This window comes from Brassica rapa, chromosome A06, assembly GCF_000309985.2.
Source record: "Brassica rapa cultivar Chiifu-401-42 chromosome A06, CAAS_Brap_v3.01, whole genome shotgun sequence".
Taxonomy (NCBI): Eukaryota; Viridiplantae; Streptophyta; class Magnoliopsida; order Brassicales; family Brassicaceae; genus Brassica; species Brassica rapa.
The window spans coordinates 10,520,777-10,590,883 of record NC_024800.2 but is presented as its reverse complement, the minus strand read 5'-3'; the positions used below and the strand labels follow the sequence as shown (position 1 = coordinate 10,590,883).

Genomic DNA, 70,107 nt, shown 5'->3' with positions numbered 1-70,107 from the left:
ATCCTATTTGCGCAGACCTCAAGTGTATGATTCCCATCCAGTAACTTCGAATAGGAAACTCTTCTTCGATGGCAATCCACACTAAACTGGTCATCTAGCTGCAGAGAACACATTCATTTTTCCATCAGCATGTGTGGCATTTTCATCAAAAATTACAACTCCAAATCTCTTACACAGAAACAATGTATTTGGCCATTCACAAAGCTAAACAGGTAGTAAAGCCAAACTACAAATACGTTTTTACAAGTATTGTTTGCAGACTCAACACTCAGATCTCATCCAAAACATAGAAACTAGACTAACTGTCAAATTCAGAAGTTGGGAAACCTTATAAGAAAAGAAAAATTAAACTCAACCTTGCATTGGAATTTGCAGCTTGAACAAGTTGTGTTTCCATTCTCAAAAGCTTGAAAGGAAAATTTGGCAGAGTGAAATCTAGAAACAGTAGGAGGTGTTTTCAAGAACTTAACAGAGAGCTCTGAACCATAACAGTAATGAAACCTGAAACAAAAGGAGGAAAAGACAACCAAGAAAAGAAAAAGTATCCATGCACTTTTAAGCAGACCCATTTCTCCTAAAAGGAAAAAGATGCAGCTGTAAAATCTCAAGCCTGAAACTTCTTATGAAGCAATCATTTAAGACAGAGAAGAAATTTATGCTTCCCTGGAATTATTCTGGACAAAGTAGAAGAAGACACTATAGAGATAATGTGTTAGTGAAGAGAAAAAGAGAGTGAGAGGCAGAGGATTAAAACAAAATCGTTACATACTTCTGTGGTGGATGATGGCTGTAACGGATAGTGTATGCATGAGAGCGATGGGAGATACACTGATTGGAAGAGAGAGAGAGAAGACTAACTCCCAGAAACAGACAAACTCTTGAAGAATTTAATATTATTGCAGGACTTGTCTATTACATATAATAATACTATTTGTCTATTACACATATTTACAATTACTTCAAAAGTTTTGGAAGAAGGAGCTTTGTAATCTAATCTTCTCTTAATCTTTTTGTCACGTACACAGAAAAAAATAAGAAGTTTCTTCAGCTAAGCTAAAAGTACACAAAGTCACAAACACACAACTACAAAGAGCTGCTGCTAAAAATGGTAGAAGACACCAAACAAGAAGCATTAACTCCTACTTCACATTCAATACACATGGGACCATGGTTTTTTCAGCTCAATGATGATGGGACTTTCAAACGAAAGAAGGAGAAATTCTGGGAGATTGCAATAGCTATTAAACAAAGAGGCCCATCTGATTCTACAGAATAGTGACAATCTTCTCCTTGAATTACTTCAAAATCTTCAATGGTGTTGACTTCTTTTGCTTCTCTTTGAGTCTCCTACGTTTTAACCCAAAAATGAAATTTTATGTCACTTTCAGCCAAGTTATCAACGAGGATGTTAGCTGTAGCGACATAATTAATTATGGAGCTCCCTTGATTTGCAATGTTGAGTACTGTCATAGTAGATATGTTAAATAATATCTTGAATCATTAGAACTGAAGCAAATCACACAAATGTCATTTCACAGACATGAGAAGCTGGTCGTGACTCTTGCTTATCCAAACAAGACGAATGTAAAAGCAAAAGGAATTCTCTTCATAAGTGAAGTCCCCTACTCTATCACCAGTGAAAGACTGTGTGAGTCATTTGGATTGATAATATATATATATGCCACGATACGACTTCCTTTAAGTAAGGTGATGAGAATTATGCACTATGGAGCCGATTTGCACAAAAAGGACTTTAGCCAGGCAAGTCTAAGGCAAACAAAATCACACATCTAGAAGTGATGTATATACATAAAGTTCTAGTTTAGTTGATTTTTGGAATGGATTAGTATATTATGGTCAAGAGAGATGTATCTTTTAAATTCTATTTCATCCTTTGCAGTCTTAAACACAGAATCACAATTGTTGTAAAAATGTTTTTTAGCTAAACAAATTTAAAATATATTTTAAATAGATATGTTTGATCCTTATGGACCTATTTATCGAAAATCATGAGATGGTTAACCTTGCATACTTCTATATAGAAGAATGGTTGATGTGAAACAAGATTTCACAAAAGAACTATAAGGATCACAAAGATGGTAAATGATTTCGAGGAACGATAGATTGTGGAGTTTAATTATATGAAGAAGAACTATTAATGTTTTACGAGAACAAGTTAGATCTTCAGACACTTAAAGAAGTTGTTTCTTGGAGGATCGATTGAGGACTCGAAGCCACCTAACGGAGGAAAGAGTAGTATGTTCTTCTCCAAACAACTAGCTTCCAGCTTTAAGTGAAGGCAACACTTCTTTTGATCCTCCTAGACATAAGCTATTTAAGAGATCTCCTAGTGATTTATATGTTAGAGTTAGTCAATACTATATGAAGATGACACACCAAGAAAATCAAGAAAAGGTCACTGTACAGGTCCACCAAGTTTTTGTCCTCCCTTGATCCTATCCAAGAATTTGTGCATCAAGTCCACGAAGGATGAATGGTTACTCTACACAATTTCCAGTTATTGTGGAGAAATATTTCAACTTTAAGAGAAAGTGCACAACAACAAAAAAGTGATTTCAAAGCTAGCCAAAGTAGTGAAGAAGCTGGTACCAAATTCTTCAAAAGATCTTCTCCAATCAGACATTATAGAAGCCACAAATTTTCACTTGTATTTGGTTTTGATAATGAGAACGTCCATGACCAGCATAATAACGTGACCAGACAGACTCACCAGAAACATAGCCGTGCCAGCTCAGGATCACCCATCAGCAGAGATCTTAGGAGATTCAAATGACACAAAGATAATATGTATCTAATGATGCAGATTATGCACCTTCCATAAAATTTTGATCCAGGCCTTTTCACTATAATTTGTTCATCCATTTACTTTTGTTTTTGAGTCTTTTCACTCCTATTTCAGATTACTGTTGAAACAAGACGGTTCATGGTAATTTTGGGAGGATTTTCATCGATTTTAACGCTAAATCATTTATTCTGATATAACTTTAGGTCGTACATAGTCCTAGTAAAGGTACTATTTAAAAATGAGAAAGTAATAGACCACAATCATTCCTAATTGACAGGATCTTAGTTGAGGTAAAATACAACTGAACTGGAACCACTAGTGATACGTCCTAGATCTGGACAATGATCACTCAACAGGATTTTGGATATGAACTCGCCAAAGTAGGGAGATCTGATGGTTTGATAGGCCACACACAAGGTTGTGGAACGGCGGTATGATACTACCGACTTCGATTGTGGTTTGGAATGTGACGTCAAGACCAACAAGGGAAGATTTGTTTACTTGGAGAATCACTCAACAAGAAACAAGAACTGTTCTAAGCAAAGAACAAAGAGATAAACTCATAAATTTTAAGGGGAAAATCGATTTTTTGATAATGAAGAAGAGTTTACATATTTATAGTACTTGTGGTAAATGAAAGCATAAATAAAAACACTTAAGAAATAACAAAATTGAGTGAAAATGTGGAAGGTCAGTCAAGAAACTCTTCAGCTTCAGATCTGGTCAATGTGACTCTTTGGCTGACGTCTAGATTCATTCGATCAAGTTGAAGTGCCGCAGTAAGGAGCTGGACGAACGCGGGACGGTCTGGACAGTCCGTGGCCTGATCAAGAAATGTACTGATGCGGCCTAAGTCTTCAGATAGTTGAATGATTTGTGCCTTAGAGAAATCTGAATGATAGAAGTCCAAGAGAGAGTCAGACATGAGGGTTAGTCCATTGGCTCAATCATTGGAACAGTCGGTTCGTGCCAGACGGACCAAGAGAGAGAAGTCTTGATCATTTTGGGAAACCTCATGATCCAAGTGAAGTCTGGTATGATCCAAGTCAAGTCTGGCTTGGCTTTCGGTGTGAAGTCTGGCACAATCCAAGTCAAGTCTGGCTTGGCTTTCGGTGTCAAGTCTGGCATGATCCAAGTCAAGTCTGGCTTGGCTGTTGGCTTTGGCTTGTCGAGATGGCTGGGAAGGACGCGTACTGGTTCGGTCAGATCGGTCTTCAGGTTGTGGACTTGGTCGAAGCTCCATTTCGGATGTAAGTGGGTCGAGGCGATACACGGCTCGATCGTCCTGGGCGGTATGGCTAGGAAGGCGAACCTCGGCTGAGCTGTTCTGAACGATCTGATCTCTATTCTGGTACGATTCCATGTACGGATCCATTGACTGAGGCGCATCAACTAGGGTGTTATCCTTGAAGCTTTTCCCATTCAGAACCCTACTTTATTAGGACTAACAATACAACCTTGACTCTTTATATTTTTCTGAAGAACTAAGAAGCCAACGAGATCAAAAACTTGAAATCAACCCATGAAAACGAAAAGAAAACAATTCAACCTTGCGAGTTAACATGATTTAAGTAAATATGAGCCAGAGCTCCAAATGTTGGATTGAAGCTGGAGAAACTCATCTGAGACCCCATAGACTAGCGACAATCAACACCATGACTAAACAGTTGCACCAAGAACAAGAGAAAACATCCTCCTAAACACAGCTTCTTCACCATTTGAAGTAACAACAAACAATGCACATACAGACCCGAGCCGAATTGAATCAAGGTATTCTTTTCTTTTGGTATCAGTTTTTATAGTTGTTTTTTTTGTAAAATAGTTTTATAGTTGTTAGTCTTTTCTTTGGTATTTGTTTTTCTTTCAAAATAAAATATATATTTTATTTAAATTTGAACAATAATTTTTCTTAAATTTTTAATAGTTAGATAAAATAAAATTAAAGAAAATTAATAAATAATTTATAATAAAATATTATGTATATAATATAATTTAATAATGAATAATTTAAAATTATGAGAAAAATTGATCTTTTTATTTGACTTAATTTCGAAAACCAGTTGTAAATTTTTAAAAGATTAATTTAATTTTTTATTAAATTATAATATAAATTATGTTGTTATATTTTATTAATATTTATATATTACTCCATGTTAAATTATTTTCTAAATTTGCATGTGACCCCAGTTATACATAAAATTCACGACCAAAAACACTATATTAGGTTTTTATTGGTTTTGATTACTAAGAGTTTTCAAAGAAGGAATCTCATTGTATCCAAGATTGGAAGATTCGTTTTGACAAGAGGTGGATAGGAGAAGGACTAGTCATGTAAGGAGAAATGTAGGAATTGTAGACAAGATACATTGGTGTAGACATGAGATTTCTGTCTGGAGAAAAAATAACCCACCATATGGGAAGGAGAGACGCTTCAAAATGCACTTAAGGTAATTCAAAATGATTTTACTAAATCTAATGAGGAGGTTTCAAGGAAACTAAAGGAAGCGTATCGAGATGAGGAACAATATTGAGAACAGAAAAGTCGAACTCTGTGGTATACATGTAGGGACAGAAATACCAAATTTTACTATGCTTTGACAAAACAACAGCGTATTCAGAATATGATTATTGGGTTACATAATGAGGAAGGGAATTGGGTTAACACAGAACACAAGGTTGAAGGAGTGGCACTTAGATATTTTACAGACCTGTTTCGTACAACCTCCCCAGCGGATCTTGATGGTTTCTTGGCGGAGGTAACTACCTCAGTCACAGAAGCTCAGAACCTAAGGATGATGACCATGGCAACGGAAGAAGAGGTTAAAGCTGCACTCTTTATGATGCATCCGAAAGAGCCCCTGGGCCGGATGGTATGACTGCACTTTTTTACCAGCAGTCTTGGTCTATAATTAAGGATGATATAGTTGCCATGGTTAATGATTTTTTGAGAACGGGACGGTTTGATGATAAACTTAATTTGACAAACATTTGTCTTATTCCAAAGACGGCAAGACCAAACCGAATGACTGAGCTTATACCAACAAGTTTATGCAATGTGGGTTATAAAATCATTTTGAAGGTATTATGTTAGAGGCAAAAAGGTTTATTACCAAATCTGATATCGGAGACTCAATCTGCCTTTGTTTCAGGAAGGTTAATTTCAGATAATATTCTCATTGCACATGAGATGTTTCATGGGCTACGTACTAAGTACTAACAATAGCTGCAAGGATAAGTTTTTAGCAATCAAGACGGATATGAGTAAGGCATATGATAGTGCAGAATAGATTTTTCTACAGCGACTTTTATTGAAGATGGGGTTTTCTAAAGACTGGGTCGCACTATTGATGCAATGTATATCTACGGTCAATTATAAGGTTTTACTAAATGGGCAACCAAAAGAGCATATATTCCCGGAGAGAGGATTGTGACAAGGGGATCCTTTGTCACCGTATTTATTTATTCTTTATGCTGAAGCTCTTATTGTCAATATTCGAAAGGAAGAACGGGAAAAATGGTTAACAAGGCTAAAGATAGCAAGGGTAAGTCCACCTATCTCTCATCTCCTATTTGCTGATGATAGCTTATTCTTTTGCAAGGCTACAGTGCAAGAATGGGGGTTATTTTACAGCTACTTAAAGAGTATGAGCAGGTATCAGGACAACAAATTAACTTCTTAAAATCATCGATACAATTTGGTCACAAGGTACCGGAAGAAGTGAGATTGAACATCCATAATCTTTTGGGTATCACAAATTTAGGAGGAATGTGGAACTATTTGGGTATCCCTGAGAGCCTAGGTGGTTCAAAGATACAGATCTTTGGTTTCTAAAATGAGAGGGTTAATAATAAAGTCGATAGTTGGACAGTTCGCTTTCTTAGAGAGAGAGGGGGGGGGGGGGGGGAGAGGTGTTAATAAAATCAGCAGCTTCACCTATGCCAACATTTGTGATGTCTTGCTTTAGACTTCCTAAAGGGGTTATCAATAAAATTACGAGTACGCTAGCGCATTTTTGGTAGAGTAGTGGGGAAAATAAGAAGGGGATTCATTGGTATTCATGGGACAAAGTATGCATACATAAGGAGGAGGGAGGTCTAAGCTTAAGGGATCTCCAAGACTTTAATACAGCTCTTTTGGCAAAGCAATTATGGCGCCTGATAGACAAACCGGCATGTCTATTCTCAAAGGTTTTCAAAGGTAGATATTTCCAGCATACAAATCCTATGGATGAACAGAGATATTATTCATCTTCTTATGGATGGAGAAGCATCTGTTCAGCTAGACTTCTGGTTAAAAAAAGGCTAATCAAAAGAGTGGGTAATGGCAATCAATCTCTGTTTGGAATGATCCATGGATCCCTGCTTCTCGCCCGAGGTCAGCAATACCAAAAACTCAATCACAATTTTTGGATCAATCTCTTAAGGTGGAGGATCTTATAGATCCGATTGATCGCTCTTGGAAAGTAGATCTGCTCAATGATCTTTTCCATCATGATGATGTGAAGATCATTCGTGGATTGGCAGTTAGTAGGAGGCAACAGACAAATACATATGGGTGGATGTTTACTGAATCTAGGAGGTACACAGTTAAATCGGGATTCCGAACAGAATCCTTATATCCAGATAAGGGCCCAAGGATTCAACTTTATGGGCCGAATGTTAAACCCTTACTAGCGTTCTCATGGAAACTTAGGTGTTCTTCGAAAATAAGACATTTTGTTTGGCAAGCATTATCAGGAATCCTACCAGCAGCAAAGGTTCTCAGGACGCGTGGCATAGATTGTGATCCACGATGTAGTTTATGTGGAGCGGAGGAAGAAACTATAAATTATGTCCTCTTTGAATGTCCACCAGAATTACAAACTTGAGCTTTATCTAGGATCCCTTCTCCTCCCTTAATTTTTCCATCTTCTTCGGTTTTCACTAATTTAGATCACCTGTTTTTGGAGGGTCTCGAAAGAAATTGACTCTGATTATTTTTCGTAGATTATGTGGTATATCTGAAAAAACAGAAATGAAAAAAAAAATATCAGAATATGAATGGAAATCCTCAGGAAATACTGGGTAAAGTAGAGGTTGAAGAAACACTTTGCACTGAGGCGCATTTATTGAACCAAAAACATAAGTATTTACAGCCAGACACGAATGGACAAACTATGGGCAACAGAGTTTGCTATATTGATGGGCCATGGAGGGAGCAGGATGCCTTCACTGGACAGGGTTGGTACTGTCGAGAGAGGGGCTCAGATGACATCATGATGGGGGGAATGAATCTAAGACGAAGCCTATCACCTTTACATGCGGAATGTGAAACATTGATCTGGGCGGTAGAGTGCATGAAGACCCTGCAGTTTTTAGATGTAGTATTTGCGACGGATTGTTCTCAACTGGTGATGATGGTGTCGTCACCTGAAGAATGACCACCTTTTGCTACACACATGGAGAAGTTTTACCGCGGTAAGATTTTCTTCCCTATTTCAAGATCCAACATATTCCAAGGGTACAAAATACAATGGCGGACAAGCTTGCACGTGGTGCGAGGAATTCTCCGTCAGCTATATTATATGTTGATTATTTACCTCCGGTTTGGCTATCCAATCCGCTACATACATGGAGAAGTTTTACCGCAGTAAGATTTTCTTCCCTAATTTCAAGATCCAACATATTCCAAGGGTACAAAATACAATGGCGGACAAGCTTGCACATGGTGCGAGGAGTTCTCCGTCAGCTATATTATATGTTGATTATTTACCTCCGGTTTGGCTATCCAATCCGGGGGTTTCTTAGTTAAGTAGTTTTTTGTTGTAAAAAAAATATGAAAAATTTAAAACAAATATATATATAAAATTTGATTTATCATGTTAGATCAAGAATATGAAGTTATAAATTATATACTACTATTATAAATTCATATAGTATAATTTAACTTATATTTCAAATATGATATCATACTTGAACACAAAGATTAACGAAACTCAATAGGAATTGATTATTTCAAGTTTTTGATCAAAATTCTAGATCTCATCTCATATTTTATATATATTTTTGTTTTGGTTTCTTCAAAAAACCAATACGTAATTGGTTATAGTATATTGTAAACAATATATACTATTCTATTTTTTTTGACATCTATATATATTATTCTGTTTTAGTGACACTATAAAATATGTTACTATATTTTAATTTCTTCTTTCTTCTTTACCATTTTCCCTTCTTCTTTTTCTCTTTATTCTTTTTCGTATCTTATTTTTATTTTTCATTTTCACCATTTTCCTTTATTTTCTTCTTTATCAGGTTTTTGGTGTTTCTCATCACTCACCTCTTTTTCCTATTTCTCACCATCTTCCTCTTGTTCGTTTACTTCTGTTTTAAAAGCATAACTAGATTTTGACCCGCGCTTTCAAAGCGCGGGTTTATTTTTGTTTTTTTTTTCAATTGACAAATATTTAGTAAATGTCACATTTTCATATATTTGTGTTTTATTTTATAAAAGATTTAAAAAATTTATCTTTATTTATCGTATTTCATTTTAAATGACTATTTATGTTAAAAAAATTAAACTTTATTTTTTTAATGAATTAAGTTGGTATAACTCTGATAAATTAATTTTATTATGGGGTTAATATTTTAATTAAAAAATTATATACTTTTAATAAAGATTTATACTTTTCAATAAAAAAATCAATTATTTTTATGAATGCTTAAATTATATTAAGAAAAGAAAAAAAATAATAATTAAGAATAGTTGAAAAAAATTATTTGAACTTGGACTCAATGGCCCAAAGGAAAAAAAAAAGTGAGAATTGAATCTGATTTTTTAATAGGATTAAATGGCCCAAGAGAGATTTGATTTGGGCTGAATCCAAAAATAATGACCCAATATAGATTTGTTATTAATATTACTTAATTGCCCTTAATAAAACATGCAATGTTAGTGAAGGAAACATGCCCCTAAGGTAATTATGACAATAGGATCATGCTTTAATAGTATAGATATATAGTGTATGACAATATTTTCTATGTTTCCTTTTATTTTATTTTATTCATCTTCTTCCAGCATTTGTTTTTACTCACTTCTCATTGTTTCTTCTCTTTCTCTCGTCAATAGTCATTCATTTTTTTTCTTTTTTTCTTCTTTCACATTCGTCACTTCTCCTCCTCTTGTTATAAGCTAGATGGACTTCCAATCTAAAACCAATTGGTGCTGAATGAAGTGGCTCATCCATCTTATATATTGTTAAGGATCCCTTCCAATATCCGATGTGGGACATTTATCCCTAATACATCCCCTCGAGATGATGGCTCTTTGAGCGTCAATCTCGGAATGTTTGGGTAAGGATCGATGGACCGACTTTGGGCTGGATCGATAATGGATCGGATTGGACTGCATGGATTGGGCTCTGATACCATGTTAAGCTAGATGGACTTCCAACCTAAAACCAATTGGTGCTAAGTGGAGTGGTCCATCCATCTTATATATTGCTAAGGATCCCTTCTAATTTCCGATGTGAGACATTTATCCTTAATACTTCTATCTTAATATTTACTCCACCTTTTTCTACCACATTTTTACACTCTTATTTTTTTTCATTCTTCACTTTTCACTTTTCACTCTAGTTCTTCTCCTCTTCTTTCCTCCTTCCTTCTATTTCACAACTTATTCTTCTTGATCTTTCTCATCCACTCTTCATTTCATTCTTCGTTCTCATGTACTATTATTATTGTTATAATACCAAAGAAATTATTTGTTTCTAAAGTTATGTTTCTGTTTAAATAACATATTCAATATAAACATTATAAATAGAATGATTTTTTAGTGTTTTGGTGCCATAAGTACTGTAATGTCCATTTGTATAGTAAATTGACACAATTTCAAGAGATGACTATTTTGTCAACATTTTTCTATATAATGATTATTCTACTAATTAATCTTATTTTAACTCTTCATTAAAGGTATACTAGAAGTTTTTATGCATCACGTGCAGCAATATAATTTTTATTTAATATTTTGGATTTTATTAACTTTACCAATATTTTAAGGGCAGTTCTTCTAAATGCACAATTTTTAAGTTTTTGTCACAAAAAAACACTCAATGAAGAAAATTACTAAAATATGTTCTAGTAAAGAGGTAAAAGACTCTTATACCCTACATATATTTAATTTTTTTATAGATTCTAATTTGAACTTTTTATTAAAAATTTCTTCTTTTCAAAAATGTTTTTTATTTTTTTCAAATTTTTGATTTTGAAATTTGAAAAATTATTTTTGAAATTATTTTTAAAATTTTGTTTTTAAGCTTTTAATATTTATTTAAAAAAAAATAAATCCCGCCCTTAACTCTAAACTCTAAGAGTATAAGTGTATATTTACCTCTTTAATAAAATATTTTAGTCATTTTGGTTCATAGAAATCCCTTGTCTGTTGATATAAAAGAATGTGCTTTCTTGCGAACTAAGGCCGAGGTGTCTCGAAACTTCCAGGCGAAAATTTCAAGCACCGAAGCTTTGATCTTCTCTTCTCCAGTTAGTCACCTCAGAAAGGGATGTCAATAAGTCCAATTTATCCAACCGTAGAGCTGGCCACTTTCTAGGGGATTGTACTGCATAAGTGATACTCTAACCGCTGAGTCAAGTAGGTCAAGCTGAGTCAAGTTAGAGAAAATAGACCTCTATATGAGAAAGCCGTACAACCATACTCCCTTACTATACAAGAGTGCGGAGCGCTAAGAGGCAGGTGCTAGTCTAAAAGATGAATCCGAACAGAGACTATATTTGTGACAAAAAAAATTTTTAGGGTTATCTAAGATATTTTTCATATTTTAATATAAAACTTTATTTAGTTAAACATAAAAATTAAGATAAAAATGTCTATTTAAAATTTTTTTATTTAAAAGTAGATATCTATATATTTAAAATTATAGTCTTAGATATATTTTTATTTAAAATATATTAAATCAACTTATATAATAATCATGATAAAAAGTTTTTAAAATTATCAAAAAAGTAAAACTAAAGAGTATTTCTTAAAAAATTCTCTAAAAGTGTTTTTTTTTTAATTCTTTTGAAAAATTATTTATGACATGTTTTTTTTTTTGAAAAATGATTTATGACATGTTTTTTAAAATAACATTTTTACTTATGTTACGACATCATCATCAAATCAGGTTTTTATATCTACACAAGGCTTATGTAGTGTTCAATTGGGTTCGTCTTCACTAAGATGTGCTAAAATATTTAAAAGGTTTGATTCAATAAATAGTTCAATAAAATATTTGTTAAAGATTAATTATTAAAATATACCAATTATTTGAAAATAAAAGAAATTTACTAAAATAAAATCACATATATACCATTTATAATTATTTATTTTTTCTTAAGAGTTAAGACTGCAATATTTAAACAAGAGTTTTTAAATATTACAAATTGAGATTTGAGAAACAATAAGCACTAAAAACCATAAAACACCATACCACACCAACTACAACGACCACGTGTAAAGTAAACACGAAGTTATTAGAAAAGGACACAAGTAGTTGTGAACAAAAACAAAAAAAAAACACAAGTAATTCACCGGATTTTTGACTTTAATCATGAGTCGAGATCAACGAACGGTAAGTTTCGGACCTTGCGGTATATGTAGTCCTTGTAGACCATGGACTTAAACTTGGGAGGATCGTTGCCGATAAGCTCGGTAAAAGGTCCCACGACCATATCGTTGGTAGGCCTAACCAGAACCGCCCAAGACATTCTTGTTTTCTCCTTATCCACGGTCGTTTTATGCAACACACTCTTGTACTTTCCGTTGCTAATCCTCTGCGCAGATCCGTTACCATATTAAAAATATAGCACTAAACACAATACTAGAAAGTTAATGAAAATTTTAAACACATCAGATTACAACGTACTAGAATCTGATCGCTGATGTTGACTATAACAGCAAATGGGATGTACTCCACGTCGATCCATTGATCGTCCTTGAACACTTGAAGTCCGGGAATCTCATTGGTTAGGAGGAGTGTGAGCCCACTAATATCGGTGTGTGCATCCAATCCCTCGATCACATCCGGATGTGGACACGGCGGATAGTAGTTGACATTTAGCAGATACTCACCGCCAACAACTTCGTTAATAGCCTCACGACGTAAACCTAACCCCTCTGACAACCATTCCATAATCTTCTCTGATAGCATCTTTACCTGCCTTGTATACTCCTCGTTCACTTCCCTGAATATATAACATTTGATGAATATTTAGATTTGGACTCAAAACCAGTTAAGAAAATCAAAATTTAATTTTGAGTAGGTCTCATACCTGTAATCTTGAGGATTCTTAGGCCAATATGAGTAATTCACAGCCGAAGGTGGCCAGACATTGTGGAAGAGTTGATCAACCGTACCTATTCTCTTTTCTAGGTCTAATGCGTACCTCCTCGCGTATCCTTCACGGGAGTCATCTAGTTTCGCCACTTCGTTCTTTTCTCCTTCAGAAAGCTCGAAGAATCGCCTACCGACATTCTGCAAACGTTGAATGAGCTCCGTGGGGATCCCATGATTTATCAGCTGAAAAACACCCCATTCTTCGCTCGCCTTCACCACCGCACGCGCCACTAGCTCTTGATCGGGATTGCTTAGGTCAATTATGGGTATGCGTGAAGACGGTATGTCTTGGTCTCTCTCAGCCACCATATTGCTGGTAGCTAGTACTGGTGGATTTGTTAATGGATGTTTGGACGGAAAGACAAGAGGTCTATGCGCTTTCTTATAATGGGATTCTATCAAATGACTAATTTGAGTGGTAGGTGAGGATTAGGCGGAAGATATAGAATCAACAATTGCAGCAATGCTACTTTGTATTGTAGTTCTTCTATTCATAATAGTTTTAATATGCTTGGGTGGTTGATTATTTTACAAATTTGATCAAATAATTGATCCATTAAAATACGATCCATGGTGGAGTGAGTTATAGAGCCTTTTTTTTTTCTGTTTTATATTTGTGCATAACCACGTTTCGATGTTTTCTTTTGCTTCTCTCCGATGTTCATGTATTTAGTCTTTTCGTGATTATGTATTCTCGGCTTTAGTTTGGATATCTGAGGTTTCCATGGAGAGATTCAAATTCTAGGATCAAGTTTTAGATACAAATGATCATCAAGTTAAAACATGGATGATTTTTGTTCATCCATGTTATAGAGTTTAAAAAGAGCAAAAAAAAAAAAGTTATAGTCTATGGGCTATGTTAATAAGTTTATGTACCATTTACGTGAGTTTAGTTGAATCATTAGTTGGTTTGTTAACTATTAAAAGTTTCAGTTTGAGTTCATATCGACGTACATGCGAGGAAAGAAGTAAGCAATGACCACTTTATTTGACTAACGCTTTTCACACCGTTGACCTGATTCCACAGCAGAAACTCGTTTGTTTTATATTGAAATTCTATGTATCTATCATCATGGACGGTCCCAACAATTTGAAGACATCAAAAAGATCCAGTCAGACTTTTCTCATACAACTTAAAAACAATAAGAATCACGTGGTATAATCTTGAAAAAAAATTAGATACTGTTTACCTCTTTTGTTTCTTCTGTTAGTGCAATAAAACACAACAATAAAGTAATGCAAAAGATACAACAAGAGACAACTCACACAAGCACACCAAAGCTTTATTAGAATCCCCTTAAACAATCTATTACAAGATCTGCTTATTCAGATTTTACACGTCAGTGTTAAATTCCTAACACACACTACTGAAGGATCCTAAGCTACCCGCTTATGTCTCTTCTCCGTCAAGTACTTCAGCCACTGGTTCAGCACGGCCCAAGAACACCTCCAAGAGCTTTTCTCTCTCTATAAGATCAGCCTCTGTGTCTCTGTCTCTATACAGACGACCCCATAGCTATCTTATAGTTATTCTCCATATTCCCGAAACCGTAGTCTCCAAGCCAACATGTATGGACATCTTCCATAACAATAAGTGCAACTTTCCTTTTTTGGAATGCACTTATTCCTCTTTCTTTAAGTCATAAACTTCCTCTTCAAGTTAATTCCTCTTTCTATATCTCCAAGATACTCCCTTGCTCTCCAAGTCTACACGACTCCAGCTCAACACCTTGACTCCACATGGTCTTCACCACTCACTACGACGTTTGCTGCAGCAACTACGTCAGCGACTACTTCAGGGCAGACATCTTACATCTTCATCTTCGACATCTGCTCAATTAGCCAGTCTGAATTTTTTTATTTTTAAAGGTTGAGTGTGTCTCCCACCGGGAAAGTCTAAGGAGCTTTGTCTAGAAATCTGAAGACCGCGAGAAGAAAATCCACACAAAAGCTATAAAATCATACTGCGATTGCGAACTACGGGTGTTACCTTATGAAACAAACAAGATGGTTTTATTCTAATGAAACAAGTAAGGACTAAGATTCTCATCTGATATTTTGTTGTATGAACAACTCAAAAGAAGGTTATAACAATTCTCTGGAAGAGTATTTGTGAACTCTGAACAAGTATTTACAGGATTCTCTATGGCATATAATCACTGAAGCTCAATGATTCGACAGAGCATTTCTCAGCTTCAAGACAAGTTACTTTGCAGAGAGTAGAATGAATCCTAGCAACCCATCTCTGCTTCTGAATCTTACTCTTGCACTTGAACTCCAAAAGACCCTGTCCAGTTTTCAGACCAAAATAGAATTCTTCTGAGTTTTCTCCATCTTTCACGCAAGGCCATGAAGATATCTCGTCGCAGACTCCATAAACAACGCCTTCAGAAGGAACAAGAAGCTTCAGACTTCCATGTTTCAAGTAATTTTCCGAACTCTTGGAAAAGCAGAAAATGCTTACATTTGATCTTCTTGTAGAATGCCCCTCCAATGTGTTTGCTTTTGAGTTCGATCATAACCTGATAAATTCAAAGAGCTCTATAGTTAAGCACCTTTTATACAACATGAAGAAAATTAATCTGTGGCTCTGAAAGATAGAACACAGTACGTGCAAGTCGTTGCGGTCCTGTTGACAAAGTGTAGTATAAGCATCTTAACTAGTGGAACCAGACTTGGCTCAGGCAGAATAATAGAATATGATTACCATTTCGTGCATATATATACCATTCAACTGAGGAGTGTATAGTGTATTACATCCGAAAAGTCTCCTAGTGCATTATAGTCTAGTAAATTTCTTCGAAAAGCTTCTCTATTATTAAAAAAGAAGTACCATTTAAATTTACCCCTTAGTTTTTAAATTTATTTACATTTCTATGCCACTGACTAGTTATTAAACTGCCTATTTTAATGCTTGTCTTTTTCTGTTTTATTAATGCATTTTCCTAAATTGAAGTACAATAAATTAAGTGTCATTTATTTTAGAAATATTTCCTATAATCTAGCTAAACATTAAATTATACTTAATAAATTCCAAAAATGTAATATGATGTCCATTATTACGGGTTGGTTATTTTTTATTTTAGTATAATTAACTATATCAAAAAACACAAGAAAATGTTATAAAATACATAATATAAAACACAAAAAATAAATGATATATTTATTTTTTTTAATCATAGAAATCAAATATAACCATAGATGACACTTTTATTTTACATTAAAATTTTAATCCATTACAAATACATTTACACAAACACACGGGTCATATTTTAAAAATATAGATGATACAATTGACAGATCAAAAAATAAAATAAAATTATTCATTCTTAATTATAATTTTTTTTAAATGTTAAAAATTATTTAATACAGATAAATTTTTAAAAAGTATATATATATATATATACACATTTATATAAGATAAATATAATATTTTTAGAAAATAAAAACAAATACCTCCGCGAATGCGCGGATCAAGCTCTAGTTCTAACATTAAATTAGAAGACTTATCATGAAGTATGCTAGTGCATAAATATGTGGTGGACTTCATGATGAAGTCTTCTAATTCGCAGTAAAATTTCATTACAGTTTTTAGTTTTCCACTTAGTTTAGCATTTTTTTGTGAAGTCTCGAGAAATATGCTAATAAAATCTCATATGTGGTTCTTAGATCTGGAAAAACAGCTTATCCAATAAAAAGATTTAAAAAACAAAAAAAACTTCAATAATAGAACCTTTTAAACTTAGATAAAAACACAATAAGTTGAAGATATAGTTTTTATTTGAATCTAACACACAAAAGCACAAATATAATTTATATTGCTTAATTGCAACGATAACTTATACAACTAAAATATTAACAAAGTCATATATAATCGTGATGAGTATGAATATATAGTTTTATTTGTTTTAAACGCACACAGAATAAATAAAATTTTAAAATTAAAATATATATATATCTTACTTTTTGAGAAAGAAATATGAAACCATGAAAAAAATAATTTTAAGCTAAAATAATTAGAAAGCAATCACATTAAGTTGAACTATAACTTTTCGGATTTAATACAGCAAAAGAAAAGTAACTGGTGAAAAATTAAATCTTATTAACTTTTGTAGTTTGCATACTCTACTAGTGCACTACATAGCAGAAGTTTGCTAATGAAATCCAAAGTCCCATATATTGTCCTCAGATATGAAAAATATGCACATCCAAAATTGTTAAAATGATTTCAAACACACATAAATACTTCAAAAGTAGAATTTGTATGCTCAAAAAACAATCACATTAGGTAAATCTATGGTTTTGTTTAAAATTAATAAATATTTTTTTTGGGAGGGGAATATGAATGGCATATAATGAAAAATCTGAAAAAACAAAGATACAAAGGTATAAAGTTTGGTGTCTTCAAGTTCAGAAAGATAAGAGAGATTAAAGAGTTTCAAAGAAAGAAACATTACATTTTTGTTGCATCTATTTGAGAAAAACAGAACAGAAATGTAATTTTTTTTATATAAAGAATTTTTTTTAATTATGTTAAAACAATTCTGGTGTAGAGGACTTCTCAGGAAGTATGATAATGCAATACTTTTTAGCAGATTTTAAAGAATTCTCATAACCCTAAATTCACTCATATACATGGAAAATAATTCAAATTTATTAAATTTAAATTTAAATGATTTATAATTCTTTTATATTTACACAATTCACTTTATTTTCCATCAATATTTTTCCAAAATTTTATAAATTAATTTTAAAATTAAATACATGAATAAACTTCTCGAGAAGTCTTCCCGTAGAGGATTTTATTGTCTCGAAAAGACTTTTTAGAGTGCTAATCGTAAGAGTTTTTATACAATTTTAATCATAAAGGGATAGTTGCAATTTCACTACCCTTTTAAATTATTTGTGCTTTTGATAGTCAATGTTCTACAGTTTCCATATTTCCATTTGTTTCTTCAGTCATGCTTTCGGGCCATACTTTAGAAGCACAACATTGACTTTGGAAAATGAGCGGTTCGAAGAGTTAATAATCAATCCAACATTTCATCGCTATGTTGAAAAGTCCCCAGTGCAAACTGATAGAGGTTTAGGATGGAGAAATATTTGGCGACGACTACAAGAAGATGATGCTGCTTGTCTTCAGTTATTACGAATGTCACTACCGTGTTTCTTCTCATTGTGTAATATACTACAAACTAATTATGGTCTACAACCAACTCTCAATGTAAGTGTTGAAGAAAGTGTGCTTATGTTTCTACATATATGTGGGCATAATGAAGTTCAAAGAGATGTTGGTTTGAGATTTGGCCGAAATCAAGAAACGATTCAAAGAAAATTTATGGAAGTCCTTAAGGTGACAGAACTATTGGCACGTGATTATATTAGAACTACAACAAGACAAGAGCTAATGCCAATTCTTGAAAGACTTCACTCAGATCGACGATATTATCCATTCTTCAATTAATTCGTTGGAGTTATTGATGTGACTCATGTATGCGTAAAAGTTGAGCCTGAGTTACAAATAATGTATTGGAATCGACATGATAATACATCTTTGAACATCATGGAAATATGTGATTTGAATATGTTATTCACATATATATATATGGAATGGAGCACCAGGATCTTGTCACGATACTGATGTTTTGCAATGGCACAACAAAACGATTATGAGTTCCCTTTACCTCCGCGAGACAAATATTATCTTGTTGATTCAGGCTATTCAAACAAGCAAGGATTTTTAACTCCATATAGATCATCACGAAATGGAGTTGTGAGATATCATATGTCTCAATTCAACTCTGGTCCTGCTCCTAGAAATAAATAAGAGTTATTTAACCGATAATATGCGTCTTTGCATTCAGTTATTGAAAGAACATTTGGATTTTGGAAGAAAAATGGAAGATTCTATCTGATTTTCCAAGATACAAAATACACGTAAAAAAAAGTGGTAATGGCTACACTGAGACTACATAACTTTATCAAAATATCAAACTACGCAGATGAAGATTTTGCAAATACAATGCCAGATACGAGACTGAACAACATAGATTCAGAATCTATACAAAAGAACTTGATGCGGCACACGGATAACAAATGACACAAATAAGAAACAATATTGCAAATATGTTGTGGGAAAATCAAAATAGTCGATAATGTTCTATTGTATTTTACTTAATTTTTTATTTTATATATGTAATTTAAATGTTTAATTCATACAAATTTTGGTATTTAAATTTCAAAAACAAACTACACAAATAACAACACTAAATTTCAATTTTAAATTATATTGATTGTATTGATATGTAACATTTTTACAATTTTTTAACACTTTTTAACTGTTCAATTCCGCAAACAACATATTTTCACCAATCAACACAATTCTGCACCGCTAATTTTACCAAAACCGCACTTATTTTGCAAACCGCTCGAATCGCAGTTGAACCGTACCGCACTTCAATTCCACACCGCGGTTACCATTCGGACCATATGTATATCTATATAAAATTGAAGCTTTTTAAAATTACCTTTCTAAGTTTCCATTAATTCTTAAATTCAATTTTTAGCATTTTACATAGAAGTAAGCTTATGCAAAACTGTAAAATAGAAGAAAACAAAAATCAGAAACCTACACATGGGTATAAAATCTGTAATCCGATATCCGAACCGAACTCAAACCGAAAACCTAATAGGTATCTGATCCGAAATGTAAAAAACATTCGAATGGGTCTTGTATGGTGTTACAACACATATCCAAACTCGAAGTGTTATTAACCGAACTCGAAAAACTCAAAAAACTGAAAAACCTGAAATATTATCTGAAGAAATCGATCTGAATGTACAAATCAATATGTAATATAAATATTTGAAACATAAATATGTACTATAAATTTTTAAAAGTAAATATATATAATTTCAATAAGTACCTTATATATTCAAATATATAAAAATAAATATGTATTTTTTATGTTTTGCTTTTAAATTTTAGATTTTACTATGGGATATTCGAATCGATCTGATAAAACCTGAATCTGAACGGTATATAATTATTTTATGGGTTCTAGGATGTGATAGAAATTAGAACCGAAAGTGATGTATTATAACCGAACCGATCCGTACTTAAACATTCTAGTAGGATATGTTACAAAATAATTAAACCAAATCCAAAATTTCTGACCCTAACATCAACAGGTACCCGAACTCCCCATGTAGCTTTTCTAAACTCAAATCAAATGGTGGGTTATAGAATCTCGAAGATTCTCTCTCTAGGTAATGGAACAGCTTAACTATATCAGAGGTGGTGATACAACGAAGAAGACTATGGTGTCTCTGGGACCAGGGCCGGCTTACAAGGGGGGACAAGCGGTGCGACCGCCCCGGGTCCGAGTCCGTGTCCTTCTGTGTAATGATAAATAAGGGGCCCAATTTTTTATAAATCTATATTTTTATATATAAAAAAAATTATAAATACAATAAATAAAATTGAAAAGGGCCCAAAATTATTTGATATGTATATAGTTTTATTTTTATTACAAAATATACAAAATATTATTGATTAAATTTTAAAAATATTTTAAACATTATCTCTATATAAATTTAAGAGAGTAAAATTTTTTTTTTTTGCCCTAGGGCCCCTAACAGTGTTGAGCCGGCCCTGTCTGGGACTCATGCGTGAGAAAGATATTGCTGAACACCGGCTTAAAATCGATTCCTGCGTAGCTTCTCCGTTCCAGAGATCGGTCGACTCTGTACTGGATCGAGCTAAGGCCACTGCACAAAGCCAATGTTAGATTAAAAGTTAGATTCAGTTTCGTACAAACCAAGTCATTAATTTAGAAAGAAAAAAAAGACATTAATTTTAACACATTTTCTAGGTTTCGGTTCTGTCTCTATGAAATTAGGGTTGTCATGTGTTATATTTGTCTTTGGTTTTGCAGTGGAACTAGCGACTATGAAATCAAATCTTAGAGAGGCAGAGGACGAGCTCGTTAAATTAGGGTCCATCAAACCATAAAGCTTCAAACTTTGAGGATGTGGAAATAATTACCCAAAAGCTTATGATTATACCAAAAAGTTTATAACTTTGAGGATGAGATTGCTTAAACATAACACTAGCATGCCAAAACTATTATCTGTCAACGATTGCAAGGTATTGTTAGCTTTGTCTGAGTACATTGTAGTTTTCACGAGTCAGCTACAAGCTAATACGAGACTTTATAAAGTGGTGATCTTTATAAATATACCCAGCTTGTTTCACTCAAATTTTTCACTGAAAGACCAAGCTAACATTTTTCTACTTCGTTCTTCCAATAAAGACTTCGCAGTATCTAAGGACAGTGCTGGTAATGTTACCCAAGACAACATCAAAGACGCTATCTCTTGGTATAAACAGGCTCTAGGTTTTAATGTTGAAGCAGGGCATGGTAATAAGAGAAACTTTGAGTTTGTTAATCAGTATTAGTTCTTTATTATTAAAGTTTCTTAAGTTTACCATAGAGGATCTTGTTGTTTTACTTCTCTTTCAGGAGTTAAGTTTACATTCACCAACATTGATGCAAAAAGGCCTACACGCGAGTTTTCATTCACAGTTCACTATGGAAATGACATCTACTCATGTGAGTATACACATTTCTTACTGAAGCCAAGCATTGACTACATTTTATTGTTTACAAAGAGTCTAGTTACAAGAAGTGTGTTCAATTTTTGTTTTTGTTATTCATCAGTAGTGGATTGAAACTCGCAATTGGATGACATGGTTCAAGAATTGAATAAAAGTATAAAACTAATGACCACTTCGGATTTGTTCGTCAGATGAGGGATAAGTTTCAGAAAGCTACCTTATCTGGTAAATATACTGACTATGACTCTTAGCTTCAGACCCTTTTATCTCTAAAAGTCAGACATCTAGTTTTGGATTTGAACAAGACTTGTGTTGTTTTTATTTGACTTTTCAGAGCTGCCAACACATTCAGAAAATTTGCCACAGGAAATTTCCAACAGATAACTCATATACTGATCCTAACATGTTACAGGCTAGGAAATGAAGGTAGAGCTTTCAACAGGAATAGGATCAAGGAAAAAACTAAAGCTGAGATGTGACGGTGTTCTAGAGACAGCACAGCAGACAACAATCTGTTGTTTGAACTTCATTTAATATCTCACCAATATTGTAATCACGCTTATTTACAATGTTGATATATGTACTAACAATGGTGCTATGTTTATACACCCTATTGTTCTATATGTACATGTTGGTAAAACTATTCACAAGGAGGTGAAGTATGAAGGCCTTAACCGAGAAAAAACTTGTCCTTGTCAGAGTCTGATTCGTAACTTGCACTAAAAGTCAATATACGTTGATTTTATCTCGTCTCCATGTCCTCTTCCGCCTGCAGATATGAAATTAGAATCTTAAGGGCCTCATATGTAAAAAGAACAAACCCGGAACTGAGAAAAGATGCAACATAAATGCATAAATTATTCTTACTTCTTCTGTAACTTGACTGATTGGTGGAGTGTCTTGAAACTGCACACTAGGTGCGTGTATCACTTGCGAAAGTTGCTTTAGTAATGTCTTCCTATAACAATTTTCATAAACAATGATTGGCACCATGATACATCTTTAGAACTACCTAGGCATTGAAGTAAAGAGGTATTAGAAGATTACTTTATTTTTTCAATATCTCCGTCTGTGTTTAAATTCTCCATGTGGTTTGGCTCGATATGAAGTTTATAATCTGGGGCAAAACAATCGTCGTCCGCAATCATAGGGCAATCGTCGTTGAGTTCTTTTCCAACCGCAATACCTGTCTGCGCCAAGGGAACCAGAAAAAAAGCACCATTCAGGAGCAGGACTTGCACGAAAACTAATTGAAAAAAAAAAAACACATAGTTGAAGTTAGTAAAGAGACCTCATAGCACCAGCAACGTGCAACATTTCCAAGAGTGTGACCTTGACCACCCAAGAGCATGAGAGGAACATTAAATGTTCTTATGTACCCGAGACAAGCACCATGACCCTTGACAGTCAAGTTGAATTTACCCAACGCATCACCAGATAATGAATCAGGGCCGCACAGAAGAACAATTGCTTCTGGTTGATAAACCTCCATAGCCTTGCCGATAATAGGTACAAATAAAGTGGTGAAACTTGCATCGTCCAGACCATTCTTCAGTGGTGCATTTAGAGAATAGTATTCTCCCTTTCCTACCCCGTAGTCCGTTATATCTCCTCTTCTTTGGTCCCCAGAGTTGTGGAAAGAAAGAGTCATAACTCTATCAGTTTTGTGGAATGCTTCTTGTACTGCTTCCCCATGGTGATAGCCAATATCTATGTAGAGTACTCGCTGTCAAAACCAAAGACATGTTGAAAAGGTGTAGTTACTAACTCATGTATAAGCATCTCTATATTCCCAGAAACATCTCGCAAACCAAGATTCAATAATCAACGCTTAATCAAAATTCAGAGGCAAAGTTACCAACGCAAGTAGAAGGTTATCTATAGCTCAAGAATCAAGAATCAACGCTTTATCAAATATAAGAAACGATTCACAGGCAAAGTTACTAACTCTGGTAGAAGGTTCTCTTTAGCTCAAGAATCAACGCTTTATCAAATACAACACAGGTAAAGTTACTAACTGAGGTAGAAGGTTCTGTATAGCTAATCAAGAATCAAGAATCAACGCTTAATGAAAGAAGTAGTTTACCTTGAAGACCTTAAGCAACTCGAGGATCCCAAGAACAACGTCGTTGACGTAGCCAAAGCCACAAGCCTTATCTATCTTGGCACGGTGCATCCCGCCGGACCAATTGATGGCGATATCAGCTTCGTGTCGGTTCAGTTTCTCGGCGGCGCAAATAGAACCACCGGCGTAGAGACGGCAATATTCGAAGAGGCCAATGAAGACAGGGGAGTCCCACGCGTCTAAGTTGAAGCGCTTGAAGGAAGGATCCGTCGCGGATTTCAACCGGCGAGTGACTGAGCTGAGGAATGATATGTACTCCGGCGAGTGGAATTTAGTGAAATCTGAAGGCTGGGCAGCGCGAGGGCGGATGATATCCATGTAGCGGGGGAGGTAATAGCTGCCGATGAGGTTGTGAGTCGTACGGATCTGTTGGGATTCTCGTCCATTTCCAACTCCGATCGTTGGCTCGTAGAAGTAGCTCACGCGCCGTTTCGTTCCGTCGGGACCCGAAGCCAAGCTCGCCATCTTCTTTCTCTTTCTTTTTCTCTGCGTTTTTCTTTTCCGCCAAAAAAGATTGATTTCTTATTTATAGCTAGTTGTTTTGCATGTAAGTAATACTAGCTGGACATTAACATTATTATTAAATTAATAATTACATATTTACAACTATATCTAAACTATTAAAACTGAAGTACATTTGGGACTTGGCCCTTAATTTTCCTAAATAATTACCTCTGAATGCCACTCTGACATTTAATCTATACTTTCACTAATATATTAGGCTTTTACGTCAAGCCCACAAACATTTTTTTTTTCTTTTTTTGGCACATCCCACTAAGATTTGTTTACCCAATAATTACATTTGTATTTCTCTAACAAATAAAAATGTATCTTTCGTGCACCACATTCCAAACTCTTCATAAATTGGCTATATAAGTAAACCAGAAGTATTAAATCACGTGGCCAATTTTTTACTATCCATCTTACAACAGTTAACATTAAAATTCACTAGCAAATAACTATAGCAATGTAATTGACAAGAAAATCACTAGACCGGATTATAAATGTAACATAAAATATATACAATTTAAAAACATTTATTTTAGTATATAGTAATTGTGAATATGATTTCGAATTTTTTTTTTTAAACAGAAAAATCAATAATTACAGATTTTCTATTGATTTAGTTGGAAATAGAATTAAAATAGGAATTACAGATTTCCTATCAATTTGGTATATTCAAAACATTCAAAACTGTTAATAAATCCACTAAATATTCCTAAAACCATTGAACATCTTACTAACTTAACATAAAAAATCTATAAATTAAAGCTATCCATTAATAAAAATAATATCTACTTGCTAACCGGACCTTTTTAATATTTTTTCATACAGGTTAAGCTTTTTTCCAACCAACGAGTGTAGGAAGGTCCATTTTGTAGTTACTATGTTTCTAATTTATCTACAATCATTAAAATATATTTGCCCTCTTTAAATATGTTAGATATTATAGTGAACCAAACTGATTTAAAAAAAGATTATAATGCTTAAACTATAAACTATCCAATAATATTAATATATAACATAACCTTAGTTTTAAAAATATTACTGTGGAGTTACCCAACTATATTAGAAGTATAAGAATACAAAAATGAAAGTAAGTAATTTCAAGTTAAAATATTAGACTTAATCACATTTTCAAAACTATTTTTTATTATTAATATATAATATGACCTTAGTTTAAAAAATATTACCGTGAAATATAAGAATACAAAAATGAAAGTTAGTAATTTTGCATTAAAAAATGAGATATTGGTTTGTAAAAATATCCTCTTAAGCTTTTTTCAAAAAATGTTTGGTTTCAGAAAAATATTAATATTCACTCTAATTGGTTATATATATATAAACAAATACAATATATATTATTCATGCGGCCTATATATTATTCATGCAATATATCACTTTGATTTGTTTATCAAAATACAATACTATATCAATAAAATACTATATCAACAAGGCAACACTCTAAAATATAAAAAAATATAGTAAACAATAATAAATACTGGTGTAGAATTTGAAAAAAGAAACCGCGCGGACGCGCGGGTCAAAATCTAGTAATACTTATGCTACATGTATGTTGTTAATAAAAAAGATTCCATGTTACATATTGATATTAAATCAAATTAAAAACAAACGTTAATGAGTTTCAAAGTTTTTAAAAAACTTTAAGATTATCTTTGGATTTCAGACGTACCGAAGAGGATCATGCACAATAAATAAATTGCACTTGATTAGCATACACATCTTATATTATATTCTTGATAAGTGATTTAACTTTATAAAAAAAATTAACTTTTTCGAAAAAGATGATCAGGCTGGATAAGCAGAGTCGTCTCTTTTTGTTAGTTGAATCACTATTGATGCAAAAATATAGATAGAGATACAACATGGAGAGTTTTGTGTTCGTAAACTTGTGCAACGTGAGTTGGACGTTGAACGACTTCACAGTTTAGGTCGAATATCAAAAACAAGCTTGAACACTTAAAAGATTTGACTCTATCTTCTTAAATTATTTGCTCCCTTGCTCACCGGCCGTTAGGACCGGCCGGAAATTAGTTAACTAGTTTATTCTTCTGAATTCATATTCAACCCTTCTTTTCTCTCTATCCAGTACTAATTGTATGTTTATGTTCTTCACTATATGATAAGAATGCAGTGTTAATGTAAATCATATTATTTTTCATTAAAGATATATTTCCCACATTCAACTTTAGTCAGCTTTGAATGTCTTTTATAGTCTTGCTCTAAAGACGAAAAACGATCTCCTTCCCGATTTACCTTAGATTCGTCAAAATTGAGGCATCCAAACTAGGTATAACTATTATACTCCTTCTAAATATAAAGAGTCAGCTAAAACCAAATAAAATATTGTTGAAGAACGAAATCAGAGGATGCCCGATAGACAATATAAAGAAAATAAATCAAGGATTTATTCAAACCAAATGCAAATATTGACTAGTGAATCAGTTAACAGAACAGATTGCTCGCAATTAAAATTATAAATAGTCTTCAAATCTTCATGTAAGTCACACAAACAACATATAATTACAATAGAAAATACAATTTACTCAATAGAAATGGAGAAAGTAGCTTTCATATTCATTGGTCTTATACTTTTCTCAACATGTAAGTTTTTCCTAAATCATATCTTAGTTATTCATCACCATTGTAGATTTCTGATTATCACCATCGTTATTATCATCCGTTCATCATGATGACCATTAACAATATATATTATCCTGTCTTACTCTAACAGGCACTCTTATTCTAGCACAATCTTGTGAAACGGTCTCGGATTGTGTTCATCTGAAATGTGTAACGAAGATAAAATGTGAGAACAACCATTGTAAATGCGTCAATTCAAAACACATAGCTTTACCACTTGACACGAACTGTGGTGTTGCTGCTTGCATTGACTTTTGCAAGGCGAAAGGTGAACAAGCTTATGCTTGTATCTTAAACCAGTGTTATTGTCGTAAACCTCCTATCTACTAAGTAACAATATTGGCATGTTCAACTACTGTTATTTCCACAAATTCCCGTTCAAGACTTTTATTATAATAGTCTTTTCTATCAAATAAAATAATAAAAGAAGATATCAATGTTTCAATTCTACGAAATTTTTCATCAGTTGTCTTTTTCGAGGGCATTTTTCTCGGCGTGGATTAAATTTCAATCATATACTCAAAGTAGTATAAGAGATGTCAATCCAATCCTAAATTGTTTTAAGCAATGAGAATAAAAATTATTTGCCTAATCTAAACAATCAAGATGTAGTTGAATGGTATCAAGTAACTAGCAAGAAATCAAGTTCACAAGAGCAATGAAACTAAACAAGTATTCAATCAATAGTTAAAATGGATCCATGGGCAAGGACACTGATTTAAGATCACTTAACCCGAACCGGAAAATCCGAAACCGAATCTGAACTGTTTTACAAAAATATCCGAATGGGACTTATGAGCTTACTACTTTGGACTTTGGTTATAACCTAAAACAAACCGAAATCCGAATTAGGATCCGAATATATCCGAAATTAGTTAAATATGTTAATGTTTTTATATATATTAAGGTGATTTAGATATTTTAGAGTATTCAAAATACTTTTGTATTTTTTTTTTTTTGTTATTTTGAATACTTTTTAGTTAATTTAGATAGTTTAACTAATTTTAAATTAGATTTGTAAATAATTTACATATTTTGATTTTTTTTTGTCAATTTTTGAGGTTTTTAAAAATATATTTTGTATGATTTTAAACATTGGTTAAATCCAATCCGAACCAAACCCGGAAGGAACCAAACCGAACCCGATCCGATAATTAGTAAAAACCAAATGGTACTTATGAGCATAACACCAAAAATCCGAAAATCCGAATCACCCGGACCGAAACCGAACGGACCACCGAACGCCAATGCCTATGATCAAGATTCAATCTAGAGTACTCATACAATGATCATTCATATTCTATAGATCTAGACAATCTAAACTATAGTCTTGCTCTAAAGACGAAAACCGATCTCCTTCCCGATTTACCTTAGATTTGTCAAAATTGAGGCATCCAAACTAGGTATAGCTATTATACTCCTTCTAAATATAAAGAGTCAGCTAAAACCAAATAAAATATTGTTGAAGAACGAAATCAGAGGATGCCCGATCGACAATATAAAGGAAATAAATCAAGGATTTATTCAAACCAAATGCAAATATTGACTAGTGAATCAGTTAACATAACAGATTGCTCGCAATTAAAATTATAAATAGTCTTCAAATCTTCATGTAAGTCACACAAACAACATATAATTACAATAGAAAATACAATTTACTCAATAGAAATGGAGAAAGTAGCTTTCATATTTATTGGTCTTATACTTTTCTCAACATGTAAGTTTTTCCTAAATCATATCTTAGTTATTCATCACCATTGTAGATTTGTGATTATCACCATCGTTATTATCATCCATTCATCATGATGACCATTAACAATATATATTATCCTGTCTTACTCTAACAGACACTCTTATTCTAGCACAATCTTGTCAAACGGTCTCGGATTGTGTTCATCTGAAATGTGTAACGAAGATAAAATGTGAGAACAACCATTGTAAATGCGTCAATCCAAAACACATAGCTTTACCACTTGACACGAACTGTGGTGTTGCTGCTTGCATTGACTTTTGCAAGGCGAAAGGTGAACAAGCTTATGCTTGTATCTTAAACCAGTGTTATTGTCGTAAACCTCCTATCTACTAAGTAACAATATTGGCATGTTCAACTACTGTTATTTCCACAAGTTCTCGTTCAAGACTTTTATTATAATAGTCTTTTCTATCAAATAAAAATAATAAAAGAAGATATCAATGTTTCAATTCTACGAAATTTTTCATCAGTTGTCTTTTTCGAGGGCATTTTTCTCGGCGTGGATTAAATTTCAATCATATACTCAAAGTAGTATAAGAGATGTCAATCCAATCCTTAATTGTTTTAAGCAATGAGAATAAAAATTATTTGCCTAATCTAAACAATCAAGATGTAGTTGAATGATGATATCAAGTAACTAGCAAGAAATCAAGTTCACAAGAGCAATGAATCTAAACAAGTATTCAATCAATAGTTAAAATGGATCCATGGGCAAGGACACTGATTTAAGATCACTTAACCCGAACCGGAAAATCCGAAACCAAATCTGAACTGTTTTACAAAAATATCCGAATGGAACTTATGAGCTTACTACTTTGGACTTTGGTTATAACCTGAAACAAACCAAAATCCGAATTAGGATCCGAATATATCCGAAATTAGTTAAATATGTTAATGTTTTTATATATATTAAGGTGATTTAGATATATTAGAGTATTCAAAATACTTTTGTAGTTTTTTTTATTTGTTATTTTGAATAATTTTTAGTTAATTTAGATATTTTAACTAATTTTAAATTAGATTTGTAAATAATTTACATATTTTGATTTTTTTTGTCAATTTTTGAGGTTTTTAAAAATATATTTTGTATGATTTTAAACATTGGTTAAATCCAATCCGAACCAAACCCGGAAGGAACCAAACCGAACCCGATCCGATAATTAGTAAAAACCAAATGGTACTCATGAGCATAACACCAAAAATCTGAAAATCCGAATCACCCGGACCGAAACCGAACGGACCATCGAACGCCAATGCCTATGATCAAGATTCAATCCAGAGTACTCATACAATGATCATTCATATTCTATAGATCTAGACAATCTAACTATTAAAACAGAAGTACATTTTGTACTTAGTCTTGAGCTTTCCTCGATAATTACAATGGCATGCCACTTGAATTAAAACTATGTCGTTTAATACATTCAATAACCGATTATTTCGGTGGCCAATATCTAAACTATATAATTTCGTTTGCCTGCCCATTTTTGTTTCACATAACAACTAGCGAGCCCAATTTTGTTTCAAAGCCCATAAAGGTTCATACGCAGCCCAATATACTCTGAAAATAAAAGGTTTAAACTTCTATAAAAATTAGAAAATCTCAGATCCTCAATCTCTTTAAAACAAAAACAGAAACGAAAACAGAGTATGAAAACATAGTATGAAAACAAAAGCATGATTGTGAGAATCAATTGATTTTTTAAAAAAAGAAAAAAATGAAAGAGTTGTTGTGTGTGCTCACCGTCTATGATTTCATTGTTGTCTATGACTTCATTGTTGTCTCTTCTTTAGAACACCTGATTGTTCTTCTGGTGAAGTATTGAAAGAGAAGAATTATGTGACAGCAGAAAATGTATGATTTTGTTGATAATCTGAAGAAGAAAGAGAGATACTGAAAAGAGATGGTGGAGTAGAGACGTGGCGGTAGTGGTGATGGTTTAGAAGATGTGGCTAAAGTTTTTTTATATATTTTTTAATTATTTTTGTTAGTAAGTTTCACCAGTTGATTAGGGTAATATGACAATAATCTATAATGTGTATATATTATAAAAATAGGGTTTTTAGTTAGTGGGTAAACTATAATTTGTTCGATGGATATAGGATGCAATTCCCCTTATTTTATATCCTCTCTTTAAACTTTCAAACCCAAAAAAAAAGATCAAATCAGTTGAAAACCAGAGAAATGGATTCGTTGCTCTGATATGTTCGTAAACTGAGAGAGATGAAGGGATCAGATCAAATCAAATCAAATCAAAGAGTGCCTTTCAAAACAAGAAAACCTTTGTTCTCTGGAACTTCTCCTTTACAACAGATCACCAACGTTGAAAGGCAGTTCCTCAACAACCATGATATATAACTTTTGAATATCAAACATCACTTTCTCATTATCACACGTCATGAAATAGATCGACACTTCCATTTCTTCCCATTCGGACATTGTTACCAAGTGCCACGAAATCAGTGGTGATGTCTCTTGTGTTCTGGTCCATGTCGACGTGAGTAGTCGAGACAGTCTAGCTCCAGTCTCTCATTTTTCAGCGAGCCATTCTATCTTCAAATACATCAAGTATTGCAGAGTTTGTGACAGAGTGCATGGACCATTTCGATCATCACTGCAGGGTATTGTAAGAATTTTTCTGAAGTGTTGCTGAGTTTTGTACCCTTTACTTTTATTTACATTTCTTATCCTTGTATGGTTATGGACTTATGTATTGTTATGTATCACCACTCCAATCTCCTGCACCCACGTCTTCGATCTACTCGCCGTTCTGCTCGCCTTAAGGTACCAGATCGATACAAAATTGTGTTCTTAAAGTTGCACAAAACCAAACTCAAATCTTTGTGAGAGACTATACTTTCCACAAGTAGGATTCTGGAACCTATCTTCAGAACTCCTGGACATATCTTTTTTAACTGATCACGTGTAAGCCTATGTAGTTTCCAACAGATAGCTCATATACTGATTCTAACATGTTAAAGGCTCAGAAATGAAGGTGTGCTTTCACCAGGATCAAGGAATACTCTAAAGCTGAGATGTGTTGGTGTTCTAGAGACAGCACAGCAGACAACAATCTGTTTGAACTTCATATAATATCTGAGGTGATCATGCTTATTTACAATGCTGGTAAAACTATTCACAAGGAGGTGAAGTATGAAAGAATCCTTGTACTATGACACTACACCGAGAAAAAACTTGTCCTCGTCAGAGCCTGATTCATAACTTGCACTACCAGTCGTCAATATACGTTCATTTTATCTCGTCTCCATGTCCTCTTCCACCTGCGGAGATATGAAATGAGAATTTTAAGGGCCTCATAGGTAAGAAAAAGAACTAACCCGGAACCGAGAAAAGATGTAACATTAATGCATGAATTATTCTTACTGCTTCTGTAACTTGACTGATTGGTGGAGTGTCTTGAAACTGCACACTAGGTGCGTGTATCACTTGCGAAAGTTGGTTTAGTAATGTCTTCCTACAATTGAAGTCACAAGCAAATTTTAAGTGTTAGAGGTCCATGATATACGCCTTTTCAACTTAAGTAAGCAATGAGTAAACAGGTATTAGAAGTTACTTTATTTTTGCAATATATTCGTCTGTGTTTAAATTCTTCATGCGGTTCGGCTCAATATGAAGTTGATAACCTGGGGCAAAACACGCATCGGAGACATTGGTATCGAGATCGTCGTCAATTACTTTTCCAACCGCAACTGCTGTCTGCACCAAGGAAACCACAAAAAAAGCACCATTCAAGAACAAGACTTGTACGAATATAACTGAAAAAACAAACACACATAGTTGAAGTTAGTAAAGAGACCTCATAGCACCAGCAACGTGCAACATTTCCAAGAGTGTGACCTTGACCACCCAAGAGCATGAGAGGAACATTAAATGATCTTATGTACCCGAGACAAGCACCATGACCCTCGATAGTCAAGTTGAATTTACCCAACGCGTCACCAGCTAGTGAATCAGGCCCACACTGAAGAACAATTGCTTCCGGCTGATAAACCTCCATAGCCTTGTGGATGACAGGTACCAATAAATTGACGAAACTTGCATCGTCCAAACCATTCTTCAGCGGAGCATTTAGAGAATAGTATTCTCCCTTTTCTACCCCGTTGTCTGTTATGTCTCCTCTGCATTGGACCACAGACTCGTGGAAAGAAACAGTCATAACTCTATCAGTTTTGTAGAACGCTTCTTGTACTGCATCCCCATGGTAATACCCAATATCTATGTAGAGAACTCGCTGTCAAAACCACAATTTAGAACCAAAGTCATGTACAAGCATCAACGCTTAATCAAATTCAAGAAACCATTCAGAGGCAAAGTTACTAACTCAAGTAGAAGCTTCTCTTTACTTGCGAACCAAGAAACATCAAGATTCAAGAATCAACTCTTAAGAAGCAGTTACCTTGAAGACTTTGAGCAACTCGAGGATCCCAAGAACAACGTCGTTGACGTAGCCAAAGCCACGAGCCTCATCTCTCTTGGCGCGGTGCATCCCGCCGGACCAATTGATGGCGATATCAGCTTCGCTTCGGTTCAGTTTCGCGGCGGCGCAAATAGAACCACCGGCGTAGAGACGGCAATAATCGATGAGGCCAGGGAAGAAAGGGGTGTCCCACTCGTCTAAGTCGAAGAGCTCGAGGGTAGTTTCGGCTACGCTTTCTGACTTATTAGCCATGTCGACATACTCCGGCGTGAGAGTAGCGAGGCATGCTATGTACTCCGGCGAGTGAAACTGAACGAAATCTGAATCTTTGGCAAGGCTAGGGCGGACGATATCCATGTCATTGTGGAGGTGATAGCTGCGGATGAGGTTGTGAGTCGTACTGATCTGTTGGGATACCCGTTGACTGCCGTCGCCGATGTTTGGCTCGTAGAAGTAGGTCACGCGCCGTTTCTTTCCGTCGGGACCCGAAGCCAAGCTCGCCGCATTCTCCATCTTCTTTCTCTTTCTTCTTCTCTGCGTTTTTTGTTTTTTCCGCCAAGAAGCAAGAAAGATTGATTTTATATTTCGCTATTTCGGTATTTATAACAAAAATATTAAAATATAAAAAATTATTATTTTTTGAACAAAAAAAAAAATTATTATTTTATTTAAATCCCTCAGTTTCTCTGGTCAAAATTTGGGGAAAGAGGCAGTCATAACTCTTATCATTGTCGTAAAACGCTTCTTGTACTGCATTCCCCATGGTGAAAACAACTGACTGCCATGTGACCCTGTCAGATACAAGTAATATATAGAAAGTGAAGTTGAGTAACATCTTCAGAAACAAAATCTTGTTTTGAACAAGGTACTCTTCTATTTCTATCTAATCTACCCTTTAAATATTTAATAGCAAACAGACACAAATACGATAGTACTGATCATAATAAATTATCATAAGTATGGGATGGTCAAGTAAATGTAGAACCAAAGGCAAACTTCTATAACAAATGGCTTTCTACTGAAAATATTTGGATATTCAAGTTCAGATATTTTCACTGACTCGCACTATAGACGTCTCAGATATAAAACAAACCCGGAACTTTTGCATATGTTCATGAGATTAATTTAGACTTTAGTTCAAAATCTTTTAATTATAAAAAAAAAAAACAAAGTAACTTTCTGTTATATATCATACTCATATTTGGACTGTAGACAATTACTCTAATACAGAAAAATCAGGTAGCGAATCATACAGTACATTTTTTCATTGAACTGCTGAAAATAAATTATTGGAACAATCTGAAGTTAAGCTTCTTACTTATATTGCTGGGCATTGCAAAAGAAGAAGATTCTAAGAAAATATAAAAAAAAATTGATTAGAGGCAGCCTATCGCTGAAATCAAATCTCTATTCCATAACTAAAAGCACACTGAAATTAAATATTTATTCCGTAACTAAAAACACACATGATTCATTCACATGGAAAGATTTGAGTCTGAAGGAAAGGTGTCGACATTAATTAATAATAAAAGCCACTTTAAATTACACCAAATCGATTTATTGCTTAATGCAATGAAAGGAAACAAAAACAAGAATATTCGATCAGAGAATTGTCCAAAACACCCCCTGTGATGAACGAATACTTCTTTTTGGGTCCCCCAGTGACGTCAATTCCTTCTTATAAATAGACTCCCTTCGACCCACACAAATCTCGGTTTAAGGATACATCACCACTCCTAAATCTCCTCTCCTCCAAAATAATACTCTCAGAAGCTTCTTCTAAGACAAAAAAACCCTAAGAATGGTGACGACGAAGAAGAGCGAAAGCAATCTCAAGTTTCTCTGTAGTTACGGCGGTAGAATACTTCCTCGCTCTATCGACGGGAAGCTCCGTTACGTCGGCGGTTTCACCAGAGTCCTCTCCGTTGTTGATTCCATCTCTTTCTCAGGTCCGTTCAAAAAAGTTCAATTTTTCTAAGAAGAAAGTGAAATTGATTTGTGTGTTTCCTTTTTTTCTCAGAGCTAATGGTGAAATTGGAGGAGTTCTGTGGATACGCCGTTGATCTAAAGTGCCAGTTACCAGACGGAGATCTCGAGACACTGATCTCCGTCAAGTCAGACGAGGATCTCACGAACATAGTAGAGGAATACAATCGCGTCTACGGAGGCAAGATTCGAGCGGTTTTATCTACTCCTAAGCAGGTATCGCCACCATCGAGCGGCGGCGGCGGCGATGTGTCACCCAAATCTCCTTTCTCCGTCGTGGCTTCTCCTTCGCCTCCGCCGGCGTATAGAAGGTTTCCACAAGCTCGGTATCAGATGGAGAATCTCCAGAGCGGAATATTCCGTAAGCGAGCGGAGGAATATTCGCGTTGCTGTAAATGCCGTGTGCAGAACAGAGACTCCAAGCTCATTTGGCATTGACGCTGACGGTCGTCAAATCGAATAGACTGAATAATAAATAATTTCGGAAAAAAAAATAGAAGTTTAGATAGTCGTTGATGTGATGGTTGATGAGAAATTAAGGAATAACTAAAGTTTGTAGTCGGTCCGGTGAACCGGAGAAGAAGACGGATTTTTTTTTATCTTCCGTTAGCTTTCTTGTTAAGATATCTGGGAAACGTACAACGTTAGTTTTTTTTTTCCAATACGTGGTACGTTGCGACCGTTCTAGTTGTGAAACGTGTCAATCTCAGACGTGAGTAAATGTGTGTGTTTTGTGGATCAGTGGGTGTCTTCCTTCACACGTGTATGTATGCCTGTTAGACTGTGACTCAGTGATACTGAGGTTTGTTTTTTCTCTCTGCATAGTTTTCTTTGTTTTTTTGTTTATAAGTTGATTTCTTTTTGTAAATTAATTTGGTATTTGTCATGTTCTATCCATGTCTAGTCAGAATGGCGTAGGATAATTATTTTTTTTTGCCAATTCCGTTACAACTTTTTTTCAAAGGCAAAACTATTAGGGGATACATCCAAATATCAATTGCAGAACTTATAAACAAACTAGCCGTTATTTAAGGAAAAAAGGAACTGAGAATTAGTTAGCTTTTTCTAACACGCCTAGACATGAATATTGGTTTATTTCGAATCCAGATGATTTTTTTTTTTAACACCCGAATTCAGATGACCAAAACCAATGAATGTTGACATCTCCGACTCTACTATATTTTAGTGTTATTCCATTTTAGAGTTAAAAATAGAATAATATATTAGAGATGCTTTTAAACAACTTCATCAATGATCCAAGAGTCTGAGACACAAAATTGAAACTTGAATTGAATTGAATCCAAGGATAGCTATACTTATTGCCCAAAGTAATTTTTGTAATACTGATGTGGAACAGTCCCTTTTTTTGTCAGCAAATTGTAACAGTCCTTTATTTCACAAAAAAAGAATTCACAAAAAAAGAACTAGTTAATGTATTTTTCCAATCAAGCCTTTTTTTTTAAGTCAGTCTCTTTACTTGACTAAATGAACTAGATGTTGTACTATTTACGGAATAAAATTTTGACGGACAAAAACGTAGGAATTGTTGTTGACCAACTTGCACATGTTCGTAATATAATGTTACTTAGTATACAATAAGTGAAAAGAATAACGCATACAATACGTGAAAAGAATTACGCAAAGTTTTGGTCAAAAATAGAATAATGCGAATTGCGAAGTTGCAACCAATTGGGAACAAACAATATAAACCACAAACATTACTGTAAACTGAGGCTACAAAAGAAGAACAATCTTGTCCTTGTTGAGTTCTAATTAGTGATCTTTCTACACTTTGAATCATTTCTTAATAACAAATAGGAATGCAATCTTCTTCATGGCAATGCTTTTCTTTTTTTTTTTTTTGAAGAGAACAATTTGTTTTTTTTTAAGTGTTGTATTTAAAGTTTGATTGGACCATTTCTTAACGAGTTCGTTTTACTCGACATCGTGATCTAATTAACAGACAAAAGTCAAAATCACTAAGCTAATCATCTAATCCTTTTCAGGTAATTTTTTTCTTAGGGGAAAAGAAAATGGTAAGGCCAAAGTGGACCGTGGACACACATCTAACTTTGGTGCGAATAAACAGGTGAAGCGTCAGCTTCACGGTCGCTATAACATACAAGATTAGATACGTACCTGAAAATGCCGTCATCATCAAATAAGCTGCTTCCATGTCAAAAGTTGCTTCTTTTGCATCATTTTCTGAATCTTCGTTTGCTTATTTTCTTCTTCCTGAGTCTTCATTTTCTCTTGTTAGTTTGCGGTAAAAATGGTGCATAAGTGCTGCATTGTCTATGTTTTTGTAAAATGTTAAAAATAAATATGATTTTTTTTTCAGTTTTGTTTGTAGCATCAGATGCTTTGATTATCATGGCCACCACAACTAGATCCTAATCCATCAAAGGTTAAACACTTTCACTTGATCCGGCCACCTGAAAACCTAGACTACCAATCCACGATTAATTGACAAAATTCAAAAGGAAAACATGTTTGTTAAACGGCCGATTATTAAGATCAGGATTGCTTCAAACACATTATTGATAATGTGTTTGCTTACATAAAAAGATCACATAATGTGTATATGGAAAACATTTTTTCACAAAATGTATTTCTTTTTTCCAATGTGCTAATGCAACCGCAGAAAAATATTGGGAAAGAGACCAAAACTCTTGGCTGATAAATAAAGTGAATATTAGTATAATGATGTGTCTGTGTGAGCTTTCTTCTGTCAGCTATTAATCAGACAGACAGTCCCATGTGTGAGGAAGATACACGTAATCTTATCATATTTCAGCAACAAACCTCACATGGCCCATTTCCAATCCAGACAGGTGGGGAAGTTTAGTCTTCGGATAATAGTTTTTTTTTTTCATTTTTCCTGTCCTCTAAAATTCACTTTTGTAATTGAGAAAAATATAAAATTTCTCAATAATCTATGTGAATCTCCATTCTATATCTAGAAACAAAATCTCCAACTATAAAACATCAGAGACTCAATATACAGAGATCATCCTTTTCAAAAATTGTTCTCTATGATCCATATAGCTTAGTAGCAAATCAAAAACTTATATCAGTGATCCTCGATAGAGATGAAAGAAAAGAGAAAACTGTTCATTTGCTCTCAAGTTCTTACCATATGTCCTGGATTTAATACTTATAATTAAATATATTAGGTCCTAATCAACCAGGATTTGAGCAAAACTTTGTATTCAGCACATCTATTATAGATGAATTAAGAAAATAATACATGTGAGGTGAAGAAATTAGTCTCAGAACTGCATTCTCAAAGTGAAATTTGTAAATTTATTTCGGGAATGAAAAGAAAAACAAGAAAGAGAATTGTTTGAAAAAATGCAAACTGGTTATGAACAATCCACAACATCCTTCAATCCCATAAACAAAGCCTGTGGCCAGTGCAGAAGGAAGAAGAAGAGAGGAATTGGACATAAAATCTAGAAGAAACAGTTAACGAATCTTTCACTCGGGAGAGGTTTGAGTATCTACCTCAAACATCACCGAGACGTCTTTTCGAGTCTGTTTCACAATGGTGAGGACAAAATGCTTCAAACCAGGAAGTCCCCAGAAAGCATGAATGAGATCATACATTAAAGGAGAATAATTCTCTGACCTTCGCACTTCCATCTTAGCAACAACATTCACAGCAGTCCCATCAAAAGGCTTTTTCGCATGAGCATTGTAATTTTGCTGCTTCATCATCTGTACAAGATCTAACGCCTCTTCACCCTTGTTGATTTCATGCAGCTTGTCTATAACACCCTTGTAAGTAGTTCTCCAAGGCTTCACATTAGCATTTTTCACCTTCTCCTTTAGGAATATGCACGCCTCCTCGATCCTGTTCTGGCTAAGAAACATACCTACCATGACATCAAGCAGTCCAGAGTCGATAACCAACCCTTTCTCCAGCATATTCTCAAAACACGCAAAAGACTTATCAACCTCGTTGTTCTTGAAGTACCCTTGGATCAGAACAGTCCAAGTTCTTACATCGGGGAGACATCCATCTGCTTCCATCTGATCCAGGACACCACACGCTTCCTCTAATCTCTTAGCTTTACAAAGACCAAACACGAGTTGGCTGTATGTGACGTTATCCGGCTCACAACCAGCAGCATCTCTCATAGCTTTCATGGTATCTCCCGCTTCGTCAAACCTACCTACACTGGTTAAGTACCTGTGGATTCCATCGTAAACAGCCTTCGAGAGAGGCTTCCCAGTTGATTCATACTTCCTCGAAACCCGATACACCAAATCCAAATCCGGACTGGGACCAGCTGATAAAGACTTCAACAAAAGACAACAATCTTCTACGGATGGCTTGAACGGACCATCCGTCATAAACTCGTAAAGCTTCACCGCCTCAATCATCATCATTCTAGACATCTGAAACTGTCTTGATACTTTTATGTAAGTGTCGAAATCCACCTCGTGCCCTGCCTCCTTCATCTCATCGACAACACTCCAAAACTCTGCGACCGAGCTAGGCCTTGCCAGAACCCTCAAGGCTGCGTTATAAGTAACGGTACTGTGTTTCTGACAACCACCGACCCAACGGAGAAACGACAAAGCTTTCAGAGGATGTTCCTTTAGTCCCTCCAACACTCTGATAACGAAGTTATGATCAGACAGAGGGAGTTTCATACCCTGAAGCGCCCTCTCAACCTCACAACCCCAATCCTGATTCGAAACAGAAGCGGAAACATTGTCCGCAACGACAGACATTGCGTTATCATTATAGAACCGAGCCAAAGCCTTAGCGTCTTTGTAGCTCTCTCTGTTAAGCAAAGTATAGATAGTCTTGTACGTTTCCTCGTCCAGACAAAACCCTCCTTGTTTCATATCCCTAAGAGTCGTCCGAAACCTTTCCATGGGTCTCTGCTGCACTAGTATCATCCTCAGCATCGTGCTGTAAAGTGGAGAGCTTGGAGTAAGATCTGATTCTCTGATGACCCAGTCGAGAAAGGAGTAAGCTTTATCTGGGTGCTTGGCTAGTTTCCTAAGAACGTAGATTGCAGTCTCGTGGGTTAGAGGCGTGTCTGGTTTTCTCAGTCCTTCCACTACTTCTTTGGACCAATCGTTTTCGAGAACTAACTGAAGCATAGACTCTGGTTTCGAAGAAAAAGAGCGGAATTGCCACGGAGAACCGAAAGACGAATACGAGTTTGAATAAAAATCCACCTGAAGTCGGGTTTGATACGACCGAGTCGAGATCTTAGAGTAAGCGTTTCGAAGAGAAGACAAGACTGCCTTTGATCTGCTGTACATGGGCTACTGTGTCTGAACGAAGACGAAAATGTGTAACAAGGGTTTTAAGTAAAAACAAAATACATTTTCATGGAGGTTTAACAGCCTCCTAGACGCTGCGTTTTATCTGTTTAAGTTTGGGCTTTTAGCCCATCTCTTTAAATATTTGGGTCTTCTCCAGGATTCGCTTACCAACGAGAAAGCAAATGCTTGATTAGTATGGAATTGGAGACTGAAGGTATAAATTAATAAATATAATAAATTTTTCAAAAATAAAAACATGTTTTAAAACATAAGATAATTCTTAGATTTATTCTGTTGTTATCTGAAAATAATATTTTATTATAAAATTTATAGTTAGATATAAATAATTATATTTTCTAAAATATATGTGAATATTAAATTTAACAAAACAATAAGCATATATATATTTTGATAAAACTAATGAATATATATTAATAATATTTTTTTATATGTTATATTTGATACTTGACTATAAGTAAATGTAATAAAATTCTCAAAAATAAAATATATTTTTAAAACATAAGATAATTTTTAAATATGTTGTGTTTTATCTGAAATAATATTTTTTATTATAAAATATAAAGTTTAATGTTTGATTTATTTTTTAAAAACATAATTAATAATTTATTATGTTGGTTTTGATTTAATAGTTACAAACATATAAATATCTATAAGAACACTATGCCCGCATGTGCGGGCACAACACCTAGTATATTATTATATGACATGTTAGTGCAAATATTATTAAATTTATTCACGAAATTATCAAATAAATATAGTTTACAGGTACATTTATTAAAATTATTTCAAACGATCTTCTGCGTTGCTATCTATCTAATTAGCTTTATCAAATTTTAGAAGCGTAAAGAAATGATAAATGGATAAGTAATAAAAGTATAACATAATCACAGTTTCAAACGTGACGACATTCGTAGTACCCAATTCAAATTAGTTTTCTCAACCGAGCCGAATCATTAGGGCTGACAAATTAACTTAGCTGTTAGATTAGTCCAAAACAAGTCACATAATTGCGAAAGCCCAGACAAGCAGCATGAATATTTTTCGAAACACCGAACATTAAAAGAAAGACAGTGAAACATATGTCCCAGAGAGATTAAGTGGCAGTAGTTACATTCCGTGGAGAAACTTTGCTTGTGTATTTACATCAACCGTGATCACGAAGAAAAATATTTTAAGAATAAAATCCAGAGATGCAAATGATGATCGTGTTACTTCTCTTATGCTCAACAATCTTCATTACCATTCTCTTCTTCCAAAAACAAACGGCACGAAGGAAAAGCAACACACCCCCCCCATCACCACCAAGACTTCCTTTTATCGGAAACCTTCATCAGCTGGGCCGCTACCCTCACAGATCACTATGCTTTCTCAGCCGACGTTACGGTCCTCTCATGATCCTTCACTTTGGCCGTGTCCCCGTTCTCGTAGTCTCTTCCGTGGGCGCGGCTCGAGATGTCTTGAAGACGCACGACCGCGTTTTTGCAAGCCGTCCGCAGTCTAAGATCTTCGAAAAACTTATGTACAACGGGCGTGATGTGGCTGTGGCTCCTTATGGAGAGTATTGGAGACAAATGAAGAGTGTTTGTGTCCTCCATCTCCTCAGCCACAAAATGGTACGGTCCTTTCGCGACGTGAGAGAAGAAGAAGTTAGTTTAATGATGGAAAAGATCCGAAAATCAAGTTCTTTGTGGGTGAATATAAGTGAGCTTTTGTCTAGTTAAACTAACGATGTGATATGTAGAGTTGCTTTGGGACGGAAATACGGTGCTGGAACAGATTTTAAAGAGTTAATAGACAGATTCACTAAGCTACTTGGGGTGTCTAGTGTCGGCAGTTATGTACCATGGCTTGCGTGGATTGATTGGATCCGTGGTTTGGATGGTCAACTAGAAAAGACGAGAAATGATTTTGATGAGTTCTTGTAGAGAGTTGTGCAGGATCATGTAGATGGTAATGGAGACAGAAATGATTTCGTTGATGTATTGCTGGCGATTCAGAGAGAGAAGAACGTCGGGTTTGAAATTGACCGTACAAATATAAAGGCAATCATCTTGGTAAAAGGAACATAAATTGAATACAGATTTAATGATGTAGTACATCGTACACACTTATGGAATGGGTTAATGACCGAGCTACTACTTCACCCAGAGTGTCTGAACATACTCCAGGAAGAAGTCCGTACGTGTTGTAAGAGAAGATCAAGTGTATCAGAAGAAGACCTTCAAAACATGAAGTACTTGAAAGCTGTGATCAAAGAGACACTACGGCTACATCCCCCACTTCCATTGTTGGTTCCTCACAAATCAACACAAGAAGTCATATTAAGAGATTACGGCATACCTGCGGGTACGCAGGTTACGATCAATGCGTGGGCGATCGGGAGAGAGGCTGCAACTTGGGGACAAGACGCGGAAAGTTTTAGGCCGGAAAGGCATTTGGATTCATCTGTTGATTTCAGAGGTCATGATTTTGAGCTGATTCCGTTTGGAGCAGGGAGAAGAATTTGCCCAGCAATATCATTTGCAGCAGTGTTGAATGAGTTTGTTTTGGCTAACTTAGTGCATCAACTTAATTGGAGATTACCGGCTGAATCTAATGAAGTTAAAACCAATGTCGCTGAATCAATCGGTACTGTGATTCATCGCATGTTCCCTCTCTACGCCATTGCATCATCTACTACGTGACCAAGTCAATATATATATAGTATCTTTATTATGTTTTATGTGTGTAATAAACATGTTTACTCTTTTGAAAGTTGAAACTATATACTAGCAAAGAGATGTTTGTGATTTGAGTTCTTGAGTAAGTAGGCTAATTTAGAAAGCCAAGTGATGAGCTTACAAAATTCATTGTTTGTAGAACAAGCTTACAAGCATATTCAGTTCCCTCACTTTATATCGATACTCATGTTTTAGAATTAGAAGCATTCGTACTCCAAAACACAGAAAATCATCCCAATAACACCAACGTCCACGTACAGTAAAAACTATATAAATTAATACTTAATAAATTAATAATACAATAAATTAATAAAAAAAATTTGGTTCCGAATTGGACCTGTTCAAAATATGACACAAACCGATAAAATAATAAAATAATAATCTTTCACAAAATTATATATAAATATATGCTCCCATTAAAATCATAAATTAATAATTTATCTATTTATATATTTTAAATAAAGAATTTAAATCTCATATACACCAAAATCATAATTAAGAAAATACCACTTCACTATTTTTTGGTACTGTGAACAATTTAACATCTCCTCCTACTTTCCTCTCCCACTTTCTCTTCTCCTACGATTCCCCTTAAATTCTCAGCATCATTTCACTTTTTTCTTCTCTAATGAATTCATCTTCATCTTTCTTAACCATAACCAAAATTTAATCCACCATTGCTTCGCGTCTCCTCTCTTCTGCTATTGAAGTTGTCTCTTATATCTTCTCCTGAACCGCAGCTGAAAAAGAAATCATCATGATCGAAACAGTAGTCAAGCCTCACGATACCGTGACAACGATCATCACCAGACATTTCACCGCCGTGAATATTTGTTTGCTAGATATGTTCTATCCAACTCAATGTATAGCTCTAGTGTGCACGTCTCTCTCAACGAGTTCATTTATTTAATTGCTCCAACGGTCTGCTCAAATTTGAGAACAACATGGAGGTTTCAAAACGATTTATTAGCATACCAGAGAGACTGAGACGACAACATGAATCTCACAAATTTCAACTAAGGTTAGTTGTAGCTATTATGTAACAGATTATGTTGTTGTTAGCTGATAAACACTACAAGAAAACATAGTAATTCTTGACGGAAAAGATATTCGTCGAAAATTTCTGACGAATTTCCGTGAAATATAAAATTTTACCATTCGTCGGAATTTTGTCGAAAACATCCTAGGAATTTCTGATGAATATTCTGTTGTCGGAAATAATTGACGAAATACTGACGATTGCCGAGGAAGATTAAACGATTTGGGGTATAGATTTGGAGTTTAGGTTTTTGTCGGAAATTTCTGATGAAATGTTGAGGAAAATTCGTCTGAATTTCTGACGAATTACCGACGAACGGTAAAATTTTCGTAGCTAATTCGTCATAAATTTCTGACGAATTTCTAACATATTTGAGTTTTAGATATGAAATATTTAAAATAAATGTTAAACCGGATACCAACAAGATCACTTTAACATATATTAAGTGATAAATATGAGGTGGGTTAATAATACCTCAATTATTTAAAGCTTTTAAAGCTATTTATATATATATATATATATATTCTCGCGATGGATGCATCGACGGATAAATAACCTTTCTCATTAACACTTATATACTTAAGAGAATACATTATGGTGATCCATCTTAAATTTTGAATTTGTGTGTTTTCAGGTGTATTCAAACATTTTGAAGAAAATAAACCTCTAAAAATCATCAAAAAAAAAATTCAATGGTTATTATCGGTCTATTTTTGCTATGTTTCAAAACTTCAATACATTCATCAAAAATTCATAGAAAATTTCTGACGAATTTATGACTAATAACTTCCGACGAATATGATATATTCCGACGAAAATGGTATATTTGTCGGAAATTGAACCGCCTAATTTTTTCGTGAAGCGCCAAAATAAAAAAAGTCCGGCAGATTTTCAACGACATCAATTCGTCAGAATTTTTTAATCATAAAAACAGAAAAAAATCGTCATCTTCATTTCAAATCTCTCTTTCTCTGAGCTCTCTCTGTTCTCTCTCTCTCCCTCGAAGAACAGCTGAAGAACAGCCATGTTAGTCATTTATCATCCTCTCAATAATCATATATGTTAGATTGTATATATTTTAGGTTAGAATTGATGTATTTTAGTGATTGGAATGTTAGAAATGAGTTAGATTGGCTAATTTAGGATTTATTATGTTAGATTTGTTAGTTTTATGATTTACATGTTAGATTTAGGATTGCAAAACTTGTTTTATGTTTATTATTTTTTTCAATTTTTTTTGTTAAAAACGTTTTTATGATTTTATAAAATGTTGTAAGCATTTGTAAAACTTTTTTTATGTTTTTATAAAAACATTTAGGTTTTCTGTAACATATAAAACCTGTTTATGTTTTTAGAAAACAAATTTTACTTTTTTTTAAAAAAAAATTTATGAAACATTTTAATGTTTTTTAAATTTAATTAAAACTTTTTTCATTTTTTAGAAAACGGTTTCAGTTACAAAAAGATTTTAAAAATATATAAAAACGTTTTCACCTTTTCTAAAAAAATATTCAATTTATTATAAGTTTTTTGGTTTTTAAAATCTTATAATTTTTTTTATTATAAACGATTTTTAAAAATAATTATATTAGAAAAAACTTTTTCTAGTTTTAATTTTAATTTTATTTATATAGAGAATTAAAATATTTATTTTAAATGATGTCGTCGGAAATTACACCGTTGGAGTTTCGTCAAAAATATGTCTGTCGGAAATTCGTTAGAAATCCAGAAAAAATTATGACTAATTTTTTTCTCGAAGAGATAGAACCGACGACTGTGTTAGTCAAAAATAGCTTATTCTGACTGAAATCGATAATAGGAAACAAACTGTTTTCTTGTAGTGAAATATTTGGTTAGTTGATATACATTAGGTATTGTGAGCTGATACATGTTTGCTTATATGTTATCAAACTGTTGTCTAAATGATATAAATTGGGTAGATGTCACAAAATATAAGTTGATACATGTTTGATTAGTTGTTATAAAGCATGTTACCAAATTTTAAAAATGATTGGTAAGAATTTATAAATAGCTTTCGTTAGATGATACATAATATGTTATATCATCTTCATTGGTGATATATTTGAAATTGTTATTGTCAACAATGATATGATATAATTTTTAAAATTTTCTAAATCTTATGAATTTTTTTTTCTGTATTTTAATTTAATATTAGTTATTTTGAATTTTTAGTTATTTTATTCGTTCATTATTTTTATTTTTTTTAAATGATTAGGAAGCTTGATTCCTTCATTATTTTTATTTTGTTATTTATTATTAAAGATAATATGATTGTTTTACCATTAAAATTTGACATGAATATATAATTGTTTTTTTTTTCAAGTTTGTTTCTATCTTATTATGATAATAAGTAAAAGAAACGTTTTAAGAATACAAATCATAAATTATTTCTTGCTTTTGAATGTTTGTTTCTTGAAATTTTTACTACTGCTTTTTTCCTATACATTTTACTTAAGATGGTTACTAATTAAAAATATATTTGTTTTTCAAAGATAGTATGTTTGATGATCAAATAAACAATGTCATCAAAATAACAGATTAGAGTTTTTGAAATATATAAACTTTTCTCATATATGTCATTACTGCTATTGAGCAATACTTCTTTGCTTTTGAAGTACGAAGAACGTGAAGAATTTTATGAGTAATAAGGACGTCATCGTCTATCGCATGCCTTGCTAAAAAAACTGATTGAGTTTTAGAAACAAGGAACAGTAGGCGTGGTCTCAGTCGATAGATCAGGATTTTGAAAATTATTTTGTAGTGGGTATTGCAAGGCGCAATAGGACGGTAATCAACTACATTCCGAGTATCATAAAGAATTATATATAAGTTGTATAAATATTATATTTTATATAAGTTTTACGGTATATGTATTTACTAAATTATTATAATAATCAATAGAATTTAAAAATTAAATATCTTTTTGTAATAAGATACTAGATCTCGATCCACACAACCGTGCAGATTTTATTTTATATACTAAATTATTTTAGTTTATAAAACAAAATTTATCAATAAATTAATATAGTTTAGTATTATGTATTATCTAACTCTATTATACATGTGTTTATGTGATCTATGATATTATTATTATAAAAATTCAAATTTTGTATTCTTGTAACATATTTTGTTTTGAATCAAAAGTTGTGATTTCTGTTTTAATATATAAGATTATTACTTTATACTATTTTTAGATTTTTATTTATTTTTTAAATTTATTTATTTATTTTTATAGATTGAATATAATATTCAATTAATAACAAAAAAAATTGGATATCCAAGACACCAAATATCCAGATTGTTACAGATCAAATCTATCAGATAATTAATTATTTGTATGAAACTAATCAGATCATGAATACCTCAAAAAATCAAGATATTTATGGCAGCCCTTGTAAACTAATCAGATCATGCCAACCCTTGTAAACACTTTACGGCAGCTATTTTAGCTTTTTTTTTTTTTGAAGATTTGCCTCTATTATTTTATGATTTTTTTAAATAAAAAGTACATTTAATTTTAGAGAATAGGTTTTTGAGAGAGGAGGAAGGCACTGATCCGACAGCAAGTAGGAACGGCCGCCTCCCTCATCATTTCTGGGGTTTCTAATCTCCAATGGCGAATCTCATGCAAAGATTCATCAGGAACCAGTCCTGTTTAAGAGCAATCCCGAGGCTTACCCCCAATCTCATACCACATCAGAAGCCTTGCATCATCGAGTCTCTCTCTGATCCATTTCCTCTCACTAATCCTGTGATTACCTTCTCCGGGTCCGGAATCAAACCCGATGAAGCTCTGCGGTTTTACCCTAGCTTCCCAATCGGATACGGGCTTAACCCGAGCGTGGTTCATGGTTCGGTGGTGGAGGAGAAAGAGAAGGAGGTGGTGATTCACGCGGATAGTGTGAAGAAGAAGAGGAAGAAGAAGATGAACAAGCACAAGTTCCGCAAACTCAGGAAGAAACAAGGTCGCAAATCTTAAGAATTGAATCTATTGCAATGTTATTTCTAGCTTCAATAAAATTGAATTTTTGTGGTGTTCAAACTTCTCAAGAAACAGTTTGTTTTTATTAAGATGATGGGACTAGCCAAGTGAGTTTGTTGTGTCTTTTCTTTCTTGGAATGTCCCTCCCCAGTGTTGGTTTCTTCTCTGAGTAAGAGGCTGAGATTTTTTTAGGCTCCTTGAGGTTCTGTTTCCTAGTGACTTTTCTTTGCTTTGCTTTGATTCGTTAGTATGTTGATCTTGGAAGCATAAGTGTGTTGATTGCATGAGTGCCCTATAAAATTTGCTGGCTCAAGTCAAGTCTGAATGTTTTCAAGTAACTCTATTTGCTGGCAGAACTTGTTATGGTGTTTAGTAACATTCATCAAGTTTCTTTAACTAGGAACACAGTAAATTTTATATTCTTCAACGAGGTTGATTTGCCATTGACCATCTAAGGTTTAACTGCCATCCATATAGAGTCGATTGCTTATACTACTGAGATTACTTGTTCCAGCTTTATTGAGTGGCTTAATATTTTTCGGGTTTAATCCACCCAGTGCCAACCATTATCCTTAAACCCTGTTTTTTTTTTTGAGAATGATGCTTCTTCTGCTTTCTTAAATTCTATTTCTTCGTTTAGATATGATTAGGGGGTTTACTTGTGAAAAGAGCGGTTTGTGAATGTCAATACAGTTTTGGTTTTACGTTATCAAATTAAAAACCGAAATACACAATATTTTTAATCGACTTTCAACTTATTAAAATGACCCATAACATAAAATATAGTCAACAACGATCCATTTCAAAACACAGAACTCAATTAACAAGATCAAGAATTCAGCATCCCAACAGAAGAAGCGTCTCAACGATCAAGATTGCATCCACATATGATAGTAATCACAATTCGATTCTTTGAAATCTGAAACGCACTTTTGTTAGACATACAAATAGACAGGCCTATGATACAAATTCTGTGTGCGAAGCCCAACCTATACCCATAACACAATTGTTTTAACAACACTTCTTCAAACTCTGTCCTTTTTTTGGAATATATAACTCTTTGTCTGTTTGCAAAGCATCCAATAAAGTATAGGTTCGTACAGGAAATGTGGACGAGTTTATTAATCCTCTCTTATCCCTAAGCATTGTGTAATGTACTTTCCAATTGTATAGTCAAGAGTGTCTAGATTTTTCTTAGAGCTCTATAAGTCAAGTCTATAGTCGGTTCTTTAATATTAGGAATGAAGTTTATCATTATCTCCTAAAAACTCTTTTTTTTTTTCCCATAAATTCTCATATGTTATCGGAGCCATTCTAGTTTTAGTAGGTGTAGTGTTATATATCTGTTAAATCATTACCGGTTTTTGAGAAATGTTCATGTCTTCGAGCTCTGTTACCTTGAAGCTCAATGATAATAACTAATTTTTTTTTTTTGGAAAACTCAGTTTGAGTCTCTATTATAAAATCAGAAACTTCTTGATTTTGTCAATGACACTATTCTCCAAATAGCACATATCTTCATTTGTTCATCTTCAAAGCAAACATGATGTGAAAGCTTCTCCCAGCATAAGTTTGAGGGGAAATGTTAGTCATACAAATAGACAGGTCCAAGATACTGTCATGACCCAAACCCAGGTCCATCTGACATTCAGCGAGGCCCAAATTCACTCCAAAAAGCCCAAGGTATTTTGCCTTAAATAACCATCACCTCCACCTTGTTTTCTCAGAAACTTCAGAAAATAAAGAAGAGTTAGAGAGAGAGTGAACTAAGAAGAAGAAGTGTGATCATTTTGCAGTGAGTGGGTCGCCGGAGCTCGTCGCCGGAGCAACCGTGTGCCGTGATCACGTTCAGCTCGTCACCCCCGATCAACACCCTAGGTAACTGCCGGAAACCGCATGCTTTAAGTTTCAGTTTCGTTTCCGTTTAGTAAATCGCCCATAACTTCCTAACCATTGATCATCTCGTGCATGCAAGACCACCATCGTGTTCCTCTCGTCGAGACGAAGCCGTAGACACCAACCACACCGCAATCGGAGCCCGGACGAAGCCGCTAGAGCCTCCCGAAGTTTCGCCTCTGCGCAGGCGTGAAACGCACGCGCCGTCGCCGTCCGCCGGAGCCACCGCGCATTCCGGCCACTCGCCGCCGTCTCCGACCGCCGTTCGCCGGAGTCGCCGTGATCGACCGCCGTCCGCCGCCGTGAAGCTGCCGCCGCGTCGCCGCCTCGCCGCCGTCGCCGCCGCTGATTTTCCGGTAAGCCGCCGCCACCCTTCGCCGTTGCCGCCGGGACTAGTGCCGGTGATTCGCCGGCGACTCGCCAACTCGGCCGAGTCGACCCGGTGAGTCAACTCGGTCACTCGGTCAACCGGTGGTTTGATTGGTTTAAATTGATTTAGGGTTGGTTAGGTTAAACCGCCGGTTAAAATCAATTGGATTTCGGTTAGGATAAACCGGTTAGATGGATTAATTAATTAATTAATCAATTGTTGGTTAAGGTAAACCGGATGGTCCAATTGGAATCGATTTCGGTTGAGTTCAACCGGTTGGTTTAAATCAATTCCAATCTGGTCAAGGGTTAACCGGCTTGGGTCGAAGTTGACCGGGTTGACCTTTGACCAGCATGTTGACTTTTCCGTAAATCTTGACTAAACCCGTTTTAAACCGTTCGAAAGCCGTTCTGACTTAGAATTTCGCCCTGATTTCAGATTTAGAGTCTATTTGAGCAGCTGGAGTTCATAGATACCACATTTCCCTATTGCTAAGGTGAGGGGCTATTCCCGAACTCCTCTTACACGGCTTAGGACTTCGAATAAGTATAACTTATTTCTAATATATTCCGTCTGCTTGAAATCGAGTCTGTCATTGCTTGTTTAGTTATTAGGTTCTCTGCTTAAACCGGAACTAAGTTGTTAGAGGATTCAACATTGATTGCTTCACTTAATGTAAATTCTTAGCTAGGATTGTTTTAGTGTGGAGACGGATACAGAGACGGACTTCTGTATGCCGGATTGTATGAGGTTATGGCCAACTATAGTCGACCGGTTGAGCTGTAGCCTGGAAGTGTCGATAAATCGTCCACGGGCGGTGTCCGAGCACTATCTCGAGTTGTGTTATGTTTTTGGCCTGTTAGTGGGCGGCGAGAGCGCGCCTCGCTAGGATCATTGTTTGTTGCTTGGGTACTTTAGGTGCCGTGTTTGACATGTATTAGAATTAAACTATATTTATTCGGAGTGTTATGTCCGGGTCCATGGACTTCGGGGTAGCATCCCCCATACCTCATTGGGCGATTCACCTATCGCTCACCCCTCACTCTTCCCCCTTTCAGGTGAGACCGACGAGCAGGAGTGATTATCGGACCTGTGCTATTGGGCTTTTGGGCTTCTATCGCTTTTTTCGCTTTTATCTTTATCGGGCCTTTAGGCCTTTGGACTTTTATCGTTATGTTATTTCTTATTTCAAACTTTCGGTTTATGTCGTATTTTATATTTCGGATGTTATCGATGTTGGGCTTTTAGGCCTTATAGTATCGTATTGACTTTTATATTATGATATGAAGATTATTATTATTTTAGTATTTATTATTTTGTTATTTTTCGCAATTATATTATATTGAGAAAACCGGGTGTGACAATTTTTGGTATCAGAGCGGGGTTCCGTCCCGGCTCCGACCCGGGATGGCGATTTTTGGAGACCTGGTTTTGTTCGGTTTTAGACGGTTTTAGATGATTTCAAATATTTTCGGTGATTTGGGAATTTTGTAAACGAAAATAAATAGCACCTTTCCGTTCGATATCACTTCTCCTTAAATGTTGGTATCAAAAGTTGAGCGTAAGTTAACATTTCGCTTTCCTTTCAGATGCCGCCAAGGAGAAGAACCACCCGTGCCCAGACCACCAGAGCTGTTAGAGAAGATGTAGATGAGCATGAGCAGCCCGCAGTTCCGCCACCCGCGGCTCCACCAGTTGATCAGGATGCATTGAGACAGATGGTTCAGGATGCCGCTAGACAGGCAGCTCAGGAGGCACTTCAGCAGATTGCCCATGAGACAGCCAGGCAGGCCGCTCAAGAGGCTGCCCGAGTAGCTGCTCAAGAGGTTGCTCGTCAGATGGCTGCCGTTCAGCAGGGTCCTCAGGTTCAGGTGCAGCAGGGTCCGCAGATTCGGGTTCAGCAAGTTCCACCGGTTCAGGTTCAGCAGGATCAGCAGATTCCCGCTCAGCATGATTATCAGGATCCCGTTCAGCAGGTTCCCCTTCCTCAGGTTCCACTGCAGCAGGGTCCAGCTCCGCAGTTTGCTCATGGTGTTCAGGATCTACCGCCACCACCACCACGACCTTATGTTTACCCTGTTTATGATGAGAGGTTCTACAGGCTGACATGTCAGATGAGGAACATGGATATGGAGCACTTTAGCGGGACAGTGGATGCTGTAGCTGCACATGATTGGAAGTTAGCCTTGCAGCGGAAGCTGGAGATTATCGAGTGTCCACCAGAGTTGTCGCTTAGATTGACTATGCAGTACCTTCGTGGAGATGCTCTTATATGGTGGGAGGGAATACGATTGAGTCATTTTGGGCCAGAGAGGCTTACCTTCGCTGACTTCATTCGAGAGTTCGATAGGAAATACTTTCCGAAGGAAGCTATGGATAGGAAGAAATGCGAGTTCGAGCATGTAAGCCAGGGAGAGATGTCTATCAGGGAGTATGAGGTTGTGTTCAACCAACTTCGCAGATTTGCTGGAGTGGGCATTTCAGAGGAAGACTTGATCAGGAAGTTTTTGAGTGGGATGCGAGTGGAGATTCGTAACAGGTGTCGCGTAGTCACTTACCACCGATTGGGAGATTTGGTGGAGAAAGCTGCCGAGCAGGAGGCAGGCTTGGTGGAGGAGCAGAAACTCGCCAAAGCAATTCATGTTAAGTCTGGAAAAGCTCCAGAGTCTCAGAGGAGAGCAGGGGACCCGTCAGGATTACCGATATGTCCTCGTTGCCATCGCAGTCACAGTGGGCAGTGTATGAGGTGTCTTATTTGCGGTAAGATTGGACACATTGCGAAGTTTTGTCGGGTTAAGCCATTGGATACACCACCAGTCAGACAGATTGCAGCACCAGCAGCACCAGCAGCGGCACAGGTCTGTTTTGGCTGTGGTCAGCCAGGTCACTTCATCAGAGATTGCCCGAGGAGGGGCAATGCGGCACTCCCACCACCACCGAAGCGTCTAGCCATCGCTCCACGAGTGTTTGCGGTTGGAGATCCTCAAGGAGCTGAGCCGATAGCAGGTATGAGACTTTTCCATACTTGTTTGTGTTTGAGTATTTTGGTTCGTGGTTGTCATGTGTAGTTAGTAAAAATCTCGTGTAGGATCGGTTTCGGTTGGAGGAGAGTCAGCTTATACCTTATTCGACACGGGAGCTTCTCATAGTTTTGTGAGTCCGCGCTTAGTCCAGTCTTGGTCTTTTCGGGGTGTCTTCGAACCGAAGGCTAAGCAGATTCAGACTGCTGGCACGGAGAAGTTGGGAGCAGTTGGCATTCATCACGATGTACCAGTTCTACTTGGAGGAGTCGAGTTGCTCGGAGATTTGACAGAGATGGAGATGAGCTCCTACGATGTTATACTTGGGATGGATTGGTTGTCGCGACATCGAGTAGTCTTGGATTGTCCGAAGGCAAGAGTTAATATCCCTAGAGAAGAAGGAAAGATCATTTGCGAGGGCATTCAGACACACCGGGAAATTCCTATCGTCTCCATGTTGCGTGCCGAAGAATTATTGGAGAGTGGAGCAGAGGGATTTTTGGCAACCATTTCGATGGTTAAAGAGGACGGTCAGCAGGAGCTGCATGATATACCAGTGGTCGCCGAGTACGAGGATGTTTTTGAAGCTTTAAAAGGGCCACCACCAGCTAGAGCGGACGTACTTACGATAGAAGTAGAGCCAGGAGCAGCACCAGTTTCACGAGCTCCATACCGTCTCGCACCAACTGAGATGGCAGAGTTAAAGAAGCAGTTGGAGGAACTATCTGATAAGGGGTTTATCAGGCCGAGTACGTCACCGTGGGGAGCACCAGTGTTGTTTGTGAAGAAGAAAGATGGGAGCTTCAGACTTTGTATCGATTACAGAGGTTTGAACAAAGTGACCATCAAGAATAAGTACCCGCTCCCGCGTATCGACGAGTTGTTGGACCAGTTGCAGGGAGCTTCATGGTTCTCTAAGATTGACTTGGCATCGGGATACCACCAGATTGCGATAGCTGAGGGAGATGTGCGGAAGACGGCATTCCGTACCCGTTATGGACATTACGAGTTTGTGGTGATGCCATTTGGGTTGACGAACGCACCAGCCGCGTTCATGAAGCTCATGAATGATGTGTTTCGAGAGCAGCTGGATAAGTTTGTGATAGTTTTCATCGATGATATCTTGGTTTATTCTCGGAGTAGAGAAGAGCATGCTGAGCATTTGCGGATTGTGTTGGGTAAGCTTCGGGAACATCAGTTGTTTGCCAAGCTAAGTAAGTGTAACTTTTGGCAGAGGAAGATTGGATTTTTGGGTCACGTGGTTTCAGAAGCAGGAGTTGCCGTAGATCAGGAGAAGATTACCGCCATTTCAGAGTGGCCGACACCTAAGAGTGCGACGGAGATCCGAAGTTTTCTCGGTTTGGCAGGATACTACAGAAAGTATGTCAACAGTTTTGCTAGCATTGCAAAGCCAATGACACGGCTAACAGGAAAAGACGCCAAGTTTGATTGGACAGAGGAATGTTCGGGAAGTTTCACTGAGTTGAAGCGACAGCTGACCCATGCGCCAGTTTTGGTACTCCCGAGACCAGGAATACCATATGATGTTTACACTGATGCGTCAGGCACCGGATTGGGATGTGTACTGATGCAGGAGGGTCAGGTCATTGCCTATGCATCACGACAATTGAGGCCTCACGAGGCCAATTATCCTACGCATGATTTGGAGTTGGCAGCAGTTGTATTCGCATTAAAGATCTGGAGGTCATACTTGTATGGAGAGAAGGTGAAGATTTTCACGGACCACCAGAGTCTGAAGTACGTATTTACGCAGGCGGACTTGAATTTGAGGCAGCGTAGATGGATGGAGTTGTTAGCAGACTACAACTTGGAGATCGCATATCATCCGGGAAAAGCCAATCATGTGGCGGATGCCTTGAGTAGGCGTAGAAGCGATGTATCGGGAACCAAAGAGGTCCATGAGCTTACTGGGACACTTGCTAGTCTCAGATTATGTGCAATTACTGTAGAAGGAGAGTCAGTTGGCGCTGAGGCTGTAGAGCGGGCAGACTTACTATGGAGGATACGCAAATCTCAGGATGGTGATAAGGCTTTGCGTAAGCAGATCGAGATGGAGAGTATTGGTTATCATACAGCCTCCAGCGGGATGTTCATGTACCGAAACCGGGTTTGTGTGCCCAATGATGAGCTGTTAAGAAAGGAGATCTTACGGCAAGCACACCACTCGAGTTTCTCCATTCATCCAGGAAATACCAAGATGTACAGGGATCTGAAGCGATATTACCATTGGCCTGGTATGAAGAGAGATGTTGCTTCATTAGTATCGCAATGTCAGACGTGTCAGATGGTTAAGGCCGAGCATCAGGTTCCTAGCGGGTTATTGCAAAACCTACCATTACCGGAGTGGAAATGGGACATGGTAACTATGGATTTTGTGACGGGTTTGCCGACTACGTCAGGAGGGAAGAATGCCATATGGGTAGTCGTGGATAGACTTACGAAGTCAGCCCATTTTCTAGCGGTTAAGAAGACAGACAGAGCTGATCAGCTAGCACAGACTTACATCAGCGAGATTGTGAGATTGCATGGAGTTCCGGTCAGCATTGTATCGGATCGGGATACAAAGTTCACGTCTGAGTTTTGGAGAGCCTTCCAGAAGGCGCTTGGGACAAAGGTTCATATGAGTACGGCTTATCACCCGCAGACAGATGGTCAGTCAGAGAGGACTATTCAGACTTTGGAGGATATGCTCAGAGCTTGTGTTTTAGATTGGGAAGGTAGTTGGGTGAAGTATCTACCTCTAGCCGAGTTTGCCTACAACAACAGCTATCATTCGAGTATTGGGATGGCACCATATGAGGCTCTATATGGTAGACCTTGTCGCACACCACTTTGTTGGACGGAAGTGGGAGAGCGACGTGAGATAGAACCAGCCATGGTTCAAGAGACAGTCGAGCAGGTTGAGATGCTCAAGATGCGGCTTAAGGAAGCCCATGACCGTCAAAAGAGTTATGCAGATAAGCGGCGAAAAGACTTGGAGTTTCAGGTTGGCGACCTGGTATACCTGAAAATGAGAACATTTCAGGGAGGATCTAAGACTCGGAAGCTAAAGAAGCTTAAACCGAGATATATGGGACCATATCCTATATTGGAGCGGATTGGAGCAGTTGCTTACCGATTGGATTTATCAGGAGAGCTATCAGACTTCCATGATGTGTTTCATGTGTCGGTTTTGAGGAAAGTCGTGAGAGAGCCAGAGCTCATTTTGCAGCAGCCACCTAGAGACCTTGGCAAAGGTTTACGTGGGTTGTGCCAGCCAGTAGAGATATTGGATCGCCAAGTGAAAGCAGATCATGGTATGATGACCATGTTGGTCAAGGTCCGTTGGGAGAGCGACGGGATTCAGGAGGAGACCTGGGAGTCCGAGCTCCAAATGAGGATTGATTATCCAGAGCTGTTTCGGGGTGTCATTGGAGAGTTTGGTGACTCGAATTCGGGGTCGAATTCTTTATTAGTGGGGGAGAGTTGTCATGACCCAAACCCAGGCCCATCTGACATTCAGCGAGGCCCAAATTCACTCCAAAAAGCCCAAGGTATTTTGCCTTAAATAACCATCACCTCCACCTTGTTTTCTCAGAAACTTCAGAAAATAAAGAAGAGTTAGAGAGAGAGTGAACTAAGAAGAAGAAGTGTGATCATTTTGCAGTGAGTGGGTCGCCGGAGCTCGTCGCCGGAGCAACCGTGTGCCGTGATCACGTTCAGCTCGTCACCCCCGATCAACACCCTAGGTAACTGCCGGAAACCGCATGCCTTAAGTTTCAGTTTCGTTTCCGTTTAGTAAATCGCCCATAACTTCCTAACCATTGATCATCTCGTGCATGCAAGACCACCATCGTGTTCCTCTCGTCGAGACGAAGCCGTAGACACCAACCACACCGCAATCGGAGCCCGGACGAAGCCGCTAGAGCCTCCCGAAGTTTCGCCTCTGCGCAGGCGTGAAACGCACGCGCCGTCGCCGTCCGCCGGAGCCACCGCGCATTCCGGCCACTCGCCGCCGTCTCCGACCGCCGTTCGCCGGAGCCGCCGTGATCGACCGCCGTCCGTCCGCCGCCGTGAAGCTGCCGCCGCGTCGCCGCCTCGCCGCCGTCGCCGCCGCTGATTTTCCGGTAAGCCGCCGCCACCCTTCGCCGTTGCCGCCGGGACTAGTGCCGGTGATTCGCCGGCGACTCGCCAACTCGGCCGAGTCGACCCGGTGAGTCAACTCGGTCACTCGGTCAACCGGTGGTTTGATTGGTTTAAATTGATTTAGGGTTGGTTAGGTTAAACCGCCGGTTAAAATCAATTGGATTTCGGTTAGGATAAACCGGTTAGATGGATTAATTAATTAATTAATCAATTGTTGGTTAAGGTAAACCGGATGGTCCAATTGGAATCGATTTCGGTTGAGTTCAACCGGTTGGTTTAAATCAATTCCAATCTGGTCAAGGGTTAACCGGCTTGGGTCAAAGTTGACCGGGTTGACCTTTGACCAGCGTGTTGACTTTTCCGTAAATCTTGACTAAACCCGTTTTAAACCGTTCGAAAGCCGTTCTGACTTAGAATTTCGCCTGATTTCAGATTTAGAGTCTATTTGAGCAGCTGGAGTTCATAGATACCACATTTCCCTATTGCTAAGGTGAGGGGCTATTCCCGAACTCCTCTTACACGGCTTAGGACTTCGAATAAGTATAACTTATTTCTAATATATTCCGTCTGCTTGAAATCGAGTCTGTCATTGCTTGTTTAGTTATTAGGTTCTCTGCTTAAACCGGAACTAAGTTGTTAGAGGATTCAACATTGATTGCTTCACTTAATGTAAATTCTTAGCTAGGATTGTTTTAGTGTGGAGACGGATACAGAGACGGACTTCTGTATGCCGGATTGTATGAGGTTATGGCCAACTATAGTCGACCGGTTGAGCTGTAGCCTGGAAGTGTCGATAAATCGTCCACGGGCGGTGTCCGAGCACTATCTCGAGTTGTGTTATGTTTTTGGCCTGTTAGTGGGCGGCGAGAGCGCGCCTCGCTAGGATCATTGTTTGTTGCTTGGGTACTTTAGGTGCCGTGTTTGACATGTATTAGAATTAAATATATTTATTCGGAGTGTTATGTCCGGGTCCATGGACTTCGGGGTAGCATCCCCCATACCTCATTGGGCGATTCACCTATCGCTCACCCCTCACTCTTCCCCCTTTCAGGTGAGACCGACGAGCAGGAGTGATTATCGGACCTGTGCTATTGGGCTTTTGGGCTTCTATCGCTTTTTTCGCTTTTATCTTTATCGGGCCTTTAGGCCTTTGGACTTTTATCGTTATGTTATTTCTTATTTCAAACTTTCGGTTTATGTCGTATTTTATATTTCGGATGTTATCGATGTTGGGCTTTTAGGCCTTATAGTATCGTATTGACTTTTATATTATGATATGAAGATTATTATTATTTTAGTATTTATTATTTTGTTATTTTTTGCAATTATATTATTTTGAGAAAACCGGGTGTGACAGATACAAACTCTGTATGTGAAGCCCAGCGAAAGTCCATAACACAGCTATCTTAACAACGGTTATCTTCAAAGGTCTTTGTCTGTTTGCAGAGCATACAAAAAAGTAGAACTTCGTACGGGAAAGGTAGACGAGCTTATCCAGAACCGTTGCAGACTCTACACTTTCAAACATTTGATGAGGTTGCAAGAGCATTACCATTTTTTTGGAATTTTTTTGCAAGAGCATTACCATTTGATGAGGTTGCAAGAGCATTACCATTTTTTTGGAATTTTTGGTCTTACGGTTTCTTGTGAATAACAAAATATTTCCTGCTTCTAAATTCTGTTTTGAGCACATACAAAACTATTACAACGCTTTTCTGAAATAATTTCATTATCAATCTCCTTTAGAAAAATAATACTTCTTATACTTTTCACGGAACCTAATGTATACAAGTGAAAATATATGAATTGCGTGTGATGTAGGATTATTCTTTGTCACCATGAATTAGTTCATATACGGATCTCTGTGACTGCATGTTCTATTTCTATACTCATTCAATAAAGATTTAGCAATGATTTCCAAAGTCAATGTTTCTATTTCCTGCTTCATCATTTTAAGCATACTATAAAATGTCTTTTCTAAAGAATCAGAGGCGGGTTTCATCCCAGTCCAAACTTGGTCCATGAGTCCGGTTCAATTAAGTTCCAAGAAAAAAATAGATTTACATAGGTCGAAAGCCCATCCCAGGCTGACCAGACCAAACTGAAGCGTAATGAAGGTCAAGACTTTAAAAGATGAGACCAATAAAATAAGGACAAAAAACAAGGGGGATCCGAATTCTTGAATAGCAAACTTATAGTCTCAATGTTTTTGTACTATACCTTTTAGTTCGTTACGGTTGTATCTTTTCATGTAACAATAAAACATACACTTTTTACGTTTAGTAGAAAAATTACTTAGAATGACTTATAATTTTGTAATTACTAGAATAAATGGCAAAACAACCAAAATTACTAAAAACCCACCATTCTAAACAATAACCACAAATTTGCTATTATAATTTATTAATAAAATACATTTTAGAAGCAGGAAATATTTTAATATATAGTCTATACATTTTTCGGGAAATTGCTATTTATACACGCAGCCAAAATTCTATACCATATTCCGAATAAATTTTGAGATCCATCAAATACAATACACAAATTATTAGACAAGCAATATATTTATATATATGAATATAACATTAAACAATGGACCATCATTATTCTTTGTTACAAAAGGTTAGAATATGTCGAAAGTGTATTAATTGACTTTTTATGTGATTACAAACTTTTGGTTCGCTTGATTACTGCCATGTACTAGAATTATGTAATGTTAGATAACACAAAAAATATAGTTGTATTTTAAAATAAAATTTTGGTTATTATTTAGTTAATATATAGTATTATACTAATTTTTTAATATTAGTTATATATTTAAATCATATAATTATATTATATTATTAAATTTCAATATTATACTCTAATTAAAAAAAATTTAATATCCACTACTAGATTGATTGCTTCAAATACAATCACCGTACTTAGGGGTATCAAAATGGATAAACCAACCCAAACCAATTCATACCCAAATGGATTGAGTAGTTTATGGATCATGAGTTTATCCAACTAATTAACTAAATGGATTGGGTTAAACCATAGCCCATATAAATTAATAAGTTATTGGTTTTAATGGTTTGACTCATCAACAGTATTATTAATAAACATTATTTAAAAATATTTATTATACTACCATAAAATTATCATTGACTTACTAACATTTAAAAACAAAAAATGCTACTCAGAAATTAACAAATTATATAATATAACTCATCAAAATATTGAACAAAATATATTTAATACAATAATTCAAACTCAAAAAATCAAAACTCTTAGTTTATTAATAATACTGCAACATAATCCAAAACTCTTTAAATGAAAGGTTCTACGAAACAACAGGTTTTGAAATAAGCACAAACATATGACAATAATGAAATAAGCACAAACGAACGGTCCGCACCCCATAGTTAAAGAAGGAATACATATTAAAATAGAAAAATATTTTATCTATAATTTAAAAATTAAACATTTTCTTCAAACAAAATTTCTTAAATATGTATAAACAATTTATTCAGATTTATGTTAAATTTACATAGTTTAATAATCAAAACACAAATTTGAAAATATTGTTACTATTATTATTATTATGTATATATATGATAAATATACTTAAGATAAAAACATTTTATTTTACTATATAATATTTTAAAATAACACTGATAAATCTTAAGAAATACATTTAAATTTATCTTTATAAATTTTAAGAAAATATTTAAATATATAACTAATATTGGATTTTAAGTTATAACCCAACAAATAATACTAGAACCAACTTGGTGAATCTTAGGTTTAGTTCATAAAATATTTACTTTTTTAAGTGTCATTTTTTATTTGTGCACATAAATTAGAAAAATATTTATTTTTTTTATTTTCCAAAAATAACTATCATTCTCTATACATCTAATCGTATTTCAATTAATAGAAAAATAAATATGAAAATAGTGTTAATAAGTTTTCCATTGAAATTCTATGATAAACTTATTTTGTAACAAACATTTTATTCTACGACGACACTTATTATGAAACAGAGGAAGGATAATAAATATTAAGTTTTTCATATATGTATTCGGTCTATTTCATCAGTATAATATTATGCTTTTTGAATTTAGGTGACAAAATCAATTACATTTATATTTGATTTTCCTCCGAAGAACTTCATATTAGTCAGTAAACAGAAAAATATTAAACTCTAACACTAAACTTTAAATCCAAATATTAAGGAAATATGATTGAGTATATTTTTTAAAAGTGATAACCAACTTATAATATTTTAAAAAATTACTAGAATTTCAGTTTTAGCATAATTTGATACCATTTTTCAAATTTACATTTTAAGTCATCTATAAATATTTAAAAATAATGTGTACTATATTTACAGAAGTTTATAAACTCAACCCACCTTTTTTTTTTAACCCTACCTATTACTAAACCCTAAACCATAATTACTAAACTTTAAACCCAAATGTTAGAGTAGCTTTGACTGGATGTATTTTAAAAAGTTATAACTAACTTAAAATATTTTAAACAATTTTTTTTATACTATGTAGTTTAAACGCTTTATTTTGAGATTCCTCCTCAATTATTTGAAGCTTTCAAAAGATTTTGGAATCTTAACGCTTTGGATAATATCAAATTGGATATCACGTAGATAAGAAGCACGTCGGAACACGTTACATATAACTAAATTATTGGGTTTGAACTTTGAACATGTCCCTAATATTTATAACCAATACACTAATAAAGTCATTTGTACGATACTAGGAAACAATTAACCACGTCGTTGCATTTTCGGGATCTTATGAAATAAACAACTTATATCGAAGGAAAGATACCCTTTTGTTGTCAAAAGAAAAAAAATATCGAAGGAGAGTTGAGTATATTACTTAAATAGATTCCAAAAACCAAAATTCAGTCTGTATTTGTAGAAAATGAAAACTATAAATCGTCATATTACACACTAGTTTCACGTATTTGAGATATATATTTTTTGGTTATAAAACGTATTTTAGATCTTAAAACAAGAATACTTCTTATGAGAATATATATATATATATATATATATATATATATATATATATGTATATTTGATTTATATAGAAGGATATGCGTTCCATTTAAATACTCCATAATAGTCTATTATGACATCTCTAACCCCACTCCACATTTTACTATAAAATAGAATAATGAGCAAAAAAATATATTATTCTATTTATAAAATAGTGGTTTTAATTTTTATTCAAATTTTTATTTTTATTCCATTTTAAAATAAAATATATAGTGGAGTTGGAAATGTCATTAGAACTAGTTAATTAGAGGAAAACAACTGGTAATCCATTAAGTTACACAATGAAAATATATAATTATTTTAAGAAAGTTAATCTAATCTTTTTCTTCTACTTTCTTTTGGTCAAAATTTGAATCTTTTTTGTTTTTACATATGAGTATTCTTCATTAATCGGCGTCTGATGATGAGATCAAATTAAATGATTAATAACAAACAAAGATTAAATATGTTTCCTGACATTAGGAAGCATCCATGATCCAACCACGATATAATTAATGGGTATTAAGCCAAAGATGAAAGAACGCTTGATCGATAAGAACTATTCGTTCATATCCACTAAATCAAACTACTTAACTTTAAAAAGTTTTCTTAACCCACGATTAGTTTAAAACTGTTATTTTGATTTAGTTTCGTATTTGATCTAACCTGAAACACTAACCGTTTGACTACCACCTTAGAGAAAAAGTAAAACTGAATGACATTTTCGTCATTATCGTAATTCAAAATGTATAAAACTCTTTGCACATATATAGTGTTGCTGTGTATGTGTGTATTTTTTTTTTTGAATTAAAGGCTTTCAAATTAAACCATAAACGATTACAAGTTAGTTTGATAAAGTTTACACGAGACAAACCTCATGAGATTTTTACTCCAAATCATGTGATATAACAAACTAAGTCCTACATTGGAGAATTAGACAATGAGTGTCTAATATATAAAGAGATGTTCAACTCTAATAGTACGAGGTCTTTTGGGATGGAAACCAAAAGTAAAACCATGCGGGTCAGTCTCTGAAGCCCAAAATGGACAATATCGTACTAATCGGATAATATAGAGTTGGACATGAAATTTCACAATCCTAACAATTGGTATCAGAGCCAGTTGACGAAAAATCTGCAAGAAAGACCGAAATACCCTTTGAATAATGAATGAGTGATGAATGGGTATCCTATGAGTTAGGAATGAGATGTGTGTAGCAGATATCGAGTCATAAGATTCTGGAAGTCAGTTGTGGGACACGAGATGAATGTGATCCTTAGTTTGAAGGGGAGAATATGATATAACAAACTAAGTCCCACATTGGAGAATTAGACAATGAGTGTCTAATATATAAAGAGATGTCTAACTCTAATAGTACGAGGTCTTTTGGGATGGAAACCAAAAGTAAAACCATGCGGGCCAGTCTCTGAGGCTCAAAGTGGACAATATCGTACTAATCGGATAATATAGAGTTGGACATGGAATTTCACAATCCCAACAAATCAATGCAACAAAAATATAGGTAGAGAAACGTAAACTAGTAATGGTATGAAAACATGACCTAGTGAGAGGAACCTCAGCCACGTCAACTTCGTTTACCTCTCTTTCGGACCATCTTCCGTTCCTGTGGTATTTGATAGGAGCCTTTGATAGTGTGTACTTTTTTTTGTTATTATAGAAACTATACATAGAGTTTGGGTGGGGCACTTGCCCACCATAAACTTTTTAAGTTAATGTAAATTTGTCAAGATTTTTATGAATTCCCCTGTTAAAAATTCAATTTTATAAAGATGTTTAGTAGTGCTTCATAGTTTTGCCTCGGATAAAAGTAATTTCTAGCTCCGCTAGGCTGCGTCAAAAGTTCACTCATTAGAAGCACCTTCTCAAAAAAAAAAAAAAATACTGAAACAGTTAGGTATATATGTAATAGTAAAAAAAAAAAAAAACGATATGTTATAATTTGTATTAGTAAACGGGGCGGACTGTTTCTTTCTGTATCAGTCGGGTGACTTAAATCAGTTGAAGTCGCGATATGTTATAATTTGAATGTTCAATCCGATCACAAAGTTATTAAAAACAAAACGTTATAAAAGTTATAACGGTATGTTATAATTTGTATAAATGTTGTCTTTAAGTTCCAAAAAAAAAATGTTGTCTTTGAGTTCTAATCCTAAACCCCAATCCAGATTACCTAAACTTCTTCCAAAAACAATGGTACGTAAGTAATATAGTACACAATCGCCACGAGGTCCTCCCTGGAAGAACACATGACGTTCCCACGATCCATGGAAGAAAAATAATTTTCATTAGACCATATAGTACATTAACCTATAAGTGGTTATGATAAGATGTACAGAGGTAGATAGACTTCGTATGTTTGCAGTCATATTTAAGTTGGAAATTTCTTATAAATTGCATGTAAAAAAATTTTGCAAAAAGAAAAATTACATGTAATACATGAAAAGCCTCTTGTATCTTTCACGTAATGTACCTATGACCCAATAATTGTTATAAACACGATTGTACCATTTGTATTTTAAAAAAAAAAAAAAAATCATTTGCAAAAAAGAAAAGACTTTTTTATTGTATAAGTCAACAACGCCATGGTGTGAACAGCTCGTGTTTAATCTAACTATTGCTTTCATTATTTGCCTAAGCGACTTGTTGCGTAATCTTAATTTCCCCAGCCTACCTATTAATTAGAACTTACCTTTCCAGTCAATAAAGACCCATTAAATGCTCCAATTAAACTAAGGGTCCGAATGATGACCGCAGATTTGGTAATATTAGCGGGACGGAATTAAAGTGCGGTACGGTCTAACTGCGGTTTGTGCGATTTGTGGGATAAGTGCGGTTTTGATAAAAAAATAGTGCGGTTTTGATAAAAAAACAGTGCGGTTTTGATAAAAAAAAGTTGTCCGTTTTGAAAGAAAAAAATACTAAAAAATTAATGGTTTAAGATATTTTTATTATTAAATTATTTATTTTAATATACAATCCTAATAAATGTGTTTTTTTTCAAATATCATACCCAAAGATTTATATTTGTATCTTTTGATATTTGTGCTAGACAAAATGGAGTAAAGTTTAGCTAATATTCTAAAATAAAATTATTTAGTGGTAAAAGTATAGACATAAAATTACAATACAAAAAAATGTCGAGTAACCATAAGATTAAAGTATATTAATGTTTTTGAACAAAAAAAAAAAAAAAGTATTTATATGTATTGTTACTATAATATCTTTTATTAGTAAAATAAGTAAGTAAATAAAAACTCATTTTTTTATTATTAAGTAAGAGAGAGAGTGCGGTATTTACTGCGTACCGTACCATATTAGCAGTAGTATATGAAAAGTGCGTTATTTGCATTGAAACTGAAGAAACAAAATTTTTTTTATTCAACTGCGTTATTTCATGAAAAAACGCTCTTGAGATTACATTTCTCTTGATTGGTGACATTTACAATTTTAAGTCACATCAAGTCCAAATACACACCTCACTATGGTTTCCATTCGTAACCTAAAGCTCAAAAAGATATCAACCATGACAAATATCAATACTCATTATCATCTTGTTGAAATGTTTTTAAGGACTCATTTCAGTTATTTCCTTATCTGTCAGCTTAAACAGCCAAATCAAAAATTGAAAAAGAGAAAAGAAAAAGATATATAGGACGAGAATTAAAATTCATGATTAATGTATCTAAAAAGAAGTTACACCTAAGATGGTTCCTTGCTCGTCTAGATGCGTGTACGAGACAAAGTATCATAAAAGTGTTCCACAAGTCTGGCAAAGACGATTCCTTAATCAACCTTACAAACGTCGATGGTATTATCGTCATCTCGCATCTCTCAATAAATTAGTTCTCTATAAATATCTGAAGTAGCGAACTCTGAACTTCAAACAAACAAACAAACAAACAAACAAAAATCATTAGGAAAAAATGAAAAAACTTCTCTTGATCTTTCTTTCTTCCTTTCTCATTGTCCAATCCGTCCACGGGTTCGATTACCACGACAACGAACTAGAGAGCGAAGAGAGCTTATCAAATCTCTACGACAGATGGAGGAGTCACCACTCTATTCCTAGGAGCCTTCATGAAAGGGAAAAGAGATTCAACGTTTTCAGACACAATGTGATGCATGTTCACAACACCAACAAGCAGAACAACCCCTTCACGCTTAAGCTCAACAAGTTTGCAGACTTAACGGTTGAAGAATTCAAGAGTGCCTACACCGGATCAAACATTAAACATCACAGAATGTTTCAAGGACCGAAACATGGCTCGAAAGGGTTCATGTATGAGAATTTAACCCGACTTCCGACCTCGGTTGACTGGAGAGAGAAAGGTGCTGTCACTGAAGTCAAGAATCAAGGACAGTGTGGTAAGTCTAAAAGCAATGCCCATTAGTGAGAAATTTAAGCGATATATAACGCACATGATTAGCAAAAATAGGGACTAAGCTATTTTCTTATAATTTTCTATCTTCAGTTGAACTTTCCAGAAAACATAGATATTATAAGTTTGATAGATGAATCTATTTTAAAACATGTAAAACTGACGTTGTGTTCATACTGGAGATGTGAATATATTATTATAACCGTATACTCACTAATAACACACACATACCACAAAGTCATTACTAAAAAATAAATATAAGAAATGCTCAAACCCATAGTAGATAATATTCCCTGTATAATTGATAATGTGTTAATATAAGCTTTAAGGGATACATAAAGATGTGTGAATTAACAAAATATTTAATTTAATTTTAACGTTGTATCTCTCTGTTGATCTAATGATTTGATATTGTTTCAAAAATTATCAGGAAGTTGCTGGGCATTTTCTACAGTTGCAGCCGTTGAAGGAATCAACCAGATCAAGACGAACAAGCTAGTCTCACTGTCTGAACAGGAACTAGTGGATTGTGATACTAAACAGAACCAAGGTTGTAACGGAGGCCTCATGGACATTGCATTTGAATTCATCAAGAAGAACGGTGGAATCACCACCGAAGATAACTATCCCTACGAAGGTATTGATGGAAAATGCGATGCTTCAAAGGATAATGGTGAGATTGTGACGATTGATGGGCACGAGGATGTTCCCGAAAACGATGAAGATGCTCTTCTCAAAGCTGTCGCAAACCAACCTGTATCTGTTGCAATTGATGCTGGAAGTTCAAATTTCCAGTTTTATTCTAAGGTAATAAAAACGTATTTTTGATGCTAGAAATTTCATCTCAAATATAATATGTCTACTATGATCTTACATATGAATAGACAGTACGTAAAATATTAAAAATATATGTCACATTTAACTGGTCATATCTTTGGTAATGTTTTGTAGGGAGTGTTTACGGGATACTGTGGAACGGAGCTGAACCACGGTGTGGCAGCGGTTGGGTACGGATCAGACTCAAAAGGTAGAAAGTATTGGATAGTGAGAAACTCATGGGGACCTGAATGGGGAGAGGGAGGCTACATAAAACTCGAGAGAGGGATTGATGATCCCGAAGGGAAATGCGGTATTGCGATGGAGGCCTCTTATCCAGTCAAGCTCTCGTCTTCCAATCCAGATAAAGATGATGACGTCAAAGATGAGCTCTAGATAAGTGTACACATTGTGTAAAACCATATAAATGGTCATCCAATTCTTTACCAGTTCATGTTTGCAAGCATTTTCTGCATGGTTTGATATTGACGTTTGGTTTTAAATTTGAATAAAAAGGTCTCGTGTTTTCTCGATCTCTGCTTTATTAATTGGGTTACTCAAAAGTTACAAAAGTCAATGTAAATAATAGGTTTTCCTAACAACAAAAAGATATATTGGAAAACCTATTATTTACGAATCAGATTCAGTAGCGGCCCTGGGTACAAGCCATGGAAGCATGTGCTTCCGGCCCTGTTTCAAATATATTATATTTCGGCCGTTAATTTTGAAAGATATCTAGTAGCATAGTTGGTTTGAGGTAGTAATACACTCTTGAAAGGTGGAAGGTTCGATCTACTTCAGAAGTAGATTTTTTTTTTGTGTTTAATTGTTAATTTATAAGCCCATAATTTTATTTTGCTTCCAGTCTGATTTTTTTTTGGGCCGGGCCTGATCAGATTGGCCGGAATCTCCTAAAAGTCGAGTTACCAAAACGATAGCGGAAAATGTAGTACTAACGAGATAAAATAAAGATTGATTCTGGAGTGAATTGAATCTAGATGCATCGGACTCTGGTATATATTTTTAGGTTTTAGAACACTTTTTTTAACATCCGGCTAATTATGTTATTGCAAATATTACATAAACGATTCTACTACCTTATGAAAATACACGTCTGCGTTACTTCAAACCGCCCTATAAAATCCACGTTTAATGGTACACCATGCACTATGATGAAGACTTCTTCTAATCTCTTTCTTCATAATTTGTATTTTTTAGTGTTTGAACCCCAGACCTCCTGATATAGAACTATTAGTCAAAATACTGGACTAAAGGAATTTCCACACAAAAAAAAAGAGATTTTTAGATAAAGAATAAAAAAAATTAATATTAGATTTTGAGGTTATATAAAGGGCAATTCTCTCAAAAATTAATATTAGATTCTAGGGTTTGAACCCCAGACCTCCTGATATGGAACCATTAGTCGAAATACTAGACTAATGGAACTTCCACAAAGAAAAAAAAAATTTAGATAAAGAAATAAAAAAAATATATTAGATTTTGAGGTTATATAAAGGGCAATTCTCTTAAATAGACTTTTTTAAGTTTTTGTAACAAAAATACGCCTCAAAACTAAAATGCCCAAAATAACATTTTTATTTTGAAAATTTTAATTTTAAAAAATTTTGAAATCCTATTCCCAAAACCCCACTCCTCAACTCTAAACCCTAAACCCTAAACCTTAAACCCTAAACTTCACCCCTTAACTCTAAACCCTAATGTCTAGATTAATTAATCCTAGGGGTATAAATGTATTTTTTTTATAAAACATTTAAGTCTATTTTCGTCATTTTTATTTTTAAGGTCTATATTTGTGACAAAAACCTTTTTAGGTCTATCCTAGGGAATTTCTATTATATAAATGTGGATGTAAAAAATTGTAGATTAATAATTTACATAATCAATATATATTTAAACTTTAAAACAAATATTTTTCCTTGATCGTGTTCTTTCTAGAGTTCTTAATTTTAGAGTTTGATTTGCGTTTGTTCATAATAATAAGTTTTGAATTAGTGTGATATATAAATTTTGGTGAAAACTCAAATGAACATTGAGAATAGGCCTGAGACGGTT

General features: G+C 35.1%; 10 protein-coding genes, 1 long non-coding RNA gene and 4 pseudogenes across 12 annotated transcripts in view; 7 read left to right on the top strand and 8 right to left on the bottom strand.

Annotated features, from left to right (window-relative positions):
* The window catches only part of LOC103873166, a 4,910-nt gene extending 4,167 nt beyond the window's left edge, over window positions 1–743 (bottom strand). Inside the window, exons 1-2 of one of the 2 annotated variants that reach the window (XM_033272455.1) lie at window positions 357–743; window positions 1–98 (exon numbers count right to left, since the gene is read on the bottom strand). The exon at window positions 1–98 is cut by the window's left edge and continues 38 nt beyond it. In XM_033272455.1, the coding sequence (XP_033128346.1) occupies window positions 1–98; window positions 357–569 (311 nt within the window). In that variant the 5' untranslated portion in view covers window positions 570–743. Of the gene's footprint in view, window positions 99–356 lie in introns of those variants that run through there. The other variant, XM_009151590.3, reaches the window with a different exon arrangement.
* Window positions 744–11,889: 11,146 nt separating this feature from the next.
* On the bottom strand, window positions 11,890–14,709 carry LOC103873165 (flavonol synthase/flavanone 3-hydroxylase). The gene is made up of 3 exons (XM_009151587.3): window positions 13,118–14,709; window positions 12,712–13,030; window positions 11,890–12,619 (listed from the first exon to the last, which is right to left on the bottom strand). Exons 1-3 carry the CDS (start codon window positions 13,489–13,491, stop codon window positions 12,395–12,397), a joined length of 918 nt encoding a protein of 305 aa, XP_009149835.1. The 5' UTR covers window positions 13,492–14,709; the 3' UTR covers window positions 11,890–12,394.
* A 3,811-nt stretch (window positions 14,710–18,520) lies between these two features.
* LOC103873163 lies at window positions 18,521–22,423 on the top strand (annotated as a pseudogene).
* LOC103873164 (histone deacetylase 7) lies at window positions 22,294–24,635 on the bottom strand. The gene is made up of 5 exons (XM_018659498.2): window positions 23,889–24,635; window positions 23,094–23,528; window positions 22,850–22,992; window positions 22,670–22,760; window positions 22,294–22,571 (listed from the first exon to the last, which is right to left on the bottom strand). The coding sequence occupies exons 1-5, from the start codon at window positions 24,390–24,392 to the stop codon at window positions 22,545–22,547; spliced, it is 1,200 nt and encodes a 399-aa protein (XP_018515014.2). The 5' UTR covers window positions 24,393–24,635; the 3' UTR covers window positions 22,294–22,544.
* A 1,387-nt stretch (window positions 24,636–26,022) lies between these two features.
* LOC117125783 (defensin-like protein 306) lies at window positions 26,023–27,757 on the top strand. The gene is made up of 2 exons (XM_033272180.1): window positions 26,023–27,053; window positions 27,184–27,757. The coding sequence occupies exons 1-2, from the start codon at window positions 27,005–27,007 to the stop codon at window positions 27,420–27,422; spliced, it is 288 nt and encodes a 95-aa protein (XP_033128071.1). The 5' UTR covers window positions 26,023–27,004; the 3' UTR covers window positions 27,423–27,757.
* On the bottom strand, window positions 27,011–27,095 carry LOC117126332 (annotated as a pseudogene).
* A 237-nt stretch (window positions 27,758–27,994) lies between the features above and the next one.
* On the top strand, window positions 27,995–30,477 carry LOC117125784 (defensin-like protein 306). Its single transcript, XM_033272181.1, has 2 exons — window positions 27,995–28,809; window positions 28,940–30,477. Exons 1-2 carry the CDS (start codon window positions 28,761–28,763, stop codon window positions 29,176–29,178), a joined length of 288 nt encoding a protein of 95 aa, XP_033128072.1. The 5' UTR covers window positions 27,995–28,760; the 3' UTR covers window positions 29,179–30,477.
* On the bottom strand, window positions 28,767–28,851 carry LOC117126333 (annotated as a pseudogene).
* Window positions 29,833–34,723, bottom strand: LOC103873162 (histone deacetylase 7-like). The gene is made up of 5 exons (XM_009151586.3): window positions 33,264–34,723; window positions 32,664–33,098; window positions 32,421–32,563; window positions 32,231–32,321; window positions 29,833–32,127 (listed from the first exon to the last, which is right to left on the bottom strand). The coding sequence occupies exons 1-5, from the start codon at window positions 33,795–33,797 to the stop codon at window positions 32,101–32,103; spliced, it is 1,230 nt and encodes a 409-aa protein (XP_009149834.1). The 5' UTR covers window positions 33,798–34,723; the 3' UTR covers window positions 29,833–32,100.
* A 276-nt stretch (window positions 34,724–34,999) lies between these two features.
* LOC103873161 lies at window positions 35,000–35,934 on the top strand. Its single transcript, XM_009151584.3, has 2 exons — window positions 35,000–35,233; window positions 35,305–35,934. Exons 1-2 carry the CDS (start codon window positions 35,086–35,088, stop codon window positions 35,706–35,708), a joined length of 552 nt encoding a protein of 183 aa, XP_009149832.1. The 5' UTR covers window positions 35,000–35,085; the 3' UTR covers window positions 35,709–35,934.
* A 2,571-nt stretch (window positions 35,935–38,505) lies between these two features.
* Window positions 38,506–40,810, bottom strand: LOC103873160 (pentatricopeptide repeat-containing protein At3g48250, chloroplastic-like). Its single transcript, XM_009151583.2, has one exon. It carries the CDS (start codon window positions 40,554–40,556, stop codon window positions 38,751–38,753), a length of 1,806 nt encoding a protein of 601 aa, XP_009149831.1. The 5' UTR covers window positions 40,557–40,810; the 3' UTR covers window positions 38,506–38,750.
* A 225-nt stretch (window positions 40,811–41,035) lies between these two features.
* LOC103873159 lies at window positions 41,036–45,239 on the top strand (annotated as a pseudogene).
* A 2,551-nt stretch (window positions 45,240–47,790) lies between these two features.
* Window positions 47,791–48,564, top strand: LOC103873156. Its single transcript, XM_009151582.3, has one exon. The coding sequence runs from the start codon at window positions 47,974–47,976 to the stop codon at window positions 48,337–48,339; it is 366 nt and encodes a 121-aa protein (XP_009149830.1). The 5' UTR covers window positions 47,791–47,973; the 3' UTR covers window positions 48,340–48,564.
* Window positions 48,565–60,962: 12,398 nt separating this feature from the next.
* Window positions 60,963–66,548, bottom strand: LOC117125785. Its single transcript, XR_004448167.1, has 2 exons — window positions 66,339–66,548; window positions 60,963–65,568 (listed from the first exon to the last, which is right to left on the bottom strand). It is a non-coding gene; the product is annotated as an uncharacterized LOC117125785 (long non-coding RNA).
* LOC103873155 (KDEL-tailed cysteine endopeptidase CEP2) lies at window positions 66,522–68,567 on the top strand. The gene is made up of 3 exons (XM_009151581.3): window positions 66,522–67,204; window positions 67,649–68,025; window positions 68,170–68,567. The coding sequence occupies exons 1-3, from the start codon at window positions 66,763–66,765 to the stop codon at window positions 68,428–68,430; spliced, it is 1,080 nt and encodes a 359-aa protein (XP_009149829.1). The 5' UTR covers window positions 66,522–66,762; the 3' UTR covers window positions 68,431–68,567.
* Window positions 68,568–70,107: the final 1,540 nt, after the last annotated feature.

Excerpts from the sequence above, each read along its gene's own strand:
- LOC103873165 (XM_009151587.3), bottom strand. The coding sequence starts at position 13,491 with ATGGTGGCTGAGAGAGACCAAGACATACCGTCTTCACGCATACCCATA. Across the intron at positions 13,031-13,117 it reads AAGAATCCTCAAGATTACAG|GGAAGTGAACGAGGAGTATA; the intron begins GTATGAGACCTA and ends TTATATATTCAG. Across the intron at positions 12,620-12,711 it reads ACATCAGCGATCAGATTCTA|AGGATTAGCAACGGAAAGTA; the intron begins GTACGTTGTAAT and ends GGATCTGCGCAG.
- LOC103873164 (XM_018659498.2), bottom strand. The coding sequence starts at position 24,392 with ATGGCGAGCTTGGCTTCGGGTCCCGACGGAACGAAACGGCGCGTGAGC. Across the intron at positions 23,529-23,888 it reads AGTTGCTTAAGGTCTTCAAG|CGAGTACTCTACATAGATAT; the intron begins GTAAACTACTTC and ends TGGTTTTGACAG. Across the intron at positions 22,761-22,849 it reads GGAGATATTGAAAAAATAAA|GAAGACATTACTAAAGCAAC; the intron begins GTAATCTTCTAA and ends AAATTGTTATAG.
- LOC117125783 (XM_033272180.1), top strand. The coding sequence starts at position 27,005 with ATGGAGAAAGTAGCTTTCATATTCATTGGTCTTATACTTTTCTCAACA. Across the intron at positions 27,054-27,183 it reads TCTTATACTTTTCTCAACAT|GCACTCTTATTCTAGCACAA; the intron begins GTAAGTTTTTCC and ends TTACTCTAACAG.
- LOC117125784 (XM_033272181.1), top strand. The coding sequence starts at position 28,761 with ATGGAGAAAGTAGCTTTCATATTTATTGGTCTTATACTTTTCTCAACA. Across the intron at positions 28,810-28,939 it reads TCTTATACTTTTCTCAACAT|ACACTCTTATTCTAGCACAA; the intron begins GTAAGTTTTTCC and ends TTACTCTAACAG.
- LOC103873162 (XM_009151586.3), bottom strand. The coding sequence starts at position 33,797 with ATGGAGAATGCGGCGAGCTTGGCTTCGGGTCCCGACGGAAAGAAACGG. Across the intron at positions 33,099-33,263 it reads AGTTGCTCAAAGTCTTCAAG|CGAGTTCTCTACATAGATAT; the intron begins GTAACTGCTTCT and ends TGGTTTTGACAG. Across the intron at positions 32,128-32,230 it reads TCAGTCAAGTTACAGAAGCA|GTGGAAGAGGACATGGAGAC; the intron begins GTAAGAATAATT and ends ATATCTCCGCAG.
- LOC103873161 (XM_009151584.3), top strand. The coding sequence starts at position 35,086 with ATGGTGACGACGAAGAAGAGCGAAAGCAATCTCAAGTTTCTCTGTAGT. Across the intron at positions 35,234-35,304 it reads TGATTCCATCTCTTTCTCAG|AGCTAATGGTGAAATTGGAG; the intron begins GTCCGTTCAAAA and ends TTTTTTTCTCAG.
- LOC103873160 (XM_009151583.2), bottom strand. The coding sequence starts at position 40,556 with ATGTACAGCAGATCAAAGGCAGTCTTGTCTTCTCTTCGAAACGCTTAC.
- LOC103873156 (XM_009151582.3), top strand. The coding sequence starts at position 47,974 with ATGGCGAATCTCATGCAAAGATTCATCAGGAACCAGTCCTGTTTAAGA.
- LOC103873155 (XM_009151581.3), top strand. The coding sequence starts at position 66,763 with ATGAAAAAACTTCTCTTGATCTTTCTTTCTTCCTTTCTCATTGTCCAA. Across the intron at positions 67,205-67,648 it reads CAAGAATCAAGGACAGTGTG|GAAGTTGCTGGGCATTTTCT; the intron begins GTAAGTCTAAAA and ends AAAAATTATCAG. Across the intron at positions 68,026-68,169 it reads ATTTCCAGTTTTATTCTAAG|GGAGTGTTTACGGGATACTG; the intron begins GTAATAAAAACG and ends AATGTTTTGTAG.